General features: G+C 37.5%; 4 protein-coding genes and 1 long non-coding RNA gene across 6 annotated transcripts; 3 read left to right on the forward strand and 2 right to left on the reverse strand.

Annotated features, from left to right (window-relative positions):
• The first annotated feature begins 1700 nt into the window (after positions 1-1700).
• On the forward strand, positions 1701-8273 carry LOC121990524 (E3 ubiquitin protein ligase DRIP2-like). 2 transcript variants are annotated; one of them, XM_042544641.1, is made up of 7 exons: positions 1701-2157; positions 3779-3878; positions 4490-4841; positions 4965-5365; positions 5459-5509; positions 6649-6721; positions 7835-8273. In XM_042544641.1, exons 1-7 carry the CDS (start codon positions 2016-2018, stop codon positions 8009-8011), a joined length of 1296 nt encoding a protein of 431 aa, XP_042400575.1. In that variant the 5' UTR covers positions 1701-2015; the 3' UTR covers positions 8012-8273. The 2 variants fall into 2 exon arrangements, with proteins under 2 accessions (XP_042400575.1, XP_042400574.1); XM_042544640.1 differs by having other exon boundaries at positions 4965-5509.
• Positions 8274-9764: 1491 nt separating this feature from the next.
• On the forward strand, positions 9765-11045 carry LOC121988893 (histone H1-like). The gene is made up of 2 exons (XM_042542601.1): positions 9765-10054; positions 10137-11045. The coding sequence occupies exons 1-2, from the start codon at positions 9845-9847 to the stop codon at positions 10869-10871; spliced, it is 945 nt and encodes a 314-aa protein (XP_042398535.1). The 5' UTR covers positions 9765-9844; the 3' UTR covers positions 10872-11045.
• Positions 11046-28046: 17001 nt separating this feature from the next.
• Positions 28047-28564, forward strand: LOC121990525. The gene is made up of 3 exons (XR_006114620.1): positions 28047-28083; positions 28323-28422; positions 28524-28564. It is a non-coding gene; the product is annotated as an uncharacterized LOC121990525 (long non-coding RNA).
• A 15812-nt stretch (positions 28565-44376) lies between these two features.
• Positions 44377-53420, reverse strand: LOC121988894 (GDT1-like protein 2, chloroplastic). The gene is made up of 10 exons (XM_042542602.1): positions 53249-53420; positions 51924-52068; positions 50620-50803; positions 47696-47743; positions 47368-47464; positions 46832-46986; positions 45416-45481; positions 45284-45334; positions 45101-45205; positions 44377-44800 (listed from the first exon to the last, which is right to left on the reverse strand). Exons 1-10 carry the CDS (start codon positions 53343-53345, stop codon positions 44735-44737), a joined length of 1014 nt encoding a protein of 337 aa, XP_042398536.1. The 5' UTR covers positions 53346-53420; the 3' UTR covers positions 44377-44734.
• A 792-nt stretch (positions 53421-54212) lies between these two features.
• Positions 54213-55996, reverse strand: LOC121988895 (thioredoxin H-type-like). The gene is made up of 3 exons (XM_042542603.1): positions 55796-55996; positions 54605-54727; positions 54213-54510 (listed from the first exon to the last, which is right to left on the reverse strand). The coding sequence occupies exons 1-3, from the start codon at positions 55877-55879 to the stop codon at positions 54376-54378; spliced, it is 342 nt and encodes a 113-aa protein (XP_042398537.1). The 5' UTR covers positions 55880-55996; the 3' UTR covers positions 54213-54375.
• Between the last annotated feature and the right edge of the window lie 16093 nt (positions 55997-72089).

Consider the following 72089-nt stretch of genomic DNA (forward strand, 5'->3'; position numbering starts at 1 on the left):
ATAATCTTAATTTATTTGATTTAATCAAATTAAGAATTTATTTAAAATTAAAATTTAACCGAATTATCTGAAATTTATAAAAAAATCAAAATAACTGAATCAAATTTTGCCGTTTAATTCAATTTAACTGAATTTTATGTTTTTGATACAACTGCCACATTTATTTAATTTTATATTTTCTTATTTTGTATTTATTGTATTTATTTATTCAATTTAAATTACATATAAGCGTGTTTTTTAAAATAGTAAATAAATATAATATTATTAACTGAATAAAAAATATTAATAGATAATCATTCATTACATATATTTAAATCTAAAAATTCTGAAAAGAAATAAGCAGTAAGTGAATATACTTTACATGCAATCAGAGGTCCTATGTCACAGATAACCATAGTTAAAATTAAGTTTCCTTGCCCATGGCCAACGATGCAGCGGTTGGACTATTTTTAATTTTAATAAAAACTTATAAATTTTTTTAATAAACGGTTGATTAAAAAAATACTAAACTGTCCATTGTAATCTATTACAAGCTCTTTATTCCACGTGACCAATACAAAATTTCTACCTGAGTCAATCACTTTTAAAATTAATCGATATAAATTTGACACCCGATGATAATTAAAAATAATAATTAAATTTTTTATCCTTTGCTAATGATATAGCGGTAGCATAATTTCTCAATATCTCAAATATCTAAAGATTAAGTCCAAAATTCAGTGATTTAATGGATTTTTCTTAATGAAGGCTTGATTTAAAAATATTGAACTAATGAATTTTTCATGGGGTATTTTTTTTTATTTATAATTTTTTTTATGAGACTGAATCTCAAAATTAATCAAATTTAATTAGGTATATTGTGTCAACTTAAAAAAAATAAATTAAACTTTCTTACAGATACAGGATATAAAAAAAAATCTTACAAAATATTATGAAATATATTTGTTTAATTTAAAGGAACTACGTGTATTTAATGGGCAGTTTGCCAAAGGTAGATAGATCAACAATTCAATTCTTCACAAGTTAAGGTATCATTTTAGACAATCCTTGCAAAATTCTATGATTGTTAGAAACTAAAGGGCAAGAGTGTGCACTGTTTGAAAGTGATTTAAAGGCCTTAGATATTATCGAAGTATTCATTTATATTGTAGTTAGAGATAAAAGATAACCCTTTTCACTTGGGACCACATCAGTTTCTAAGAGACAAACAATCTTTATGAGTTTTAATTTGCAACAAAAAAACAAAAACTTGAAGCACTTGCTTTTCAAATGATAGACTATCAAACATTTATAATAAAAAGATACTATCTGTATTATATTTACGATTAAAGGAAGATACTATTTATATTATATCTCGATGTTTAAATGATATTTGAATAATAGATAGTAGAAAACAGCGTGGAGGAATGTATCCATAATAATATTGGCTAATATGGGAAAGATAGGCATCCCAATTTAATTTAATAAATTTATATTTACTAATAAGAAAACTGGAGGTTGTTAATTCAATCAATCCTATTTTATATATATATAATTTTAAACGGTTCTGGTGCGGCTTGGGGCCCGCCTAGTTGCCACGTTTGTTAATTTCTGAGTCTTGTAACTCGCTCGTTCTCGATCCACTCCCGATTTTGCCCCTGTATTTCCATTTATATATTAGCATATTATTTCCTCGCTTCTCCTCCCTTGCTCCCCCTCCTCCCCCCTTCTTCACGCTTCAACTCTGTTCTTCCTCGTCGCGCCTCTCGATTTCTCCTTCCTGCCCAATCCCTCGACCTTCTCCTCATTTTATATCAAATTCCGTCTAGCGATCCCTCTTCTTGCCCTCACGTCTCGTCAAAATCGCATCTTACGCCGGCCTCCGCCGCCCGATCAGTGCCGCCTCTCCACTGCCTCTACGTGATTCGTCGATATCATGAGTATTTACTCTCCTTGATGAACCCACGAAACTAGGATCTTGCATGCAATGGACTACCAGGAGGGCTGCTCGTAAGCTGGCACTGTGAGCGTGACCGATGGAAGACGCAGGTGTGGCGGCGCTGGGGGCGTCGAAGGTGGTTAAGGTGAGGCGGGAGGTTCTGGCCGCGTGCATGAAGTGTCCTATCTGTCAAAAGCTCCTCAGGGACGCCACCACCATCCCCGAGTGCCTCCATACTTGTGAGTTCCCCCTTCCCCATCGGCTTCTTTAAATGCTCCCGTTTTTCATTTTTCCTGGTACCAATATCTCGTCCTAGGACTTTTATCGAATGATTGAACGTAGAATTTCCGCTTCTTACGCATTTTTTTTTTGAATGATTCTCTCGATATGATTTTTTCTTGGTCGTTTTGAGATCCGAATCTTGTATAGTGTATGAAAGATGGAAAGATTATAGTTTTATTACTACGTTCAGATCCTTAACTTTAGCTTGAGGGTATAAGCATTGTTTTCAACAATGATGTCTCTTGCCCTGCTTCTACAGTGAAATGGATTATTGGTGTATTCATGTCCGCCGGTTCGGCGAGAGATGGTTCTTCAATTGCCTTTCTTCTTTGTTCTTTGGCAAACTTGTACAATACATGATAAAATTGATATTATATTTCACGGATCATGGATGCAGCAGTAGAGTCTACTCGAAACAAATTTAAATTTTTCCTTGCGATGGATTGTTACATTTTTGCACGATGTTGCACTTTACTTATCTAGGTTAAAATTTGAGATTCAGGTCATTTTTGGAACGATAATTCTATTTTGTGTCAAGGTTGGAACGTTGGCTGTGTTTTAAAGGATGTCATGCTTCCTTCATCTAGAACTTAGATATGACATACTTTTGTGCTTTGCAACAAGAACTGCTATATACTTGTCTTACTAATTGTAGCTGCTTAAAATTTCATCCTATTTATGTTTCAATAATTAGCAACAGTTACTTGATAACCATTGATACTTAGGCACATATTTCATCTTTGCACAGCCTCTGTACCTTCTTTGGTTTTGCTAGAACTCTAAACATTCTTCTAATATCCTTGTTTCTTACTTGGAATTGAAGCTTTGCCATCTGAGAGATTACATTAGACTTATGTTTGTTTTGATCCCTTTTATTCACTATTCACCCTTCCAACAGAATTGAGTAAATCTGATAACTCTGCTTCTTAGGTTAAGTATCCAGGCAAGCATTGTAATATGGAATACCAGAACTTGCATTGATGTTCACATTCTTTCAGTTTTCACTCTCCATGCCCTTTGGTTTTCAAATCTTTTTTGTTTCAAATTGACATATTTTGTTTGATTGTGCTTAAGCCTTAAAGTACGGTTTAACACATTCTTTCATGCACCATTGTATATTGACATTTATTTTGTGGGAATGCCTATGTATTTCAAAGCTACTATGTTATGACCTAGATTTTCTTATTTTAATATGGGCCATTAAATAATTATTGGACTAATTATTCAGTAATCATAAGAGTAAATTATTGCATGTCACTTTAATAAGATAAATTGATGACTGAGCTTCTTGAATTTCTCAGCTTGAGTGATTAGTAAATGAGTTTCCTTGTGGATTTGCAATTGTAATTGTTGTTGTTTATCAAGGCATTCATTCTGAGAATGTATGAACTCTTTTTTTTTTTAAATGGTTGACATCAAAAACTGATCTGTATTATAACTGCACCATCAAGGGATCATTTCCCATGGTTGGATGATTGTGACAACTTAGGTCGTGCAAGTTATTGAGATTTAGAACTACTCAATTATGTCCTATATTTTCATATTTGGCTACAACTTGATGTTTGTGTTTTTAATCAGTTTGCAGGAAATGTATTACAGAGAAACTCAATGATGAGGAGATAGATTATTGCCCTGTATGTAATATTAGTTTGGGAGCTGTTCCAATGGAGAAGCTCAGGTTCTTGTATTCTTGCCATTCATATTTTAAAATGACAAGGGCAGAAAAATTACCACGATTTGAATTAAGCTAATTAAGGGAATACCCACAAATGAATTTGCTAAATGTACAACAGTGATCCTAATGAATTTCAAAGTGCCTTCTGGAACTCTCGCATTGCACTTGTAAAGTAACAACTTACCACCACCATTAAGATGGGTTCCAATAAATTGTGTTAGCAGAAAATTAATTGTAGAAAGGATGGTCTTGAGTCATCATAGGTTGAAATAAGGCAAGCATAATTTTTTTTTTCTTCTCATTTGTTTGTCTTGCTATTTTTGCGCTATCAATTCTTCCAAGTACAAGGCTTTGATCTTGATCAGCTATTGGTTCACAACTTCTAAATTTCTTTCCAAAATTACCTAATTTAGCATTTGCAACTTATAACATTGCATGAAATAAGTTTCATGTGTCTTCCATCTCATGCTAATTTATGTGAAAATTCTTATTCCAACTGGAGATTATAGGTCTAACTCATTAGCAATACCAATGTCAACTGTTTATCTTCAGCTATATGCATTGAGAAGCACATGATTTTTATAAGCGTGCAGTTAATATCAGATATTTTACAGAGCTGACAACAATTTACAAGACATCAGGGAAACAATTTTTCCTTCTAAAAGAAGAAAGGCTGAACTTCCTGAGAAAGCACCAACCACAGTGTCTCCAGTTAAAATTAAAGAAAGATCACTTTCTTCATTGGTTGTCAATACTCCTAATGTAGCAACACAGATGAGTTCAACAGGAAGGCAAATTAAAGCAGTCACTAGAAGAACAGTCATTGTTCATGATCGGAGTTCATGGGCTGATGAATCTAGCAATAAAGACAATTATTTCGATAAGCATGTTCAAAAGCCAAGCTCAAATGTGAGAATGAGCAACGAAACTGATAGATCGAGCAAAGTTTCTCAAAATAGAAAACAGGTAATAAAAGTGGAACTTCAGCATTTGTTGACTCACTTTTGTGTTTAAACAACAAGGAGACTGCATTTATTATCTCGTTCTGTAATTGTACAATCATCCTTTTTTTTCTGTTTGTTTTGCCAGCCTCATCCTAGCTTGGAGTCATCCAACCACACACTTTATGAGGGAAAAGACAGAAGTGGTGGGTTTAAAGAAAATGTTGATATCTGGAACTCCTTGAATTGTCTGGTGGAAGCTGCAAACAGGACAGAATCATTTAGATCTGTTCCCGAGAGCCCTGACGCTGAAACTGAAGGACTTAGTAAGAAGGAAAGGGTTAAAGTGCATCCACACAAGTTTAAAGTTACTGAACAGACAGATAATAGTTCAATGCCACAAGTAATACCAAAAGAAAGTAGGTTGCAAAGAGTCAAGAGAAGAAGGAAAGAGCCTACTGCATCTGCTCAAACATCCTTTGATTCTGGAAGTTCTCCATGTGTTGGGAGGAATCCAATATGGTTCTCCTTGGTTCCTTCTGTCGAACAGTTACATATCTTCTCTTGTGCAAGTCACATTATCTCCTATTATCATGAATGCTTATTATTTCTGATACCTATACCTGGTGTGAATTGTTACAGGACCGAAGATTCACAATTTCAGCAGCTATCTTCAAACTATATAAAGATCAAGTGAGTTTTTTTTAATCTTAATCCTATAATGAACATTCATCATTAGAATTTTATTCGCATATCTTTGTCTTCACCCATTTTTCTTACTGCCATTCTGTTCATTCAAGATTGGCATGTAGCTTCCTTAATTTTTAGCAAAACAAAAGTGCAATGACCCAGAAAGTAGGAGCTGGCACTGGTTAAGTTTGAGTTGAGTATTCAAACATGAGACCTGAGTCAGGACCCATTTTCTCGGAGAAAAAACTGATCCGATCAAGTTCAATTTTCTCATACTAAGCATGACCCAGTAATCTGATTTCAAAATTAGCTTCTTGAAAGAAGAACTGCACGGAATGCCTTGTGTCATTTCACATTAAACATTGCATGTTAGTTAATTTACTTTTAATATGTGCATTTTGATGTCACTCCCATTCATAAAATTTCCTAAACAAATCACATTGGCTCAACTAATTCTGAAATTAACTTGTTGGACCAATAGGACTTGTTCAGGACATTTAAGGATGAGTGGCTTTAAAGTGCACCATTGGGTGTAAATGAACCCCACAATGTTTCATGTGAAAGTGATGCAACAAGTTACTGGCAGGGTTGAGAGACCACCGAATGTGGGAAGCACAGGGTAAATCAGCAAAAATCTCAGCTGGGGCATAATTTTGAAATTGTTATATATAGGGTCGTGATTTGATAAAAGTCTAAAACTGGGGGCATGATCTAATGAATCACCCATATTTCTACTCCAATTAGTAATGGAGCAAATTTAGATAATACAAAATGATTTAGGAATTGAAAATTGCAACTTGTGGTTGTTGAATGATCCTATATTCTTATTAATGGAAAACATTGATAAAAAGGTAAATTTGTTGATCAACTTAGATTTCATCCTTGCTTAATATTAAGATAGAAGCTCCATTTTTGCCTCATTATTCTCAGAAAAAATAAATCTCCAAAAGTAATTAATATGCCTTGAGCAGTATGGTAACTGGAAAAAATTAATTTAGCAATTTTTCAGTAGGTTCTGCAGCTATATTAATTCCAATAAATTTCTCATTAATATGAATATTATTCTTGCAGTTCCTCTTTGTTGCTTTTACTCTCCTTGTCTATTTGATATAATTAATATTTAGTTTGTAATTTGTCAATAGGGATGGTAGCATGCCTGTGTCCTTCATCCACAAATACCTTGTAAAGAAGCTTAATCTTGAGAATGAAGCTGTGGTCAGTTTTTTCCTTCCAATTCCAATATATATCCTGTAATGCAGTAAACCTTTATTTTATTAGTTCATATTTTGTTGTTTTGACTGCAGTTATTGAGATCATAAAAGGGATTGACATTGTTTCTGCTTCATTGTGTTATTTAAGAGAAGCATTTCCCTTGATGCTTTAAAATTCAGCATGACATCATAGCTAAACCATAATTCCATACAAAGATATACATCTATGGATAATGCATCATAATAATCAACCTACAAATTCATATAATATAAAATATTACAAATAATTATGCATATTAATCCAACTAAGCTGGATTTAGGCTTTTTGTTATTCTAGCATAAATTTGTTCTATGAAACGAATTAGATTTGCATTCACTTGAATTATGTTTCTGGAAATTTTGGAGTATATATGTAGCTGCCTTATTAAACTGCTGGTGTTGGCCTCAAGCCCTGATGAAAAAGTTTGAGAGTTGTGTTAACATTGCAGCCAACATCATACTTTGCCTAAACCTATGAGCTTTAATTGTGTTTCTTTGTGAGTGATATGCAAAAGGTGGGCTAGCTAGGGAGGTTGCTTAGGAACAGCCCATCGTATCGACACCTAGATGTGATGCAAAATAACCAAGGGTTCTCAGGTTGCTATCTGTCAATGCAAGAATCTAGTCTCTAATTACATGATTATGTTCTTGGAATATAGAAACTCTTTTGAAGAAGGGACTAGAACTAGAAGACGCCATGTGTAGGAGAAAAATTAACAAAATTGCTTATAGGAAACAAAAATAGGTTGGAGAAAAGATTAGATAAATAGGCAATACACCTTTTAAAATCTAGCACGCTAGAATAATTAAAATGAAAATTGAGTAGGTATTATCTTAAATAAGGATTATAAGGATGAGGCTGTTCAAGAGATCTAGAGATATATATATAGAAGAGTTTTCACTTCACTTCATTTGCATTCATCTCTTCTTTTTTTCTTTCTATTTTGTAATATATATTATATAACATAAAATAATCAAAACCCAAAATCCATTTTTTTAATTATTAGATAATATATACTGTATATAATTTGTGGAATATGACAACTTGTGCTTATAAGCTATAACTGGATGGTCACAGCTGGAAATCACTTGCCTCGGAGAACCAGTGAGCCCCGCAATGTCCATGAACAAGCTTGTGGAACAATGGCTAAGAGAGAGATCTTTGCAAAGGCTTCAGGCGACAGTCGAAGCCTCAGCTAAGGAGTTTGTAATGGTATTAGCCTATGGCCGTCGCAAGGTTTCAGAAAATGAATGAATTGACAATTGCATCGCCAATGAAAGCTCACAATCGAAGAATACATTTCCATGTCGAAACCTCGGGCACTCAAAGGGAGTCCAAGTTAGCACATCTCAATATGTCATCATTTTCTCAATTTTCTGCTTTCACATTCAATGTCGTCTCTATGTATGCAATTTAAGGATTATGAGATGTCTATTTTGATAAGAACACAATAATTTACACCAAATAACTAAAAAGAAAAGCTTTTCATTACAGGCCACAACTTATTGTAAATCTCAGTGAGAGTTTAGTCTTTCGTGAATTATTGTATTTCTGATTCACTAAATCAATCTGATGTTATCAATTTGGAAAGACAAAAATTTAGGCAGTTTGTGATGTCTCTAGAGAAAGTCATGTTTATTAGCTTTTTGAAGAGTCCTATATCGACTATGAAATCATTTTGCAACCTGAAAACAAATTCTCCTTGCGGTAAGATGTGTTCCGAGGGAGTATTTAGAACGTTCGAGCACTTGAGCTACAAAAATAGTTAGTGTTTTTCACCTCTAAACTTCAATTCAAACCTCTTTCATGGAAGTTTCATGAAGAGTGTGCACAGGAACGAAAAACAAATGCATATGATTCAGGAACATGTGCATATGATGCAAAAGTAGGCAGAGAGGAACATGGGGTAGCGACCTAAAACGCAATAATACAAAGAACAAGTGTCTATACACATTCTTCGCAAAGATGACACATTTTGTGTTCTACGTGGTGTTGAAGATGAGCAAGGAGGAATAATACCAACACAAGTAGATTACCAACCGAAACCCAACTTGGCTATGGTCATACGAGTTCATAACTTTCTTCATTTATTGTGTATCCAAGTTTGAGATCTAATGAAGTTCCAACTCATCCATGCAACATACAATATCTAACTTTACTCAAGAAGTTATTCATCAAACAATAAATAAATGAATCGGCTTTTGACTGTACAAGCAAGCTCATGAACACAGAGCAAACTTGATCGGGAGCTCAAGCAATTCGCTCAACTTGGAACACTCATTGAGTAATAACACACGCATAACTTTATCCAAAACAAACTAAAAATGTCTTAATTTTTACATTAATCCTCAGATCTACAAGAGTTCTTCATTGATTCAACAAAAATGAGATTATTTTACCTCCTTGCTTGCATGAACTTGATCCAACCAAATCAAGGGTGGTAAGAGCATCAAGCATGCATCTATGGTGTGTGAGCCTCATGATCTTAAATGGATGATAATTTCTTCATTTCTTGGTCAAATCTCATGATTCCAAGTTCTACTTATTCTTCCTTTAGTGTACTTTCATCTGAAATAGTGATCCTTGAATGGGGATCTCTGTGCTCGTCTCTGGAGCCCTTCAATTCTGACGAACTCACACACAACTCTCGATTCGACCTTTGTGCATTCAAAGTTCAATATCTCCCTGCTCGCACAAGAAATTCACCTGAGTCCGGACTAGTTAGAAAGCCAAGCTCAAGAGCTACAAAATGATCGAAATTTTAGAGAAATTGGTTGGATATTTCTTGAGTTATTGTCATCCAAAGTGAGAAAAGAAGCACACTTGATCTGAGTTCAAACTCCTGCCCCCCAAAGCTAAGAGCTGGCTGCTTGTCTTGACTCCATCTCGACCGTTGATAACTTTCCATCCGAGGGCTCACGTTTGAAGGCGGCCGGGGAGCGATCCGTGGGGAGAAAGTGTGGACCAATCCGATTTCGTTGTTCTCCCTTCCAGCTTATATTTAAGTCCTTCCTCTTCCTTGCTTCTCATCTCAACCATCTCTGCAATCAGCTACCAAATATCCGTTGACGTAGCGGAGGTCCGGCGATGGCGCAGGAGGAGACAGAAGTCTCGACGGCGGCTGGCGAGCCCTTGGTCGATGCTCCCTCCGCGGAGCCGCCGGCGGAAGGCGGCGCGGAGGCTACCGAAGTTCCTCCGGTCGGCGATGCCAATCCTTCCAAGGAGAAGAAGGAGCCCAAGCCTAAGAAAAAGCCCTCGGGTCCCCGGAAGCCCTCCGCCCACCCGCCCTACGCTGAGGTAAGAGCAGTGACTTTATCGCCTGTTGGATCTCGGTTTGAGAGTAGATCTGGATTGTGAGATTTCTGGTTGGGATGTGTAGATGATTACCGAGGCGATCGTGACGTTGAAGGAACGAACTGGCTCGAGCCAATACGCCATCGGCAAGTATATTGAGGACAAGCAAAAGGATCACCTCCCAGGAAACTTTAAGAAGGTTCTCCTCGGCCAGCTGAAGAGGCTTGTGGCCGCCGGGAAGCTGAAGAAGGTAAAGAACTCTTATAAACTCCCCGGCGCTCCGGCCGCTGTTTCCTCTTCTGCTGCCCCAGCCAAGCCGAAGGTGAAGGCTAAGGCTAAACCGAAAGCTCAGCCTAAAGCCGCTGCTAAGAAGCCTAAGGCGAAGCCTGCACCGGTCAAGCCCAAGGCGAAGCCTGCAGCGACCGCCAAGCCTAAAGCTAAGCCGGCGCCTGCTGCGAAACCAAAGCCTAATCCAAAACCCAAGGCGAAGGCGAAGGCGAAGGCCAAGGCCAAGCCGGTGACCCCGGTTAAGTCCAAGGCCAAGCCTGCTCCGGCAGCGGCGAAGCCGAAGGCTAAACCCAAAGCACCAGCGGTGTCCAAACCAAAGGCCAAGGCGAAGCCCGCTGCCGCAAAGCCCAAACCAGCCGTGACGCGATCTAAAGCGAAGCCGCCTGCGCCTCCCAAGCCAGCCGCGAAGGCAGCAGCGAAGGACACTCCGAAGAAGGCAGCAGCGCCGAAGGCTCCGGCCGCGGCTAAGAGGAAGGCACCAGCGCCGGCGGTTAAGAAAACGCCGGCGAAGAGAACCAAGAGGACGAAGTAGGCGGCCGATTTTACTTGTTGATTTCCTAGTTTTTTTTTTTTTTTTTTTTCCCTTTTCTCGTTTTGGTTAATTTCTTTGTTGAAGTTGAACTGGCTGTTTGTTGTAAATTTCGAGCGTTGGTTTGTGTGGCACATCCTAGAAAATTAATATTAGTCGTTAACTTTTCTATTGTTTTGGGTTTGTGTTTCCGTGCATGGTTGCAGGCGCTCGGAACCGTTAGTATTGATTGGTACACTAAATGAGATGCAGTGCGAGTGGGAGTGCGAGCTTTATATTTAAGTGTCCTAATTAATTTGGGTATTTGTGTACGGATTGTCCTTCGTTATTAAGTAGCACGATTTAGGAGCATTGTGTGGGTTGGATTTCATTAGTTTTTAGATGATTTATGCATTTAAGTTTTTATTCTTTAAGAGTATTATTTGTCTAAACCGATTTATCACAATTCGAATCAATCGACTAGTGGATTGGTCAACCGCCCGATTCCAATCAATTGATTGCATGTATGTTTTTAATTGATATATATGTAATCTGTTTGATGATTTTAAAAATTTTATATTGATGTTAAATTGCCTGTACTTGTTTTTTTTTAATTTATCTGTATTTATTTTATTAAAAAATATTGAGATCTTTATACTTGATAAATATTTTTATTAAAGACGTTTGACTCTCGAATTATATTTAGAAAATAATGTTAGGAATTATGATACTTAATAATGAACTAAAGGATATATGTATAATAAGATTTAGTTATCATCTATTTTTTCATGGAATATAGAAAATTGAAACAATAGTTTGTAAAAAGTTGATCTGAATTCATCATTACGAGGGGAATTGGTTGAGCTTATAAGCTGTTTTGGAGCTTATAAGCTTTTCAAATTTGTTTGTTTATAAGCTTTTCAAATTTGTTTGGTAAAATTTTTTTCGAACAGCTTATAAGATGTCAAAATAAATTATTTTGGAGCTTATAAGCTTCTTTTAAAAAAGTATGGAAGACCCTACTTTTTTTTAAAAAAATCTTATTTTAATAATTTTTTCTCTAAAAATATCCTTATATAATTTCATAAATCCTCATCTTATCCTCCATAAATTTTTATAAGCTTAATATCTTTTTATCTCCGTCGACTTTTCTTCCAACGCTGTGTCATCTTCTTGGCCAATGCCTCTTTCCAATTTTCTCTCCCCCGGTACAAAAATTCGCCCAAAACCCTCTATTAATAAAAATCTCAAAATCTTCTATTAATAGTATTATACCCTTTTGGTAATTTTATTAATAAAAAGATCTTATAATACCAAATACATCAATACTTTTAAGTTGATTGTAATAAGTTCACCCAAACACTTTAGCAACTTATTTTTAAAATAAGATCTAACAACTTATAAGTTGTACGAGCTTATAAACTATTTTTAATAAATTTAGCCAAACATCCTCTAAGGACTATTACTTTTTACTTATCACTAAATATCTTATGAATATAACGAAAGTTTTCCACAGGATTGAGCCAATAACTAAGGATTCTTCTTGATAGGAAAAGAATTAAAAGGAAGAGAGTACGATTTAGCATATTAATTGAACTAATTCCTTTATTACTCAGCCTAACCTATAGATATTATCCATCATAAAGTTCACCCCTCATTAAGAGTCCATCAATATTAATGAATCAGATTATTAGATCTACATATTAAATCCACATCTATTTAATCCAAACTACCTTTATATGTAATCAAACATTATACTACTTAATATTGGGATTTACTTTTATTAATGATAATTAGTTGTATGTATGTTAATCAAGTGTAAGCACATCTTATGAAAATTAAGTTCACACATATAAACTTAATTGGATTTAGTCTATCCATGTGAACTTAATCGTTCAATCTCTCACCGCAGCTATAATTGATTCTTTATACACCACACAATCCTTAGTTGAGCTCAACATGCCAATTTTTATGGGTTAAATACCCCTTTAAATAATTTGGTTCATTAAATCAATTAGTACATGACTAAAGAAGTCATAGTTACTATAACTGTAACAAGATCCAACAGTAATCACAGTACTAATATCATTAATGACATAAATTAAATGTGGATGTGTAGTATAAAATTCACAAAATGTGACCTGTAAGTGCTCATTTCTTCTTTATGACATAAACCGAATCCAAATCATATTTATCAAAACCTTATATTAAAACACATGGTAAATAATGATTTAACTTTATGACTCCAAATGAAGTCCATATTATATTTACAATAAAATTAAATATTGTAACAGTAAATATGATATCTATATGTCAGAGAAAGTCAAAATCATGTACACATATAGAAAATATGCAGTATATACAATGAGCCAAAAATCTGTTCATGAATACAGAGTATTACACAAAATGCAGATGTTGGTCTCGAGTAAGCTAGCAAGAGGGGGTGAATTACCTTGAAAGAAAGTTAACAGTTCTCTCACTTTTTGGAACTTAGCAAAGAACACACGTTAGTTTAATAAAAATTAAAAACATACAAATAAAATAAGAGACAAAAAAATTTACTTGATTAGCAATTGAGGAGGTTGCGAATTCAAAGCAATGGAAGCTCAACTAAAAGATTTCCTTCAGTGAAGGCAGAGTAGTTTCTTATAGACGTTAACACTCGAACATAAACATAAAATAAATTTGGAAATGAAAGTATAGTATGTTGTTCCAAACTCGTAGGACCAGGGCTCTTTTTATAGCCTATTGGTCGAATTTCTCAATTAGCTCATGTGGCAGGTTCGAGCGCTCCCAATGGTGCACCTTATCTACTTTGCAACGACTGTTCAACAGCTTGATAATAAGTCTTTATCAGTAACCGACGCTTAGAGTGTTGCTGACGTGGATCCAAACTCTTTCCCCGTTACAATGTCTCCGAAGGGGTGCCTGTGCTGGTCTAAGTTAGTCTGAGCTATTGGAGTCTAGGTGCTTGGCCAAGTCAATTTCATGTTGAATTGGCCGACTATTGCTCCGGATGCTTGGGTGATTTGCCGGCCATCTAGAGTTAAGCTCATCCGAATCCAACTCCGGCCTTCTCCTCGAGCAGACTTCCTCTCCGACTTCTGTCCCTCAAAAGCGCCGTGTGCGCCCTTCTTGTTCGCTGATATACTTTTTCGCAGCTTCTCATCCCTTGGATGCACCAGGCCAATTGACTCACTTCCTGTGTCATCCTTCTCATCCGCTATGTCTTCCACTCAACTTCTTGTGTTCTTAAGTCCCTACACACAATACATCAAATAAAACTTAGAGACTAACTTAATCAGATTGATCACATCAATACTCACCTGGATACTTACAATCTCCCTTTTTTTAATGTGAATCAACCCAAGTTAAGTTAAGATTAAACCAAAATAAAATAATTTCAACAAGTAAATGAAATGTGCAAAAAAAAATAAATATACCTCCACGTTAACTTAATCCTTATTTCTCCCCATTTGATCACATCAAATTAAAATAGGAAAAATATGAAAAAATAGTTTAGAAAAATATTGGAAATATTTCCAGTGGTACAAAATAGATTTTTTTAGTGATATGTCTATTCATTGAAATTTATTTTTAAAGAGATAATTTTTTATCAATTAATTTTCTATTTTGCTAAGAATAATTTAAAAATTATTTTTAAGTTAAGAAAAATCCTGAATATTTTTTCCCATGTTAATCATAATTAATTTAAGTATGATAACAAATTTTATGAATAGAATATTTTTTTACTGTAGAAAATATTTTAAACAGATAGAGTTATTTTCAAAAATAAAAATTTTAAAAATAGAAATTATCATGTAAAAATTTCACTAATTTTTCTATACATTTGTAATTCAACGTTATTTTTTCTAAAAATTAGGTTCTTCAAAATTAATCTCTAAAAAAATTTCTTTTTTTATTAAAAATTCATAACAAATTATATAGTCGTAAAAAAAAAATCAAAATATTTATTCTAACTAGACTTCATTATCACAGAAGAAAATTTTCAATAGAAAACATGAATAATAGGTATACAAACTAATTAATTTTATAAATGATATTTAAAATTAAAGTAAATTTAAATTAAAATATATATAAAAATTAATTTTAATCAAGTTAAACATGATTTAGAAATCTAAAATAAATTTTTACATACTAGATTTATCAGAATTTTTTGTGGCATATAATTTTTAAGATTTTTTTTTCTAATTTGACCCTTATAAAATTTAAAATACAAATTTAGCCATTAAAAATTTCTAGAATTCTGAACATTTGAACCTGTATAATTTTTTCCCAATATTCCTATTTGCTCTTTTAAGTTAGAGTTTTCCATTTGAATTTTATCAAAAATTTAATGGACATGCTTTTGCTAAGTTTATTTTTAACTCCTTATTTTTTTTAAATCCAAGTATTTATCCCGTAGTTTGCATAATGATTTAGATAACATATGTATACCTTCATACAACTAATTAGGAAGTAATAGTCATACCTCATTTACCGTGTTAGACTTGTAATTCGATACTCCCTCTTTTATCAATGCTCATTTCAAATGAGCTTGATTCATCTTCGACTTCTTGATAATTTGCCAAAAGTGCAAGTCCGATGTAGGCTTCGATCTCGGACTTTGACAAAGATTCATTCCACGTGGATTTTAAATTTTTGTGTTTCATCCATCTTGGCCCTTTTTCTTTTTTCTTTCTCCCTTTTCTTCAACTTAGAGCAGTCATCCTATATGTCTCCTTTTCTTGACAGTTGTAGCAATGAACTTTCCTTCTACTTCGGATTAACGTCACTGTCTGTTTCTTACCAAAGTTATTAGACTTAATTTTTTTTTGAAATTTTTCTTATCATAAAAGTTGTTTCGTCTTTGTCGAGTAATGTGCCAGAATTCGATTTGTCTTTCTGATTAGCTTTAAGTGCTAGGTTTTGAGCTGACTTTTCTTCTGCATTTCTTAAACCTGCACATCTTGACTCGTGAAGTTCAAAAGTTAAAAATAGATTCTCTAAAGTACTTACCTTGAGATCCTTGGAGATGTAGAAAAAGTCTATTATAGACGTCCACTTGGGTGTTCTTGGGAAAGCATTCAACGCATATCTTAACGAGTCACGGTTTGTTACCATTTCTTCGAGATTCATGAGTTCGGTGATCAGCTCCTTGATTCTTGCTTGTAGATGAGCTACCGATTTTTTACTTTTCCATTTGGAGGTTACTAAGTTGGTTTCGGAGTAGATCATCTCTTGCGAGTTTGGCCTATGAGGTCCCTTCGTGCAACTCCAGGAACTTCTCTCAGAGTTCTTTGGCTGATCCATAGACACCAATTCTATTGACTTCTTGAGGCGGTAGCACACTTAGTAGGTGGAATTTCACTCTACCATTGGCTACGAAGTCATTTTACTCTTTCTTGGTTCAAAGATATTATTCTTTTTTTTCTCCTTGTTGATCTTTAGGTACTACAAAATAATATTTGATTATTAAAAAAAATAAAATCAATTTTGAAAAATACCTCCATCCAGTATTTCCAGAGTGTGAACTTCCCCTTGAACTTTGGTGGGTAGATGTTTGGTCTGGCCATCGTCTCTTTGCTTTAGCAGGCAGTTAGTCCTTCTAGAGCGATTTGACTCTGATACCAATTGTTGGTCTCGAGCAAGCCAGCAAGAGGGGGTGAATTACCTTAAAAGAAAGTTAGCACTTCTCACGCTTTTTAGAACTTAGCAAGGAACACACGTTAGTTTAACAAAAATTAAAAACATACAAACAAAGTAAGAGATAAAAGAATTTACTTGGTTTGCAATCAGCGAGGTTGCTAATCCAAGACAGTGGAAGCTCACTAGAAGATCTCCTTCGGTGAAGGTGGAGTAGCCTCTAACAGATGTTAACACTCAAACAGAAATAAAGAATGAATTTGGAAATGAAAGTACATTGTGTTGTTCCAAACTCATAGGACCAGAGCTTTATTTATAGCTTACTGGTCGAATTTGTCCGTTGGCTGACATGGCAACTCCGGGCGCCTGGAGTAGGTCCAGGCGCCCCTAGCAGTGCACCTTATTTGCTTCGTAATAATTCTTCAACGGATTGATGATAAATCTTTATTGATACCCGGGCACCTGGACCGATCCGGGCGCTTGGAGTGTTGTTGATGTGGATCTAAACTTTATCTTCGTTGCAATGTCTCCAAAAGGGCGCCAGTGTTGGCCCAAGCTGGTCCATAATGGTCCAGGCGCCTGGAGTCGGGGCACCCAGACCTAATTCAGGCACCTGGAGTCCGGGCACCCGGACTTAGTCCAGGCGCCTAGACAAGTCAACTTTGTGTTGACTTATTTGGCTGCTACTCTGGTTGCTTGGGTGATTGTTCGGTCATCTAGAGTTGAGCTCACCCGAACCCAACTCAAGCCTTCTCCTCAAGTAGACTTCTTTTTGTCTTTTCATCTCTCGGAAGCACCACGTGCATCCTTCTCGCCAGCTGATGTACTCTTCCGTAGCTTCTCGTCCCTCGGATGCACCGAGTCCGTCGACTTGCTTCCTGTGCTATCCTTCTCATCCACTACGTCTTCCGCTCGATTTCTTATATTCCTAAGTCCTTACACACTTAGACACAAGGTATCAAATAAAATATAGAGTCTAACTTAGCCCAGTTGATCACATCAAACTCATCCGGAGTATTTATATCAGGTTCCTACATAATGAGTACTTCATCAAAAGGAAGAACCTCCATGTTCAGCACATGTTGATGAAATACCTTGGGTGACAAACCCTTGGTAAGTGAATCAGCTTACATGAAATATGTTCTTATATGCTCTATTGTTATTTGATCATTCTGAACTCTTTCTTTAACCGCCAAAAATATTATTTCAATGTGTTTAGACTTCGACAAACTGTGGTTATTTTTGGAATACAATTCTGCAACTTTATTATCCTAGTTTATCCTTAATGGTCTGTCAATACTCCCAATAATATGTAAACCTGTGATAAGGTTCCACATTCATATCCCATGGTTGGAAGTTTTATGGTAGGCTATAAACTCTGCATCCATAGTGGAAGTAGCTATTAGTGTCTATTTGACGCTTTCCCATGATATAATCTCTCCTCCTTGTTGGTGCAGTAAACACCAATGATCGAACTTAGTTTTTGATGAATGTCAAATGAGTTAAAGTTAGATGTTGTGTTGTCTAACCTTATTACTAAGTGTGTAGAAATTGACATGTCTAAAGGACTTAACACCAAGCTAAAATCTAGCTAGTTATATTTGACCCGATAGCTAGTGGGAAGTCTAGATAGGTCAAGGAGTGACCCGATATTTGATTGGAAGTCCATCCACGGGACCTGACAGCTGGTCAAAGTCCTGTTGGGTTTACGGACCTGACAACTGGCAGCAAGACCAAATGGATCAAAAGGCAAGTCAATTGATTGCAAATGGTAAGTGAGATAAGTTACTGGAGAGAGATCCAGTGAGGACGAGCCCCAATGGGACTAAAGGCGCATCCAAACTTAGAGCCATTTGGAAAGTGTAAATTGAGATCATTACTAAATCCTTGTCTTGTGAAGACTCATCTAAGTCATAAATTAATCATATTTTTAATTTGCTAATTCTATTTTACAGGGTAATTTTTGTTACTTAGACTAACGTATTTTATAGGGAATCAAAGTTGTAATGTGGCTAAAAAGGGGGCTCTGGGCGCCTGAACTGTGTTCAGGCGCTTGGACGTCAGGGCGCCTAGAGATGCACCAGATGCCCAAGCAAGGAGACAAAGCAGCCAGCGGCCGCTTGAGGTGGCACACATTGGTTGGCCGACACAAGTCAGGTCCAGGCGCTCAGAGATGGATGAAATTTTAAAGATTGAGTTTCGCCGAGGTGTAGCTATGTCGTCTGCATTCCAGGTGCCCGAGGGTGGTCTTGGCACCTGAAAATAGCCTATAAAAAGGCCCTCGACTAGAGGATTCTACACATCATTTGCTACAACTTTTGTTCTTGCGCTTTACTTCGAGAAGGCTCCAACGATACTGAAAGACTACTCTGACTCTATAATCAAGCTTCTACTTATTATTGGTGGTATACTTTTACATACTTGCATTGTACTTAAACTCTTTAACCTCTTCGATCTTATAGTGATTCTCCAACGAAAGCACTCATCAAGTGTGAGCCTTGGAGTAGAAGTCGTCGAAGACTCTAAACTAAATAAAAAAGACTTGTGTTAGCGATTGTTCTTTTTTCCTTCGTTTATTTTCTGTTATGTATTCTCGTGATTCTAAAAAAAATAACGAACACTATTCACCCCCTCTCTAGCGTCTTTTCGATCCTACAAGTGGTATCAGAGCGAGGTCACTCTGAATTGGTGAAACCACCAATCGAACAAGGGGATTCTTTTTTAAAAAAATATATATTGTTTTCCAATTTTATATTTTCATTTTTTTCACCATTAATCAGAATTGGTGCAATTACTTGTTCTCATAAATTTGTCGTAATATTTTATTTTTTCTCCTCGAAATGAGTGTAACACCATTTAAGTCATTCTTTACATTTATTCTCCCGCACTACTTACCCCAAGATCTAGTTTTGGAATATCTCGTTCAAATTGTGTTGTGCAAGAAAATGGTGAATAAAGAAATGCTCGAGCAAAATATCAATGAACCACCACCATACAACCAAAAAGATTTCAACTACTCAAGACAAGCAGTGGAATGAATCTTAGGAAGTCTAGATATTGACAACTTGCTGAAATTGAAAAAGTTTTCTTAGGACTCAGAATTGAACAAAAAGGTAAGTTAATTTGTAATATTTTATCTAACAATGTTATATGCAGACTAGAAAAGTACAAGAATACATACAAGCTTTGAACCCAATTAATCAAGTTTCACGAGGAGCCATTGGAGCTAGAGGATCAAATCAAAAGTGAAACTAAACTCGAGTTTAATCCAACAAAAAAGCTTACAAAATTAAGGGTTACGTTTGAGGTCAGTAATAGTTATCAAACTACCCTTGCCAGAGTAATTTAAATGACTTACGTAATTATAAAAATACATCTAATATGGTGCATGATAGAATAATTTCTTTTTCTAATAACTTAGGTTTGGAGGATTTGGTAAATTCAAATAAATCAAACTTAATTAAAAATTTAAATTTAAATAAATCTAAAAATTTAATTAATATAAATTTAATTGAATCGGAAAATTCAAAATTAAATAAAATAATTATTAAAACTCAAATATAATTAATTCATCAAATTTAGAATTAGATAAATCAACTAATAATTCAAAAAACTAAATCAATAAATCAGAAAATTTAATTGATAATTCAAAAAAAAAATAATTAATTCTAAAAATTTAGATTTAATTAATTCAACAAATTCAAATTTAAATAAATTAGTTCAGAAACTCTAAAAAAATTAGAAATAATTAATAATTTAATTAATTCAAATATTAAGATAAATTTAAATTTAAATTTAAAATTTAAAAATAATAAAATAGATCTAGACAAAATTAATAAATATCTTGATATTTGATAATCTAGAAAATATCAATATAGAAATTTCTATCTAAAATAAAGATAGTTCAATTAATAAAAATTTAAATTTTAATGATAATAATATAGATAAAACTAATTTAATAAATTTAAGTAATAATATAAACTTAAAAGATAAAGAAAATGTGAATTTAAGAATAAATTTAAACACTAGCATAAAATCAAAACCAAAATCTTATAAATTTAAAATTATAAAAATTTAAACATTAAAGATAAACCAATAAAAAAAGATAGTTCAAAAATTTTAACAAATTAAAACTTAAAAATTAATAAAAGCTTTAACATTAAATATAATATTTTAAACAAAGATAATTCAAACAATTTAATAATTTAAAAATTAAAAATTAATAAACAAATAAATATTAAAGATAATCTTTTAAACAGATAATTTAATAAATTCAAAAGAAAATTTAAATTTTAAGTAAGGGCAATTTAACCAACTTAATTAACTCAAAATTAAAATATTTAATTGAACTTAAATTATATTTAATTAAATATTAATTAAACCTTAACTAAACTTAATTAAGCTTAATTAAACTTAGCAAAATAAAAATTATATGATTCAAGAGGAGACTCCAAATTAATTGGCATTTCTAAAATATAGTCTACTCATTTGGTTAATTAGGACTATATTAGGAAGATAATTTGATTCTTGCACAACATAGTACAAGGGTGGGGTGAGATGATATTATATTAGGAAAACTTAGTCTAGGAAGTCAAGTAGGATAAGATGTACCCTGCTTGATCTACTTAGCTAAGTGGAGCTAACCGAAACTATCTCGTCACATCCTATACTAGTTAAACCAAGGTTTCTCAATAGGAAGGTTAAATATATAATTTCTTAAAATGGTTTTGTGTCATTGTTCTGATACCTAAGAAGGACTCCAGGTCTCGTCACAGCTTGAAAACTAATTTTCGAAATGCCTATTTAACTAATCGACGGTTAAACCGAGATTTAACACAATATCAAATTATCTTTAAAATTAAATTAATCAACTCACACAGCTATACGATATCCTTGGTTGAAGACATAGATAGGATGAAATGAATCAGGAAAACTAAAAATTAAATTAAAAATTATTTTTTAAAAAATTGTTTAAAAATAATTTAAAAAAAATCATTTTACAATGTATTTTAAAAAACCTTTCAAAAATTAATTTAAAAATTATTGTTCAAAATTCTTTTAAAAATTATTTTTAAAATCCTTTTAAAAAATTGTTCAAAAAACCTTTAAAAAATTATTTTAAGAATTTCATTACAAAATCATTTCAAAAATATTTTTAAAACTCTTTTAAAAATAATTTTTTACAAAAATATATTTTAGAAATCTTTTTTAAAAATTTCTTTTAAAAATGATTTAAAATTCTTTTTAAAAATTAGTTTAGAAATTATTTTAAAAATCTCTTTTAATACTATTTTAAAAATTCCTTTAAAACCATTTTAAAATTTCTTTTAATTTTTTTTTTAAAAATTCTTTTAAAAATCATTTTCAAGATATTTTAAAAACCCTTTCAAAAATCCTTTTTAAAACTATTTTAAAAATTCTTTTAAAATCATTTAAAAAAATATTTTAATAAAAAAACATTTTAAAAATCCTTTTTAAAACTATTTTAAAAATTCTTTTAAAATCATTTAAAAATTTATTTTGATAAAAAACATTTTTAAAATCCTTTTTAAAACTACTTTTAAAATTCTTTTAAAATCATTTAAATAAAAACTTGAATTTAATTAACTAAAACTTAATTAAAAATATAATTAGAAATATTAATTAAAACTTTAACCTGAAATTAAATTTTAAAACTTTGATTAAAACTTAAATTAAAAATTAAAATATAAATCAAAATTTAATTTCGATTAAAACTTAAAGTTAAATTAAATTACAGTTAATTCTAACTAATAAGTTAATTAATCTGAAATTCAATAATAAATCAATTATAATTTAATTCATCCTAATTTTTATAAATTTACTAACCTAATATTAATCCAAAATTTAACTTAAATCTTAATTAATAATTATTCATTATTAATTAATTCAAAATTTAATCTTAATCTGAATTTAATTACTAATTCATGCAATCAAAAAAGTTAATTAAATAATACTAACGTAAAATAAAACTTAAAATCATAAAATTGATTATTAATTACTCAATTCAAGTTTAATTGATTTAATTCAAAATTAATAATTCAAAATTAATTTTTAACTTAATTTATTAATAATTGATTAATTTGAAATTATCTAATCCACAGTTAAATTAAAGAATCTTTAACTAAATTAATATAAATGAAGAATTAAAAACTAAATAATAATTTATACGTGACTCTAAAATATTTATAAATTTAATAAAATAATTATAAATATTTGAATACCTAAAACTAAGACCTTATGTTAAGGGAAAGAAAGTGTTTTGAAAATATATTGAGAAAGTTAACTAACAAATCTTAAACAAACCAAAGCTCTAGTAAAATTAAAGGGAGTGCTAATTAAATGGGAAGAATATATAGGAAAAGTATTTGCTTAAAAAAAATCTTTTTTAATAAAATCCTCTTATTTGATACTTATCAAATCTGTTTTTTTTTTTATTAATTTTTCTAGTTGAAAACCATTTACTTAGAAAAGAATTTTCAAAATAGACTTGAAATTCTGTCTTATTTTATAAGCTTACTTGATATATTTACATGTTTTATATTTTTAGTGGAACTTATTTACATGTCCATTTTTATGAATGCTAAAAGGGAAGGGTAAAAATTTAAGTAAAAAAAATAAGAATTTTATGAAAATCTTAACCCTAAAATGATCAAGAGAATAAATAAAAAGTTAAACTAATTTTGTTCTCTTAAATCATAATCATATTCTTTTCTCATAAATTTTTCTAACTTTAACTCAGATTATCATTGCATCAAAAAGAGAGAGATTGTTGAAGCAATAAGCACCAATGATTGAATTTAAGTTTTAATGAATAACAAATGGGTTAAAGTTAGATATTATATTGTCTGACCTTGTTACCAAGTGTGCAGGACTTAATGGGTCTGGAGGACATGATACTAGGCTAAAATCCAGTTAGGTCTATTGGACCTGATAACTGGTGGAAAGTCCAGATAAGTCAAGGAGTGACCAGATATCTAGCGGGAAGTCATGTTAGGTCCGGGGACCTAACAACTTGCCGACGTCTAATAGGGCCTGCGAACTTAACAATTGGCGAGAAGACATGGTTGGTCAAAAGGTAAGTCAATTGACTATAAATGGTAAGTTCACTAGAGGAGAGACATCTAGTGAGGATGAGTCCCCATGGGACTATAGGCGTGATTCAGCTTAGAGCCATTTGGGAAGTCTAAGTTGAGACCATGACTAGATTCTGATCTTGAGAATACAAGATCTAAGTCATAAATTGATCACATTTTTAATGCGCTAATTCTATTTTACAGGGTAATTTTTGTTGCTTAGACTAACGTGTTTTGTAGGGAATCAAAGATGCAATATGGATAAAAAAGGGGCTATAAGCGCTCGAACGTCCGGGTGCCCGGAGATGCTCCAGGTGCATATTGGTGGTGCATATTGGGTGACTAGATGAGATGGTGCATATTGCTTGGGCAAGGAGGTGAAGCAGTGGGTGACTAGCTGAGGTGGTGCATATTGGTTCGCCAAAACACGTTAGGTCTAGGCACCTAGTCCGGGCACCCGGAGATGGATGAAATTTCAAAGATTGAGTTTCACCGAGGTGCAGCAACTTCATCAACATCCCAAGTGTCCGAGGGTGATCTAGGTGCCCGAAAATGGCCTATAAAAAGGCCTTTGACCAGAGACTTCAACACATCATTTGCTACAACTTTCATTCTTACGCGCTGCTCCAAGAAGACTTCAACAATACTGAAAGGCTATTTCAACAACCTATGATCAAGCTTCTACTTTTTATTATTGTCGGTATACTTTTACATACTTACTTAAACTCTGTAATCTTTTCGATCTTATATTGATTGCCCAACAAAAGCATTCATCGAATGTGGACCTTGGAGTTGGAGTCGCCGAAGGCTCCGAACCAAGTAAAAAGACTTGTGTTAGCAATTGTTTTTCTTTCCTTCGTTTATTTTCCGTCGTGTATTCTCTTGATTAGAAAAAGTGACGAATGTTATTCACCACCCCCCCCTCGCGCGCGCGCATCTTTACAATCCTACACTGACATCATGAAGACATAACCTGAAGTAGACCTCCTGCTATATAAGCATTCGGCAAAATCAGAATCTGAATATCCAATGATCTCAAGATGACCTGATCTCCGATATATGAGCATATAATCATTCATTCTTTGTAAATATTGCACAACTCTCTTTACAGCTTTCCAATTCTCTGGTCTAGGGTTACTCAAATATCTGTCCAACATCCTCACAATATATGCAAGATTCGGACACGCACATACTTGAGTATACATCTAACTCCTTACCACTGATGCATAGGGGAATTCCTGTATTTTTTTAATCTCAAGTTCATGGTGTGGACATTGTTGTAAGCTAAACCTATCATCCTTTGCCACAAGAGTGTCACTGGGAGTACAATTCTACATGTCATACCAAAGGAGCATTTTTTTTCTATATAGGTCTTTTGTGATAGTCCTATAAAACGACAACTAATGGTTCTTGAGTCCAATTTCCTTTCGTTAGACCTATAGGGCCTAGCCTCAGCTGGACAATTCCAGACATGCAAATGCCTAAGACTAGGTGCTCTACCTATCCACAACTCGTATGAGATTTTTGTTATCATCTTACTAGGAACTCTATTGAGTAGGTAAACTGTAGTCTTGAGTGTCTCGCCCCATAAGACTCCAATAGAGAAGAAAGTACAATCATACTTCTCACCATGTCTTTTAGGGACCGGTTTCGTTACTCGACTGCAACATTCATCTGAGGTGTCCCAGCCATAGTGTATCGTGCCACAATATCGCACTCGGCAAGGTAATCCATAAATGGTGCAGGATGTTGTTCACTTGATCCATCAAATCTACCATAGTATTCACTATCACGGTCTGATCTTACAACCTTAATCTTCTTACCAAGTTGATTTTCAACTTTAGCTTTGATGGTTTTAAACATGTCCAAGGATTACAGTTTCTCATGAATAAAAGTATAAGTATCTGCATCTGGAATAGTCATCTATAAAGCTTATAAAGTATGCTTTAACATTCCAAGAAGCCTTAAGGAACGAACCACATATATTTGTATGTCTAAATTCTAAGAAACCATTACTCTGTCTTAAACCTTTATTACTTTTGTTAGTCATTTTCCCCTTGATACATTCAATGCAAATTTTAAAATCTGACATATCAAGAGAATCAAGAATTCCTAGTGGCATTAATCTTTCTAAGCGTTGTTTAAAAATGTGCCCTAAACGCTTATGCCACAACATGGATGAATTCTTATTTGTCATATCACGCTTCACACCTGTATTATGCATCACAATATTATTCGTATGAGTTTTAATGTCTCATTCGTATAGTTTATCAATCAAGGAACCAGTACCACACAAAATAAAATTTTGAAAATACTAAACTTTACATTTCTAAATGAACAAGTGTATCTAGATTTGTCCAAATATGAAATAGAAATTAAGTTCCGTCTAAAAGATGACACTACAAATGTATTTTCTAAATTTAAAAGTACATTGTTTCCTAAACAAACTCTAAAGACACCTATTACTTCCACTTTTACCTTCTTGCTAGTTCCCATATAGATGAATTTTTCAGCATCAATTGACATTCAACTCCTAAGGCAATCTTGTATAGTTACACTTATATGAGTAGTTGCACCAGTATTTATCCACCAAGTATTATTAGGTACAGTAGCTAAGTTGACTTTTGAACTAATAAAATTGAGAAGTTTACCTTTCTTGATATGCCAGTTGATGTATCTGGGGTAATCCTTCTTCAAATGACCTTTCTTTTTATAAAAAAAAAAAACAAGTTAGGTCCAAATCTTGTTACTTTTGCACCTTATGCTCGAAGCCCCGGTTATTGTAAATTGTTTACCCTAACTCTTACCATTACCCTTTTCTTCTTCTTATTCGAATATTGAGATGAGGATGCATAGTGAGCACTATGAAATGTGTCACTCCTCAATATCTCTTCTTCCTGTACACACTAAGCTATGAGCTCATTTAGTGTCCACTTCTCCTTTTGAGTGTTGTAACTAATCTTAAAGGCAGTGAACTGTGTAGGTAGAGAAATTAGGATAAGGTTCATAAGAACACTTTTATACATGTCAAACTTTAGTGTTTTAAGCCTTGTAATCAAGTTTGACATCTCCATGATGTACTCCCTAATGTTACCCTTCCCATTGTACCACATGGACACTAACTTTGTGAGAAGTCTAGTAGTCTTGACTTTTTCGTTTAAGATGAATCAATCTGCCAACTCCCTAATGAAGATTTTAGCATCCTCATTTCCAATAATTGAACCTCTAAGTGATTCCGGAATAGACATCTTCATAATCATTAGACTCATGCAATTAGATCGCTTCCACTTGTTAAAGGTCACCTTTTGATCCGCAGTGAAATCACTAGTCAAAGGTGCAGGGCGATTTTGTCTAAATACAAAGTCTAGATCCATGTAGCCTAATAAAATTGTAATATGCTTTTTCCAATCACTACAACAAAAATGTCAAAAGACAACACCACAAAGACAACGGTTTTGGAAGAAACTGTTGTGAATTTGATAAAACACAACATTTTTTGACAAAACCGTTGTCTTTGAGCTCCCATAAAATATAAAAGATAACAGTTTTGTTAAAAATGTTGTTGTTGAGCGATTTTATTTTAAATCAATGACACATTTTACAACGGTTATCTAAAACCGTTGTCTTTAAATACTTTTTAGGGGTTAAGACAACAGTTTTATAAACCGTTGTGTTTTTATATTGTTTTATATAGTCAAAGACAATGGTTTTAATAAACCGTTGTCTTTGACTTTATTCTTTCATTGTTTTCCCCTTCACATTTTTTATTGCAACCATGTTTTACTTTCTCTTTCTGACAAAAATTTTTAGGGCCATGTTTTCCCCCCTTAGCCTTGTCGAACCCTAACCTATTTTTCTTTCCCTCTCCTTATACAATCTCTTCACGCAATAAACCCTTGTTGTTTTTTCTTCCTCCACATCCATCCGCCTCTAGGGTTTCCTTGTTCTTCACGGTCCTCATTCTATCTATGTTCTTTCTGCAAGAGTCTTCTACCAAAAAGGCTCTTCCATGGCTTTAGAGGCGAGAGGATCAGGAACATATAGGCGAAGTAGCATGAGACTCATAAGGCCTCGTACGTTTACTTGTGATAAATTTGAGTTAAGTAATGCTCTTTTGTTCGTCTTCTGATCTTCTTCTGTTGTTTTCTAACCCATTCTTTTGTTCTTCGATTAACATCACGAATCCTCAATTTGTTATTTTCTGAGTTTTTTTCTTCACTTGATGTGTTATTGGTTAATCTGAATTTGTGGTGATCTTTTTTTTCTTGTACAATAATTTATTTCGAGTGCATTACAGCATTGCAGCATGTAGGCACTATAAAAGAACTCTTAGATTTAGATCACCTTGGTTAAGCGTAATAGGCACACTCATTGTTCTCCGGCCTGGTCAAAGTTCACACGTTCTAGGGTTAATGCAGTCTTTATATAAAAGCCCTAATCCGTTGTTCTCTGCATCGCGTCGCTTTCCTCGGTTTCCTGCATTTATCGTCGCCAAGGTACGAATCCAAAGCCCCAGTCGCAGTGCTTTTCTCCTTAGGTTTTTTTGGTTCATTTGGAAGTCAGTGATCCTCGTTCTCTGGTTATTTTGATTTTTTATTTCCTGTTTCTGCATTAAAATTGATGTTCATTCATTCATCGAATGATCCTATGCTATTTTAAGATACACTCGAGGTCGATAAAATGCATGGCTTGTAGGAAAAATATTTTTCCATAATTGTTTTTATTGTGTTATCAGGTGATTTGGTCACATATTTGTGAATCTAGGGAAGCGATATCACTTTCAAGATGCAGAACGAAGCGGGTGAAATGATGAATCTTTATATCCCTAGAAAATGGTGATTATCTTATCAGTAATTAGATCTTTTGTAGCCTGGATATGTTGATCGATTATGTTGATTATTGTGATGTTTTTTCCAACTTTCGTTTTCTCCCGTAGTTCTGCTACGAACAGACTAATCACTGCCAAGGATCACACATTCGTCTAAATCAATATTGGACACTTGGATGATAATGGAGTGTACACCGGCCAGTATACCACTTTTGCTCTTTCTGGCTTTATTCGTGCTCAGGTTTGTTCCATCTTTGAACTAAAAGTATGATTTTTATATGTATTCTCCCTCTGTTGAAATTTACTTTTTTGTATAGTGTAGCATGTTTAGTTCCATATTAATCAGGTCCTAACCAGGATTTATTCCATTATAGTGTAAAATGACCTGATAATTTCCCCTAGTCCCACCTCCAAAGTGTATGTTATCAAGTTGTCTTTTTTGACAACAAAAGTTTACTTTTCAATTTCGAATGACATGCAAACTGTCCTGGATTGGTTGCGTGATACCTTGTTTCAATGCATTATTGATGCAGGGAAAAGTGGCAAGCTTGACCATTTGTGATGTTAAGTGTTCAGATCAATAAAGTTTGTTAAGTTTCAATGCCCATAGTGATTTTTTACAAGTAAAAAAAAACTCTAATTACAATTATCATGTCATATGTTTTGTAAAAATCACATGTTAAGGCTATTAACTAAGCATATTGAACCTGAAGCTTTCGAGCATCCAATGAGCAACAATTAACATATTGATATGGGGATATTTTCTTCCCAGATTAGTTTGCCTTTTACAATTTTGACTTGGCATTTAAAATATATACTTGCAATCTGCCTATTATAGATCATGGAGGAAAGTGAGACCTCTAAGGCGAATGCTGAAAGGCCTCCGTGAGTGGATCACTGTGCAGAGAAAGGATCAATCCCCTGGCACGAGAGCCAATATCCCTGTCAGGTAATTAGTTTGTGTTTGATGTATCTGCCTTTACTGTGCTGACTTCCTTTTACCATCATGCTTCATTCAACTACTTTACTTTATCAAGATCGATTAGAACAAGGATTAAATTTTGTTTTCCCTTTCCATTCGATAACTTTTGAATTGGTCATGACTTTTGCAACTGCTTCTAAGATTCTGTTCAACTACCTTCTTCTTAAAGAATTGGACGCTCCGTAGTTGTGGACGAAGTAATACTGATGACCTACTTGCACAAGAAGCACAATGAAAAGGGAAATACATAATTAATATAAGACAGTTCTATAGTGTTGTAGTGCAAATGTACTATTATTAAAGGTTAAAACAAAATGATAATCTTAAAATTACCAACTTGTGTTGGAAAGCTTGCAATGCTCCCCTTTGATGGATCAAATCAAGTTCGATTATTATAAGTTAAAGGTAATAATCTGCAGCCAAATGTGATGTATATAGTTTCCCATTAGATGTGTAATGGGCATTTTTCTTGCAGGGGAATGGTTGGTTGATCCAGAACCGGACAAGTAATATATATTATGTGACTTCCTTTTCTCCATAACATAAATAAATTAAGGAAATAATGTCTTCTAGTTTTAAGTCTGAAATTTATTTCTTGTTTTATTTTTTATTTCTCTTGCATGGCATAATGTTTTCTGCTTGATTTTTTTGTTGGAGCAGCTCATGCTATCAGATGGTTCTGGAAGATACTCTATTTTTTAGGATCTACTATATGAAAATACTGTATGAGAAGTTTAATTTAGAGTATATCACAATGAAGAAAATAACAAACCTTGTTAGCCAGTTTTTGTTATATACTTTGCAACCTCTAAAGCTCTATATTACTGGAGACTAGCTAGACTTGTTGTTGTTGAATTGGATTAAAATCATGTGATTTTTATTTTCACAGGAAGTAAAAGGGTGTTTATAAGATGCACAAGTAGAGAAGATTTGATCCAACAAAACAAGATACTTTGGCATATATATGTGCGATATATTGTTATGGGTACTATTTAGTTTTGTAAACTTTGGTGATGTTTGGATGTTGATGTTTGGATGATAATGTTTGGATTGTAGGTTCTTGATCAATAATATTTTGTAGATAACTTGAACTGAAAGTGAGGTATGCAGTAATTTTAGTTTGTGCCTAGAAAGAAGTATTGTTATCATATTCAATTATGTACCGCGTCTTTGTCATCATCATCTTTATGTCATTTACTCCTGGGAAATGACTTAACTTGCAATCATATGCTATTTACCTAACGGAAAAGATAATGACCATACCCAGAAAGGAGAAGAAAAGAGAAGCTAGGAGGGAGGAGAAAGCAGAAAAGGTTGCAGTTCTCGATATGGTGTTTAGAAGATGCACAGGTAGAGAAGATTTGATCCAACAAAACAAGATATTTTGGACTTCATATATATGTGTGATATATTGTTATGGGTACTATTTAGTTTTGTAAACTTTTGTGATGTTTGGATGTTGATGTTTGGTACTTTAATGATGTTTGGATGATGATGTTTGGTATTTTAATGAAATTTACACTGGATGATGATGTTTGGATTGTAGGTTTTTGATCAATGATATTTTGTAGATATATTATTTAAATAAAATAATGGTTATAAAATGATGGAAAAGATTCAGTTTTTTATTTATTGTCAAAATGTTGTATATTGTACCCAAAGATATCAGTTTAAATATGTAAAACTGTTGTCAATGGCGTTAAAAGACAACGGTGAAAAATCATTGTCAAACTGATGTTAAATAACATTGTTGGCTAAAAAGACAATGATTTTTAACCGTTGTCATTGGCTAAAAAGACAACGATTTTTAGCCGTTGTCGTAGACAGTTCAAAACTGTTGTTGAAGAACCTATTATTAAAGGCATACACCCAAAGACTACGGTGAACAATTGTTGTCGTTGAATGAAAAGACAACGATTTTTTACCATTGTAAAATTATTGTCTTTGTCTTCAAAGACAACGGTTAAAAACTGTTGTCTTTGGGCATCCTCTTTAATAACACGACATTTAACAACAGTCCGAAAGGGGCTATGACAACGGTGAAAAACCATTGTTGTTAGGCTTATTCTTGTAGTGATTGTCCAAAGTTTGTACTAGTAAGCACAGAGATGTTCTGATTAGCAAACATTGAGAGTACTACATAAACAAAAGCAAAAACATAACTCAATTTAATAAACAAGGCATGTATCTTTATAGTTCTGCAATCATGTGTGATCCTGTCCGAATGCTGAACCAACGGACGCTGGGCACGTGGCGCTCCCCGGCTGCTAGTGTGGATCTTCGACTGACTGCACGAAGCTCCGGCGAACCTGCACAGAAGTCGGGCCGGGAAGGGGTTCCCGGCGGCGACCCTCCGACGCTCAAGTCAGGCAAGCAAGCAGTGAAAAGTGGCTCTCCAAAAATTAGAACGCGTACCTCCGACGAAGGATGAGGGCCTTTATATAGGGCAGCGGAGAAGCGAGTGCACACATATCGAGGTGTATACGTGTCCGTGGCCCATACCCCAGTAAGAGCTTGTCAGTGAGCTTACCTGACCCATACTGCTACAGTCCAAGCATGTCCTCGATGGGACAGCGGAACCCCAAGTCGCGTGATTTGGAGTATGACCATATCACGAAGCATGCCAACTGTCAGAAGATGTCCCTTGTCTTTTTCCCCGAACTCCTGCCGTGCGTCCGACCGGCCCACGTCCGCCTTCAGTCCGACCGGTCATGTATGATGGTACACTTGGGAAATTATCGGTAATGTGTTTTGTGGCGACTGTTAGCAGTATGCTTCTTGTCTTCGGCCGAGCGTGCTGTCTGCTCGGCCCTACGATCTTGCCCAATGAGCGCCGGAACCCCGACTTCCATAGGAGTGCCTTTTGCCCTCGGCTAAACACCGGGAGGCCGCCCGGTCGGTCAGCCCCCTTTCTCCGGTCGGCCTAGCTGGTCCGACCTTCTTCGATGGACCGCCCGGCTCTTTGACTTCCATGTGGAGTTGACCCCTTACAACGAGGGTCCCCTGTTCTTATCGCCGGATCACTTGCCTCCCTTTCAAGTCTAGTCGAAGGAGGCGATTAGTCCGACTGACTGGACTGCGAGTCTGACCGGGCGGCTAGTATTCTCCGATCGGCCTACCGCAGAGATGGCCTTGAGCGAATCACCAGTGGCCTTCCTCAGATTTCCTCGTAATCTGCGCCAATCTTCGACATTAAGGCTGAGCATGCGTTCATTAAATGCTTCGAATGGTCGAATGCCACGTGGCACAACGCCATCATCGCACGGCGGCGGTGGCATGGTGCTTTGATGTGATCGAAGCGATTCGAAATGTACGGCCCGATGCACGCTTTGATTCCCGTGACCTGGATCCGACGGTGGAGACCGCCCGGCCTCCACCCTATAAATCCTTCGTTTCCTTCTCTCTCTCATTTGCCTTTGCGATTTCGACCCCTGCCCCCAGCGCTTTGGAGCTCCGGCGATTCCGCTTCTGCTTTCCGACGACCTCCGGCGCCTTCTTTCCGCTCCTTCTCATCGTAAGGCCATCTTTCCTTGTTTTCGGTGCTTTCCTTACATTCCTTTTCCATATTTTCATCCTCGGGATATCTTTTCGTTCGCTGTCTTCCTCCTTTTGCCTTTTTGCCTTTTCGATTCCTTCCGATCGGACCATGGCTAGTTCTTCTCATCCGGAAGACCAGTCCCTTGGGCCATGGTACACCACCATGCAGTCACGCTTCGACCGGCGTGACTTTGATATCCTGACTGATAATTTTGATATTCCCGGCGATTTTGAACTTCTTTTAGCCGATCCTTCCGCTCGGCCGCACAGGCCGCCTCGCGGAGCCTTCTGTGTCTTCCGGTACCAATTTATCGCCGGTCTGCGGTTTCCTGTACATCCTTTCATCATAGATGTTTGTAATTTTTTTGGTGTGTCACTCGGCAGTCTAGTACCCAACACCTTTCGTCTTCTCTGCGGTGTTGTTGTTTTGTTCAAGATTCACAACATCCCCCTCCGACCGGAGGTCTTCTTTTATTTCTACTACCCCAAGCAAGCCGAGCCGGGCACCTTCATGTTCCAAGCTCGACCCAGCTTAGTCTTCTTCAACAAGTTACATACTTCCAATAAACATTGGAAGGATTATTTTTTCTACATCCGTATGCCCGATCGGGCCAACTTCCCGACCCAGTGCCAGGTCAACCTACCTCCCACTCCCGAGCTGAAGAAGTTCAAGACCCGACCGGACTATCTCCACGCTGCAAATATACTAGCCGGTCTGCGACTTGACATCAACAAGCTTCTTCACGAAGGAGTGATGTACATCTTCGGCCTGAGTCCTATACAGACTCCTCTTCCGACCGGATTCAGTAAGAATTTTGCTTGGGCATTTGCTTTAATTGCTAACTGATTTCTTTTCTTTCTCCTGCAGCTGACATCGTCATGGATTCGGTGATGGCCGGCGTTCTGAAGAGAAAGGCGGCGGCGCTAGAGGCCGCGGCGGCCAAGGAAATGGAAGCGCTGGGTATTCAGCCGATCGGCTCCCATGAAGGAGAGAGCGGGACTCAAGCTGAGTCGGCCGCTCAAGCTTCTCAACAGAACGTGGCCAGCGGAGCCACCCCCCCGGAGAACCAACTGCCTCCGAGGAAGGTTCCGCTCGGGAGGAGGAGCAGCCTCTACAAAAGAGGCGCCGGGTGGAGACTCCGCTGCGCTCTGCTACCTCCGCGGTCCAACCCTCCGACCGGGCCACCGCAATCGCTCGAGGCAAGGCGCCTGAGGCCGAAACCATTTCGTCCGACCGGACGCCTTCTGACTGGGACGAGCCAGCTGCTCCAGTTGAGGCTACTCCGATCAGCACCCTTCCGCCCACTCGTCATTCCGTCCAACGTTCAACCATTCATTCCCAGTTTTCTGCGCTTGCTTCTGATCCCCTTCCAACCGCCGGTCGGACGATCCCCGAGGCCTCAACTCTCTTCATCTCCCAACCGAAGAGTTGCTGCCCGAGGCCGACCGCCCGACCGTGCCCGAGCACACCATCACCTTGAAGGGGCCTCTAGCCGAGATGTGGGCCGACGCTCGGGAGCGCGTCGCGCTGATCCCCCTCCGCAACCTGGCTAATAGCCACATGCAGGAGGTCACGGGGGTAAGATCGTTCTCTGAAGCTCTGCCTGCATTCTTCCGATCGGCTGCTAACAATTTTCTTTTGCCAGAGATGGGTGGAGGAGATCGCCGTCTCCAATCGCCTAGCCATGGTGGACGAGGAGTTGAGACAACTGAAGGCGGCTAGCGGTCCGTCCGGCTCTCAAGGTCCCTCGTATGCTGAGCTGCAAAAGGAGCTGAAGAAAGCTTAAACTCTGCTGGCGGCCGAGCAGAAGAAGACAGCCGATCAGGCCCATGCCTTGGCCGGGTCCGAGCGACAAGTCAAGTCGCTCGACACAAAAATAACCTTGGCCACCACTCGGAAAAATACGGCCATTTCCGACTTGGAGAAGAAGAACGTAGAAGCTCGAGGCCTGGAGCTGAAGATAAAGGAGTTGACAGAGCAATTCGACCGGGAGAAGGCGGGTCGTGCGGCCGACGCAAGCAGGCATCAGGACGAGCTGAAGACTCTGCAGGAGTCCCTTGCCGCGTCTCAATTGGCCTTCAAAGAATACCAAGGGGCCGAGCCAAGCCGAGTTGCCGCTCTGAGACAGAATTACATCCGCTCGCCCGAATTCTCGGAGAAAGTCTGCGAGCGGATGTACACGGTCTTCGACCTGGCTATGACCGCCACCACCAAGTATCTGAAGTCGAAGGGGCATCTTCCCAAGTCCGCTGTTATCCCGGCCGCAGATCAAACGGCTCTCCTCAACAACATCCCCTCGACACTTTATGAATATCTAGAGTAGGAATCCCCATGTAACTGGGCCGCTCGGCCAAACAATGAATCTTTTTTGTATCCTTGCCGCTCGGCACAACTTATTTTTGCTGTAGTTTCCTTTGTTTGCCCCGCGTTTGTCGTAAATAGATCATCTTTCTGTTCTTGCAACTTTGGATTTGGGCAAGAAATTTTTCTCGTCATCTTTAAAGTGTTCTTTAAAACTCCTCCGATCGGCTTCATACTATAACATGAGCTTAAGCCGCTTGTTTTCAAAAAACGCCTTTCAGCATGCAACTGCATAGCCGCTCGGCGTGCGGACGTTATTCGCTCACGCGCTTCCATTTTTAATTCGTATTAACCATCTTTTGCTTAGAACCTTACCTCAAAAGGGGTTTTTCATCTATTTTTGCTAAGCGAGCCACTCGGCCGTATGTTGGCCTTAAAGAACAGGCTCTGTCGTCGATCGGCTCTTACCGCCGGAATGTATCACGTGGACGGTCTTCCGCTCGGAGGGTTTATAGACGCCGACTCGTCTCTCGATATTTAACGTCGGAGCTCGACGGTCTTCCGCCCGGAGGGTTTATAGACGCCGGCTCGTCTCTCGATATTTAACGTCGGAGCTCGACGGCCTTCCGCTCGGAGGGTTTATAGACGTCGGCTCGTCTCTCGATATTTAACGTCGGAACTCGACGGCCTTCCACTCGGAGGGTTTATAGACGCCGGCTCGTCTCTCGATTTTTAACGTCGGAGCACGACGGTCTTCCGCTCGGATGATTTATAGACGCCGGCTCGTCTCTCGATTTTTAACGTCGGAGCTCGACGGCCTTCCGCTAGGAGGGTTTATAGACGCCGGCTCGTCTCTCGATTTTTAACGTCGGAGCTCGACAGCCTTCCGCTCGGAGGGTTTATAGACGCCGGCTCGTCTCTCGATATTTAACGTCGGAGCTCGACGGTCTTAACGGCTAATCTTTAACACAGCCGCTCGGCGGGCATACTAGCCATCCTTTTAATTCATTTCTGCTTCCTGCATTACAAGGACATGGGCGACTAGAATATACACAAAAATGAATTACATCAGTGCACCTTTCACCCAGCTCGATAAGGCTGGAGATGATTTGCGCTCCAAGGTCGGTCCAGCTGTCGTCCGTCTTCATCCTCCAAATAGTAAGCGCCCGAGTGGAGCTTTTCGATGATTTTGAAGGGACCCGCCCATGGAGCTTCAAGCTTCCCGACGTCGCCGACCGGCTTGACTTTCTTCCAGACAAGGTCGCCGACCTGGAATGATCTGGGGATTACGCGCCTGTTGTAGTTTTGCTTCATCTGTTGACGGTACGCCATCAGTCGGACGGACGCCTTGGCTCAGTCTTCATCAACCAAATCCAGCTCCATGTTCCTCCGCTCGGCGTTGCCCTCATCGTAATCCTGGATCCGGACGGATTCGACACCGACTTCGACGGGAATCACCGCTTCGCCGCCGTATATCAGATGAAAAGGCGTGACGCCCGTTCCTTCTTTTGGAGTCATTCTGATGGCCCATAGGACGCCCGACACTTCATCCACCCAACTTCCTCCCAAATGGTCGAGCCGAGCGCGCAGAATGCGAAGAATTTCCCGATTGGCTACTTCGGCTTGACCATTGCTTTGGGGATAGGCTACAGATGTGAAGTGTTGCTCGATGTCATAGCTTTTGCACCAATTTTCAAGCAATTTTCCTGTGAACTGCCGTCCGTTGTCGGAAATCAGTCGGTGAGGGATGCCGAACCGACAGATGATGTGCTTCCATATGAACTTTTTGACCATTTGTTCGGTGATCCTGGCTAGCGGCTCAGCCTCCACCCACTTGGAAAAATAATCGATCGCCACTAGTAGAAATTTCCGCTGTCCGGTCGCCATAGGAAATTGACCAACGATATCCATTCCCCACTGGTCGAACGGACATGAGACTGTTGATGCCTTCATTTCCTCTACCGGTCGGTGATAGAAGTTGTGGTATTTCTGGCACGAAAGGCACGTTGACACGGTCCGAGCGGTGTCTGCTTGTAAGGTCGGCCAGAAGTACCCGGCCAACAGGATATTCATAGCCAGCGATCGTCCGCCCGGATGTCCTCCGCAGGATCCTTGATGTACTTCTTGGAGGATGTAAGCCGAGTCCTCCGAGCTCACGCACTTCAACAGCGATCGTGAGAAAGATTTCTTGTAAAGCTGATCGCCGATGAGTGTGAACCGGCCGGCTCTCCTCCTTAGCAGCTGAGCTTCATTCTGATCGGACGGTGTGGCGCCCGAGCGCAGAAACTCCGTGATGGGTGTCCTCCAGTCGCTCGGAAACGTAAGGCCTTCCATACGGTCGACGTGCGCCACCAACAATACTTGTTCAATTGGCTGCTGAAGGGCGATCGGCGTTATTGAGCTCGTAAGTTTGGCCAACTCATCGGCCGCTTGGTTCTCCGATCGGGGTATCTTCCGAACAATGACTTCTCTAAAATTGGCTTTAAGCTTCTCAAAGACTTCAGCGTAGAGTTTGAGCCGAGCGATGTTGATTTCGAAGGTACCAGAGAGTTGCTGAGCAGCCAGCTGAGAATCCGAATGAAGCGTTACCCGACCGGCACCCACGTGCCGCGCTGCCTGCAAGCCGGCTATGAGGGCCTCATACTCTGCTTCGTTGTTTGTAGCTTTATAATTCAGCCGGACGGATAAGTGCATCTTTTCTTCTTGTGGGGAGAGCAATAGTATTCCAATCCCGCTTCCAAGCCGAGTGGATGATCCGTCCACAAATATTTTCCACATAGCTTCTGGCTATGAATTCTGCACCTCAGTCACAAAATCTGCCAAGGACTGCGCTTTGATTGCCGAGCGGGGCTGGTATTGGATGTCAATTTCTCTTAACTCCGTCGTCCATTTGATGAGCCGCCAGGACGCTTCTGGATTCAATAATACACGGCCGAGCGGGCTATTGGTTTTGACAATGATGGTATGCGCCAGGAAGTATGGACGAAGGCGCCGAGCGGCGAGAACCAGAGCGAAAGCCAGCTTCTCGAGTCCAGTGTAGCGAGATTCAGCATCTTTTAAAATATGACTAAGGAAATACACAGGCTCTTCTCCGCTCGCCCTCACTAGTGTCGAGCCAATTGCTTGCTCGGTTGAAGACAAGTACATATAAAGGGGCTCACCTGCAGTCGGCTTGGCTAATACCGAGAGAGAGCTCAGATATGCCTTCAAATCTTCGAACGCCTGATCGCATTCTTCGTCCCAATGAAACTTAATGGCCTTGCGCAAGATTTTGAAAAAAGGAAGGCTCCGGTCGACGGTTTTGGAGATGAATCTGGACAAAGCAGTTATCCGACCGGTCAAACGCTGCACTTCCCTTGTATTTCTTGGAGGCGGCATGTCTTGTAGAGCTTTTACCTTGCTGGGATTTGCTTCGATGCCCCGCTCGGTCACTATGTACCCCCAGAAATGCCCTCCTTTTGCTCCGAACAGGCACTTCTGGGGATTTAGCTTGACTCCATATTTGCGTAGCGTCCGGAAGGTTTCCTCCATGTCTTTGAAGAGATCGGCCGCTAGGACAGACTTGATGAGAATGTCGTCCACATAAACTTCCAGATTCCGCCTGATCTGTTCTTTGAACACTTTGTTCATCAAGCGTTGATAAGTGGCTCTCGCGTTCTTTAATCCGAACGGCATCACATTATAGCAGTAGGTGTCGTCGGCCGTCACAAAGCTGACTTTTTCTTGATCTTCACGGGCGAGCGGCACTTGATGATAGCCTTGGTAAGCGTCGAGCATACATATTAATTCGCAGCCGGCCGTAGAGTCCACTAGCTGATCTATCCGGGGCAGAGGATAAAAGTCTTTCGGGCAAGCTTTGTTGAGATCCCGAAAATCTATACATACTCTCCACTTGTTGCCCGGCTTGGAGACTAATACTACGTTGGCCAGCCAGCTCGGGAACTGCACCTCGCGGATATGGCCGGCCTCCAAGAGTTTTTCCACCTCCGCTCGGATGATGGAATTCTGCTCGGCGCTGAAGTCCCTTTTTCTTTGCTTTACTGGTCGTGCGTCCGGTCGGACGTGTAGCTCATGCTGCGCTATACTTGGTGAAATTCCGGGCAGCTCATGTGTCGACCAGACGAAGACATCATGGTTTCTCCGGAGGCATTGGATCACCTCCTCCTTCTGATTCGCCTCCAGGTCGGATGCGATGAATGTCGTGGCCTCCGATCGGGTCGGGTGTATCTGCACTTCCTCTTTTTCTTCATAAACTAGAGAGGGAGGTTTTTCAGTTATAGCATTCACCTCGATCCGTGGCGACTTCCGAGCGGAATTTGCTTCGGCTCGGACCATTTCGACGTAGCATCGCCGAGCTGCCAGTTGATCTCCCCGTACTTCTCCCACTTTGTCTTCGACGGGGAACTTGATCTTCTGGTGGAAGGTAGAGACGGCCGCTCGGAACTCACTGAGCGCCGGTCGTCCCAGAATGACGTTGTACGATGAGGGGGAGTCGACCACCACGAAGTTTGCTGTACGCGTCCTTCTGAGCGGCTCTTCTCCCAATGAAATAGCCATCCGGATTTGTCCGACCGGAAGGACTTCATTGCCCGTAAACCCGTAGAGGAGGGTTGTCATGGGCAGCAGCTCGGCACGGTCAATTTGAAGTTGATCGAACGCCTTTTTGAATATTATGTTGACCGAGCTTCCTGTGTCAACAAAAATGCGGTGAATAGTGTAGTTGGCTATTACCGCTTTGATGAGCAGAGCATCGTCGTGGGGCACTTCAACTCCTTCCAAGTCCCCAGGCCCAAAACTGATTTCGGGTCCACTCGCCCGCTCTTGGCTACAGCCGACTGCATGGATCTGGAGCTGCCGGACGCTCGCCTTTCTTGCTCGGTTGGAGTCTCCTCCGGTCGGCCCGCCAGCGATAATGTTGATCTCGCCTCGGGAAGTATTACTTCTATTTTCTTCCTCCCGAGCGGATGGTCGAGACCGTTCTCTTGACGTTCGGCGATTCTCCTGCCTTGGAGAGCGATGCCGATCGGGAGTCTGTTGCTGTCGCCTATCAGCTCGCGTCCGATCGGCCTCATGAGTTCTTTGTCGCCTGTCGACTGAGGGAGACCGTCGGCCGCCATTCCGGGGAACGGGATGAGCCACGAAGGGAAGACTTCGACAATCCCTTGTGTTGTGCGTATCCGTCCGGTGGAAGGAGCAGAACATCGGGGTCCATTTCTTCTTTGGCTTGGGCCGGGTGGCAGCTACTTCTTGCACGTGAGACCTGGCATGGGGGGAGCGGATTGCTTCGGCCCTCGGTCCTCTGGGCGGATGATGAGCGACGTGCTGTTTCCGCTCGGCAGGAGGGGCCCGCTCGGTTGGAGTTTCTTTTTTCCTGGCCGCTTGCGCTTCCTCCACGTTGATGTATTCGTTGGCCCGGTGTAGCATGTGGTCATAGTCTCGGGGCGGCTTCCGAATGAGCGATCGGAAGAAATCCCCATCCACGAGGCCTTGTGTGAAGGCATTCATCATGGTCTCCGAGGTGGCCGTTGGAATATCCATGGCCACTTTGTTGAACCGCTGGATGTAATCTCGGAGCGATTCACGGGCTTCTTGTTTGATGGCGAACAGACTAACGCTGGTTTTTTGATAGCGCCGACTGCTTGCAAAATGATGGAGGAAGACCGTCCGGAAGTCATTGAAGTTGGTGATGGATCCGTCCGGCAGCCTCTGAAACCATCGTTGAGCCGATCCATATAGGGTGGTGAGGAAAACCCGACACTTCACCCCATCTGTGTATTGATGCAGGGTTGCCGTGTTATCAAACTTGCCCAAATGATCGTCCGGATCGGTGGTTCCATTGTATTCGCCGATCGTCGGAGGCACATAGTGCTTGGGCAGAGGGTCTCGTAGAATAGCCTCTAAAAATTGGCGATTAATCCGCTCGGGCGATGAGTCCGCTCGAGGGGCTTTTCCTTTTTTGTCATCTCGTCTCGGCATTTCATCCGAAGAAGATCCCCGATCTCTATGAGTGAGTGCAGCTTCGGGGGTGCGGAATAAGGCCCGGTGGAATGCAACGGTGGCTTGAGGTGCTTCCGCTCGGCCACCAGAGACTGAGGTTGCTTGCTGCTCTGGTCGCTCGGCTGTTGCCTTCTGTTTTTGCTCCACAAGCTTGGCGGCCCGCAACTCGACCAGAGCGTCGAGTTCCTCCGTGGAGAGCGTTACCGTGTGTTGTCGTCCAGTCTCGTCCATTGTTTCCGTTCGGATGCAGGAGAGTTCCCACAGACGGTGCCAATTTGATCCTGTCCGAATGTTGAACTAACGGACGCTGGGCACGTGGCGCTCCCCCGCTGCTAGTGTGGATCTTCGACTGGCTGCACGAAGCTCCGGCGAACCTGCACAGAAGTCGGGCCGGGAAGGGATTCCCGGCGGCGACCCTCCGACGCTCAAGTCAGGCAAGCAAGCAGTGAAAAGTGGCTCTCCAAAAATTAGAACGCGTACCTCCGACGAAGGATGAGGGCCTTTATATAAGGCAGCGGAGAAGCTAGTGCACACATATCGAGGTGTACACGTGTTCGTGGCCCATAGCCCAGTAAGAGCTTGTCAGTGAGCTTACCTGACCCATACTGCTACAGTCCAAGCATGTCCTCGATGGGACAGAGGAACCCCACGTCGCGTGATTTGGAGTATGACCATATCACGAAGCATGCCAGCTGTCAGAAGATGTCCCTTGTCTTTTTCCCCGAACTCCTGCCGTGCGTCCGACCGGCCCACGTCCGCCTTCCGTCCGACCGGTCATGTATGATGGTACACTTGGGAAATTATCGGTAATGTGTTTTGTGGCGACAGTTAGCATTATGCTTCATGTCTTCGGCCAAGCGTGCTGTCCGCTCGGCCCTACGATCTTACCCAATGAGCGCCGGAACCCCGACTTCCATAGGGGTGCCTTTTACCCTCGGCTAAACACCGGGAGGCCGCCCGGTCGGTCAGCCCCCTTTCTCCGGTCGACCTAGCTGGTCCGACCTTCTTCGATGGACCGCCCGGCTCTTTGACTTCCACGTGGCGTTGACCCCTTACAACGAGGGTCCCCTGTTCTTATCGCCAGATCAATGTGCATTAATAGAGATACCAAGTGAAATATTGCATTTAAGTCTTTAGACTAAATTGCAACTTGCTATTGGTACTCTCCAAACAACTCATAATTAATTGCATCTGCCACATAACTCGCCTTCTTTTGGACTGACACATTATGCACATGATACTTTATTTATGAACTTCCTTAGTTAGCTTATGTTTTCAACTATCACTCATAATAGTTTAATTAGTCACACAGTGTTCCTTCCTTTGGGTCAATACATTATGCACATGACTTGGAAGTTTAACTTAATTAGTGAGCTTTCTTAAGTATATATCCTGCATAAGAATGATTTTCCTTTGAGCCAATCACCCTTAGCATGGACATACATCCTTCTATACTAATATAATAATACTCCTAGTTTCCCCAATAATTATCGCTTTGGTGGTAGTATATGTTCGACTAAACAGCAAGAGCAAAGAAGAATATAAGAAAGAAAAATATTAAAAACTGAGTTAAATTTAGTTATTAATCGATTGGTATCATATACCAATCGATTAACATTTTTTTTAATCAATTAACAATAGATGGCAATCGATTAACACACAAGCTAATCGATTATCCACCATTGATAATCGATTAGTACACTGTAATCAATCCACTAATCGTTTTCGAAGGCTACTATTTAAAGTTCATCCACTTTAATCGATTGGTGTAATCGATTGGTGAACGTCAATGAATTTGTCGATCGATTTAGAAACCTTCTATGGACAACTCAATGAACCTTAATTGATTGACTCAATCAATTGATGAACACCAATCGATCAGCCAATTAATTCGGAAACTCTCTGTGGGTGTCCTCAAATTCAGTGATAGATTGGATCCTTATGGTGATCGATTGATGAACATCAATCGATCACCCAATCAATTTGGAACCTTACTGTTCGCAAATTTTGTTCAAGTAATCGATTAGCTCAATTGATTGGTGAACACCAATTGATCAACCTAGCCGATTTGGAACCCTCTTCGTGATTTGGGCATCCTAATTCATTGGCTTTTATGCTAATCGATTGGTAAACACTAATTGATCAGCCCAATCGATCCAAAAATCCTCTGTTTGTAAATTTGGGCTTTCCAATCGATTGACTCTTATGTTGATTGATTGGTAAACACATATGGATCAACCCAATCGATCCGGGACCCTCTGTTCACGAATTCTCGAATACCAATCAATTATGGACCTTCTCCAATCATTTGATATCAAAAAACATGATTTTCCAAACGTGATTTCCAGCTCGAAAAATCCTAAAATCAAGCCATCAATCACATTGTTTATGGATAATGTGAAAAAACTTGATTCATATGTTAAATCCTAACTTATTCATACTACATTCAATGAATATACATCAATTTCGCTCATCCATATGAAATCAAATGGAAAAATTGATATAAAAACAATATAGAAAACAGAAACAATAGCTAACGAAGAATTGACCTGAATCCATCGCTAAGGACTATTACTTTTTACTTATCACTGGAGATCTTGTAAATGCAGTAGAAGTCTTTCACAAGATTGAGCCGACAACTAAGGATTCTATGAGGACTATCCACTATAAAATTCATATATTATTAACAGCTCATCAATATTAATAAACCGAATTATTAAATATACATATTAAATTTATATTCATTTAATCTAAAATTACTTCTTTATACTTGATTAGATCACTTAATATTAAAAATTAATTTCCTTAATAATAATTAATTGTATATATTAATCATGAATAAACCCATCTTATGGAAATTAAATTCATCCATATAAACTTAATTGAATTTAGTCCCTCCATATCAACTTAATCCGGCAAATAAATATGCTTTCTGATACATTTTAAAGTGATGCTTCATTGTTCTAGAAATTTAAATGTGCTTTTTAATAAATTATGATAAATTTTTTTATACCAATCTCAATAAAATTAAATTTGACAGCTTTTTTTTTTAATAGAACTGTTTACTTTGTATTCCATATAACAATTCCTATTAAAATTGTGTTCGTTAAATAATGTTAAATTATTCAGTAGAATACTTAATATAAATTTCGAACGGGTATCTTAAGCATCACTTCAGCTACAACCTATCAAATAACAGGGAAATATCGACGATATTACAGACCAAAAAGAAACTCACAGATGATGTTTTAATCTTATCCTAATAAATTCACATGCCAAACAACAGCACCAAGCTCTGGTCATGGGTTAGCACTCGAGCAAATTTAAGCAGCAAATGAGTTTATTCCTGACGTAACCCAATGAGACCCGGCAAGAATTAACAGTGGAATTCTTCGACGAAAAATTCATACCGGCACTAACAATCCACTTATTCGGCTGCCGTGTCATTAGAACGCTGAATGCTTCTTCAGTAGTTCAAACAGATTTCAGTAATTCAAGCAACTAGAAAACCCCAAGTAGCGTAGCACCGGCGAAGACGAGAAATAAGACACCACCTAGATATCCAACCTGGTAATAAACAGTCGTTAAATATATCGTCTCAAGCAAACATTTATAGCAGATTTCATAAAGGACGCCTCTGTAGTAATTTTGGTTAAAACTAGATAGACCAAAACATTTCAAAATTGAAAGAATTTCAAATTCTCATGTTTCCAAAAACACAAATATAGTCTTAGTTTTCCAGTTCATTTGGTGTATAAAAAAAAAATCAAATGGATACTACTCGATGTGGATATTTAGGGAAGAAGAAAAATAGCAAAAAAAAAGTGCGCCCTTAGGTCTAAACACCTAATAAAACTCATGGCCTACCAGTTTTTCTGAAATGTAATTGGCTAGAAAGGATCCACCTAGAACTGCAATAGATGTAGCAAAAAGATGTCCAGCAATGGCTCCGCCGGCTACTCCCCAAGGGGACTGAAAATGTAGGAATTTGGAGAGGTAATGTAGATATAATGTGCATACAAGATGACCACAGAGATTCATCAACAATACCTGTGCAGCCCCAAGAGCTATCGTAGCCAACATTGATCGATCACCCCATTCCTAAATGGACAATTTAACATTTTAGCAAATTTGTGCATGTAGTTACCAAATACTAAGAGAGATCTTCAAGAGAAATCTTACAGCGAAAAAGACAAGGCTGAAAGACTTCCACAGAACTTCAAAGGGACTAGTGAGTTTCTTTGCAACCTGAGAGCAATTGTATTCCATGCTTTAAAACGCAGAAAACGTTATGAACACTGAGGATGGAAAGATATGAAGGGGATGAAGAGGAAAAGCAACATAAACATGCCAATCTAAATTATGAGTTATTATAACATAGACTATTTAGAGGAAGAGGAAAATTTGTTGTTCATGTGTCCACAACAACCTGCCCCAATTACTCCAATAAAATTGCATCAAAGTCAATCTAAATGTCCAACCCAATCTATGAGCAATGCTCTAACTATGCCACATACTAGTTCAACTTATCATTATGTTAAAGAGGATAACTGATGTCTAGTTTGTCTTGCACATTATGATGCGGATAAATAAAAGTATCCTTCATTTTCAGTTAGATTTTGTAACACTTATACTTTGCGTAGAATGACACCAAAGTCATGAGGCCTGTTTACTGACAAATGCAGAGCTGCAAAACCGTAATTTGAGTTTTTTCAAGAAAGATCTTTGGAAAGTCTTGCTATACCAATAAATCATTAATAAGATAGGAAAACCCTTCCTTTTTCCAACAAAAAATGGTTACTACCATACCATCCAGTATCAACCAACCACTAGGGCACTTATGGTATTATGATGTTGCTACAATTGTTGTCTAGGAAGATTATTGTACTGAGAGAATGAAGAATACACCTTTTGGATAACATAAAACTTGAGGTGGACAATTAAATATAAAAGAACATATGAACAAAGTCTTTTCCTGGATTATCTTGATTTTTTTTTTTGACCGGAAGACCTAGATCTAATCATCAAGACTTTCGGATATCCAGACACATACCTTAGGAAATGCTTCATACATGTTTATTGCCAGGCGCAATAAGATCAAGTTGGAAAGGGGAAAAGTATCCCTTCCTGATTGTATAAATTTCTGTGGTTTATGATTGTGGAATACACCTCTTTACCATTCTGTTCAAATGGTTTATGCATATCGCTTGACTCGCCTCTTCGAGGTATTGTTACATAGCACTGGTCTATCTTATCCAACTGTTTACTTTTTTAAGTGACCTGCTGAACGAACTATGACAAGAAGGCACACCCAAATACGATGTCAATCAATAAAATTTCAACAATTTGTGGAAGGCAAGAACTTTTTCTTCTGATTAAGATGAATATAACGTGATATCTCCAAACTGGCAGCATTAAACATTTTTCTTGGTTCTACTTTCTTAGTTTCACTTAATTATTCCTAATAAATTTTAATGAAAAATGAACATCAGAACAATAATTAGCATAGCACTGAAAATCTCTACACAAGTTTGATGAAGATAAGATGAAGTATGATGTATTAACAAGTGCAAAAAAAAACTTCCTAAACTATGTAACCTTTTCCTTAACAAGCTCCTCAGCTTCAACGAGTTCACCAAGTTCAGTATTTTCTTTGCTGTTCGTGCTGGATGGAATTTCCCAAGCATTTCTTATAGAACTCAGACCAAAGAATGTCAAGAGTGTCACTGCTGCGTATTCTCCAATTGGAAGTGCTAAAGAATTAATTGTAATTAATACAAAGCGGATAATTCTCTGACAATGATAATAAAAAAGATGGATGGTAACGACTATCTTGGTAGATAAACAACTCTCTTTTTTTTTCATGCTGTCAATCTAATTAACTATCTACAGGAAAACAATTGTATAAATTCTAAAGTTCTCTTGGTGGATAAACAACTCTCTTTTTTTCATGTTGTCAATCTTATTAACTATCTACAGGAAAACAATTGTATAAATTCTAAAGTTCTATAAGATAACAAACATCGAGGAACCAACTTGTCTACATGTGTTTCAATACTGACACTCCAAATTTTCTCAATTTTTGTTGACGGCATAATTCAGACCCTTGTGCATAGCAAAAAGAGAAGACTTACTTGTCTGAAACTGTGCTGGTAGAGAATTAAATAGCCGTCCTATTATTACAGATAAGACTGTCATTAGAGATAGAGCAACCATTGAACCAAGTAAAACCTGTTCCCAGTGGGCATTATAGAAAACAAGAAAAATATAAATCATCAAGGAAAAAAGTTCATAATTTTTTACATCTTTGCAAAATATACAAGCGTAAGGAAATTTCAAGAAATATGAAGGCACACTAGAATTAGAAATCTTAAAACATAGATTAGATACTCCAACGCAGCCATAAGGAAACTGCAAACATAGAAAAAATTGTAGGAAAGGTAAATGGATTAAGAAACATACCATTGCTTTGTCATATTGCATTGCCAGCAATGCAGCAATGAAAAATGTCTGCAATCACAAAGGTAGAGTAGAGCCCGTCATTTCTTTAGTAGACAAATAAATATAATTTAAATTTCTCAACACAAAGATTCATAAAAAATGATCAGATAACAGGAATAAAATTTTCAAATAAATGTGCACATATCTTAACATAATCATAAACATTTCTATGTCTGATTGCAAGAAAAAAAAAACTTGAAATGCCTATCATTGTGAAAAAGTTATATTCCTTGCTTCAGCGCAAAAGATAATTTCTTATCTATTCCATCCATTAAAAAAAACATTTGATAGGGCAAATTGGACCAACCGAGAAGGCCAAAAGGATTGACCGATCCAAACTACCTAATCAAACCAAAGGGACTAGTCTAGTCATCTAGTCGAATACATTGGTTGGTCCAAAGAAGTTGACAGATTGAGATGGTGAGGGACTAGTTGGGCCAAGAGGTCCTAACAAACTAGGAGAACTTGGTGTGCCTCACAGGTAGGTGGGATATGTAAGTATCCTGAGTTAATTTTAATATGGCCAACCGGGTTAAGTTAGGTCCTGCGGTTTTGATGCCTTGTGTCTGAATGTGCAGGACCTTAGGAACACAAGGTGTCGAGCAGAAGACGCAGTAACTAAGAAGGATGGCATGGGAAGGGAGCTAACAGGATCAGTGCATTCGAGAGACGAGAAAGTGCAGAAGAGTACATCGGTGGACGAGAAAGACAAACATGGCGTTCGAGGGACGAGAAACTGAGGAAGCCTGCTCAAGGAGAAGATAGGAGTTGGGTTCGAGTGAGCTCAACTCCGGACGACCGGAGCATTACCCAAAGAAGAGCGACGAAGAGTTAACAAGTTTTGAAGGTTAATTGGTTGAGCAACCTAATAGAAGGCGCCTCTAACGGAGGTACCCTAGCACCTTTTGGCGGAAGGCGCCTCCAATGGAGGCGCCTTGAGCTAACAATTGCTGTTAGCTAACCATTATGAGCGTGGATAAAACTTTATCCACTGGAGGCGCCTCCTACCCACGGAAACCAATGGTAACAGCTGCCCAGAATGCTATAAATAGCATCCTAGAGCTAGGAGTTAAATACAATAACTTATAATCAATTTCTATACTCCTTACTAAGCTGTCAACAATTGTAAGAGGCTTCTCCGCCTTCAACGAAGGAGATTCTTATTAAGCTTTCACTTGCTTTGAATTAACAACCACCTAAGTTGTAACCAAGTAAATCCTACCTCTTTTCTTTTATGTTGTTAATTAATTTATTTATAATTGTTTAACTGTTTATCCTTGTTAGACAAAAAGCAAGAGATTTTCCTAACTCTATTTTCAGGGCTATTTACCCCCTATGGCCGGCCCCACCAAACCTACAGGATAGACAGGTTAAAGGACCAAATGGGTCTGTAAAGAGAAGGAAGTCAGTATAGAACCACATTGTACCAGCTAGTGAAGTAGACTCGTGTCACAGTTGAGTGAACTGTTTACACCAATTGTGTTGAGCGGTTTGAGTGAGTTGGTCAACTCAAATGAGCCAAGTGGATTGATCAGGCTATCTAATTGATCAGGAAAATCAGGTTGATCTGCCTGATCAAGGTAGTCAAGATGGTAGGGTGTTGAGTTGGATAGACTAGCTGGGTCTAGTTGAGGTGGTAGAGCCAGAAGGGCTAATCCAGTCAATGTGTTAGATAGGCTAGATGAACCTGTTGAGATAATCTAGGCTGCCTAGCTAGTTGGGGTCAATTGCACCAGTTGGAGTATTCGGGTCAGGCAAACCTATCAAGTGATTGAGGAAGTCAACTCGGTTGGGTCATACTGACCAGTGGGCATGACTAACTGATTAGGTGATCATGCAGTAAGACAAGTAAAAAAAATTATTTTCATAGGAATTTTCTTTTTCACTGTGCAAACTATTCCTCGTGTATCCTTAATAGCATGTCTAACCAAATATAAGAATCATTATTCTCTATATTGCATTCCATTCCAAGCAAAGACTTGGAATAATTATTCTATTATTAATAACATTTCTAATCATATATAAGAATAATTATTCTCTATAATGCATTCCATGAACCAAACAAAGGAATTATTGTTTCCTTGTCCATTCTATTCTTTAGAAATAGTTATTATATTCTTAATTTATTCCATTCCATGAACCAGACAAACCATTACTGTCATGTCTAATAATATTTATCACTTAGTGCCTTTTCTAATAGGGCTGGCCATACTATTCACGAAGTTAAGATTATTTCAGATTGTTCTTGCTTGGTTTAGGAAATGGTTAATTAAGATTCAAATAAAAAATTATAGTATAAATGAAGTGACTTAATCTATTTTAAAAAAAATTACAAGAAATTAAAAAGGAAACTAAAAGAAGTAAAAGTAACTACAATAAGTAAAATATAGATAGAAAAGTATAAAGTAATTAACATGTGGAAATCAATGTTTGACAAATATTTAATCTTAACTTTCAAGCAACTTGAACGTCATACCCAGTTCCATGCTATGTAATCATAAAGTCAGTACAGAAAGTTATTTTTTAATCTGGATATACCCAAAATAACATATCTAGAGAGACGTACAAAGAAGAGAAGAAAATAGCTCTAATGTAGATACATCTAAAATATCATTTGCAGATAAATTTAGAAAACACAAATTAATACTAAACACGGTAACGGAAAGTAGAGTAAAACAGATATAACAGCTATTTGAAAAGTTACATACTACTTAACTAAATTATGATACATTTAAAAAAAAAACATAATAATCATGTTGCATCAGTGACAGATAGTCAATAAAAACAGATCTGTAGTAAGTGAGAATGTAGCTTCTGGCAATATCCTAGTTTTCAGTAGTGTACTGAAACAGGGGAAGAATAACATGTTAATGTGAATATATCACCTTGTCTCCAATCTCAGAAACAAATATCAATGTGAATGCAGCCATAAATCCAGATTTTGCAAGTGTGGCTATAAAAGATGAAGGTCCTCCCTTCACGGAGACAATAAGCACAAATGCTATGGCACAAACAAGTAGCACACCAGCAATAGACAATGGATACTTCATTCCTGAAAGAGGTGTTTGGCTGCCATTTAAGAAGACAGTTATTATTTATTTTCTGAAGTCTAATGAAACCATATTTATTCAGTTGTTAACATGCATAAATCTGGAGAAGGTGATGTGAACAAATATAAACAATATAAACAAACATTCCACAGTCTGATGAACAAGGTTGAGAAAGCTTTGCAGTCTGCAAATTATAACCTTGTATTGAGACCTACATGCAGTGGTGAAAAAAGAATGGTATACAAGATCCTCTAAGTTAGAAGTCCATAATGGATACTGCACTAACGAAGTGTATCTATAGTCAATTGAAAATGTCTTTTAAGTTCTTCACATTTCTAGAGCAGAATGTGGATTGACTAATGACTTTTTTAGCTTTGCACCAAATTCTGATCTATATTTAAATTGGATCAGATAAAGATAAAGTTTGATCTCCCTAATTAGTAATCCTTAAGTTGGCAATAAAGTAGCTACAAGTAACATTTTTTTTTAACTTTTCTTTATTAACAATTCTATGCCATTGAAACAAAATAAATGATCATGTAAAGGAACATTACATGGTAACTAGGCGAAGTAGCGATCTAATTTGCAAATGATAGAAATTAGCTATTAATATGCTAAAGAAAAATAGATGCCGCCAAAGAAATAAATACACCAGGTTATCACAGTTCAGCTCATGTCAACTCATATTTAATTTTAATATGATCCGGCATATACCATATTGTCTGAATAAAATTAGTACTAGTACTAAAATTACAATTCATGAATTCAACAAGTTTGATTTACCTTGTGAAATATAAGTAGACAAGAACTTTCAGATATTTCATTACTCAGCTGACCCCACTTAGTGGGATAAAGGACTGATTGTTGTTGATATTTCATTACTCAATTTAGGCCACTAACTGGAGAGAAATATCAAACTTAAATAGCATCAAAAAGGTAAATATGGAAATACAAGATTCATGATAGGCATAAGCATATGCAATATTTTCAGAAATCAACATGAAATTTGTTGAAGGCAAGTTCTGTGTTGTCTGTAATTCAAATGGCTTAACTAAGTTTGATGCAGAAATATAGTCCAGCTTAGAAGTGACTAAACAACAAAAGATAGATCAACATGATATTAAAATGATAAAACTCACAACTTAGATGGAGTCTCACTGGTAGAACCATCCATGAGATTACTGTGAATTCCTTCCTCACCATAGCTCCCAGTGTCAATGTTGGACGCTTGAGCTCTGACATCATGATGTACTATTCTCAACCTGAATCTGGATCTATATCTAACTACAGACAAGAAAATTCTAAAAGGTAATTGTCATTTTAAGATTGCTGATCTATTATAGAAATGATAACAATTAAGTTAGTATATCGTGGAGAATAATTGTAAACTACAAGTTGATAAGATAAAATAAAGGAGAAAAAATGCAAGCATGAGAAATATGCCCATATGGATAGTTGATACCTTTAATTAATGAGTGATCCATCCATAGAAGCCCAATTAAGCCTCTATCTACCTAAGCTTGAACTATCTATAACATTTTTCATGCATACAATAAATTACAGTGATAAGAAAAACTTTATATCAATAAAAATACCAAGGTTCGTAGAAAATGAATACCCATGCAGCATTTATTTCCTCCCTTTCGCATATGCAGCAGTATTCATGTAATAGTTCATAGGTCAGTGAGTGGTGATTCTCTCTCCCTTTGGAAGAGTTTTATTCCTCTTTGGAATGTTGTGCCTTACAGAAAGCACCCCAAATGGCACCGCCATTTAAACTCATCTCCTTTTATTTTATCTTTCTGTACTGTAAAATATATACAACAATCCCTGTTTTTTTTCTAATAAAATATTTAGAAAGAAAAACGAATCTGATTATCCACATGGCTTACATACAGGAGGTGGCCAAAGTATGGCTTCAAGTCTCGATCAGTATTAGTTGGCACAACAGAAATCTATCGTTCCACTAGTGGACTGACATAGATATATTGTTGGCACCAGTAAATACTATTCTACTAATCTACTGTTAAATGCCGACCTGAGACAACTCATACGCCGGATCATATATCCCAAGCAAGCATTCTGAAAGTACCATAATAAGGTAACGAAATAAATCCGAATTTATTAATAAAATAGAAAAATAAAGGTTATGATTCTCTGAGGTCCTGAGGATATCTTAGACCGGTGGCTATATAGAATTATAGATTATGCGCAATATAAGAATTCTCATCTGTTTACTCATATTTTGGTTATAACTCACTCATTAGTCGACCTTAAGCTTGATAACTGAACTTCAAGGCTACACTCTTGTGATACCTGTATAATTCAGGTTTTTCTGAAAAAATTTATTAGTAGACTAAAGTAAAAAAAAATGATATTTTGCCAAATCTTTATTCGACCGTTTCACGAGTAAACTATAAGTAGCGCTGCGAAATTGGAAAGAGAGCGAGGAAAGCGGAAGAACCTGGTGATCTGGAGGAATGGGTTCTTGGTGGCGGGAGATGAGGAACGCTGAGGCTAGGATATACGAACCGGGAGGGGAAAAGGGCTCGGAGAGCCATTGGAGGCTAATGGCCAAAAGGGGGAGAGGGAAGGAACCAACTCCAAGACCAAGAGCCAAGAGCGATAGAGATAGGAAGAGGCGGGGGGATACGGAGCAGAAAGGCCACGCGCTCGTCACTCTATCGGATCGGGTCGTTTCGGCCTTTTGGGCTTGTGTTTCGGGAACTCAGAATTATTTTTATTTTACAAATCGGAAGCAACCGTTAATTCGTCAAAATTCAATTTAAATATAATGGTAATCGATTAATACGGATTAAGATTAGTTTTATTTTATTAAGGATGGACAGAAAAAAAATATTACAATAGGGTCTAGTTTTTTCTCATTTACATAATATATAATTTAAAAAAGAATATATCTAAATCTAATTTTCATTCTCTATTGCAGTGGTCAGTCTACAAGCCCGCGGCCAAAGTCGATCATCGCAATCTTGCCGCAGCCAATGATGAGATATTAGCATTTTTGTGCTAACTTCATTACAATATGTTGAACTTGTAAACATCTTCGAGTTGCATTGTTGTGCTTTTTTAGCATCCAAATCGTATTTTGTAACCTTGAAAATCAATTTTTGCAAATATTGTGCTTTCATTGTTTTTGTTTTCCCCCTCTGAAAAATTGTACCCCAAAAAAGCAAATAACGAAATGAATAATAGCAAAATGGTGGGATTTGTAGCCGAGCCAGTGGGATTGAGCCCCACCTTGGCGTGAAATGACCGAAATGCGACTGGAACTTTCTTGCCACCATATTCTTGATTTATGAGGAAACATCTGTTCCTAAGTTTCGAATTCAAAACGTGATCGGAATAGCGTGATGTTTTTATATATGTATATATATAAATTAGAAAAGCCATGACCCATGAATCTGGCATTTAGCTTCAAACACTTCAAGTCTTTATTTTCTAATAAAATCACAGAAGGTTTTGCAAACTAAGACAACAACCCACAACATAAAGGATTTCATAGATCGTAATTGAAAATCTTAAGGATGTAGGTATAGCCATAAGACGCAAAGCAGCAAGATGATCCAAACATTAAATTGCCGCGAGCAATTCAACTTTCTTCGGCAATGCATCTTTATTGGCACCAACAAGTCTGTCCACTTCGATTCCCTCCTTGATGAAAATGAAAGTTGGCATTGCTTCTACTTTCCACTCCTGTGAGACGGGCTGTTTCGAAGGCAAAATTAGAAATGTAGGACCAAGGAATGGATCATCAACGAAATGAAAGACGACGAGTTTAATCTAGTTAAATGCTGCCTACCTCCAACTCATCAACATCCACCTTCAGAAAAATAACATCTGTGAATTTTTTAGCTAACTCAGCAAAGACGGGAGCCATAAATCTGCAAGGTCCGCACCATGAAGCAGTAAAATCAACCGCCACCTGCATTCCATCAGCAGATTGGAGACGGTACAAAAATCAAAATGGAGTAGTTTCATAGAACTTACTACTAGCACGTCAGATAACAAGAACAGAACCACTTAATTTGCAATACCAACCTATTGAATAGTATGATAATATAGAGAGTTTTTAACAAATGAATATTCATAGTATTTGATCAAACTCAAAGTTTCTGTCGCTATATATTAGATAGATAAACTACAGAAAGATTCAACAGTAGGGGTCCGATTACTTGGTTGGAAGTATAAAGGAAGGATGGAAGGCAATAAAAACATGCACACAAATGTGGTCTCCATGTGTAATTTTCTGAGTTTTCCCCCCTCTCCCTCCTATCTTCTATAATGTAAACTGCCAATTAAAGGATGAAGATACAATATTAGACAGATCTTTTTGCTATCCAAACATCATAGAGTGAACTGATAGGTCAGGAGTTCAAATAACATGTGTCTTTGTTAAAAATCTCTCACGATCTCTGCTGAGATGATGAACAAGAAATCAGAAAAGAAAAGGCTGTGCTTTTTTTCATGTGATCATTCAAAACAAACCCAGGCTCTCAAAAAGCAGCAACGGGAAAAACATCACATGCTGTTGCCTATTGCAATTAATCATTTCCCCCAATGAAGCACGCTAAAATTTCATTAATCACATAATTTTCAGTTCTTCCTCATCCAATCTTTTATCCACAAGTCAATTATCTTGTATCTCCCTCTCTGCGCACCAATAATCCCAACCATAAGATCGTGGACCTCACAAGTTCTCGCGATCAGGTATATTATCAAGCCAAGCATTTAAAAGGAGTGCGATTTTTATCAGTAAAAGATCGGTTCAAAACAAGGCGGCTTTACTGTAAATTAGGGCAGATTCAAATCCATAACATCTTCAAATATAAATTGCAAGAAACCAAACGGAAATCCTTCGAACAACAAAACAAGGAAAAATTAAGCGCAAACTAGGCAGATATTCCTCCCACCCCACCCCAAACAACCAAAAAGAAAAGAAAAGAAAAAGAATATACGTATAGAATAGAGGAAACTCGATCGAGCAATTTACCAGCTTTTTGGACTCCAAGGAGATCTGGATTTGCTGCTTCCACTCATCGACGGTATGGCATGCGATCACTACTCCCTCCGCCATTTGATCTGCTTCGATTTGATTTCTGCGCTCGAAATAAAATTAGGGCTCGCGCCGACAAAACTCTTGTTCCGAGACGAGACGGATAAGGGGCCTTTGGGCGACGATATTTATAAAGGCGAAACGTTAGCCGTTGGGAAATTTTAGTGTCCAATTGGTTAGAGGTTTATTATAACGGGACAGATGTGTTTAAACGTAATCATCTTTTATTAGAATGCTATGAAAATTCTACGTCGGCCTCTCCTGGCATAAAAACAAAACAAAAAAAAAAAGTTATTCCTTTCCCATTAATTAATTCTAAAAAATTTAGTAAAAATAAAAAAGAAATTCTAAATAGCAATATTCTCCTCCATCTTTTTTTATAGAAGTAAACCCAAATCTAGAAGCTTCAGGTTATATGCGAAATGCTAAAAGGAATAATTTTTTATGAGTAAAATATAATTATGAATTATTGTGGTCCATATTTGCTACCAAAATGTGAACGGAATAAACATTTGTTTTTATTGCTAAGGGGAATTTCTTCGAATTATACCTTTCTTCTTGATTAAGTTTAGTAGTTAAAAATTTATTAAGGCATTTGACGGTTCATATTTATGGGAAAGAAATATTATATTATTTATTTTTCTAAAACAAATAATTAAGCGGCTCTTTCACGACTTTATTGTTGTAAAAGTATAAGGTAATTTTTACTGCTATCTGCTATATTCTCGATCACAATTAAATTACATTTATTTTAAATATAATAAATATTAAGGAGTTTTTATCATTTGATTTGTTTATTAAAATATTATTTTAATTAAATTATAACTTAAACAAATAAAATAATATAAAGCCATAGTGATAAAAATTAGAAATTAGCTTTTACACGTGATAAAATTTAACTTTTACATGATCAATTATGATCTCAAATAATATTTATTTAAAATATAATAAGTATTATACCGTCTCAATTATTTATTTTACTTATTAGAATATTATTTTAATTAAATTATCACTCAAATAAGCAAATCAAAATGATATAAAATTATTATTATAAAAATTAACATCTACATTCTATAATTGTAAAAGTTAGTTGCTAGTTCTAATAGTTGTTAGCTTCTATACGGTCGAATAATCAGATAATATATTGTAAAAGTTGTAAATATATCTGGGTTAGTTTTGATATGATCAACCAAGTTAAGGAGACATGTGTATTTGATCCTTATGTCTAAGTGTGTAGGGACTTATGAACAAAAGAAGTCGAGTGGAAAACACAACGAGCAAAAAGGATGACACGGGAAGGAAAGTGGGTGGGCTTGGTGCATCCGAATGACTAGAAGCTGTAAAAGTACACCGATGAAGAGAAGGACATGCGCGACGCATCTGAGAGACGAGAAGTCGAGGAAAAAGTTTAAAGCTGGGGTTGAGCTCAGGTGAGTTTAACTCTGGACGATCAGAGTATCACCTAAGTGACTGGAAGAGAAAATAGTCAACTTCTGAGTTGACCATTTCCAAGCGTCCGGAAAGGGCTACCACGTCAATATAGCCATTGTCGAAGCGAATCAGCACGGAGTCTACGTCAGCATACTTTAGGCGCTTGGATCTCTTCTAGGTGCCCAGGAAGCCCAGGACCGTTGTAGAGAGTCATTGCCAAGTGGATCGACTCAACCGAGTCTAGGCGCCCGGATCGTTTCCAAACTCTCAGGAAGTGCCATGTCAGCAAACGACTAATTTGACTAGAGAGTTATAAATATAGACCTTGACCTCTCGATTCAAGAATATGTAGGATCGAAAAGAATTTAGATATCTCCACAATTGTATGATATTGTCCACTTTGGACCTAAGCCCTCATGGTTTTGCTCTTGGACTTTACCCAAAAGGCCTCATGCCAATGAAGATATCCTTTCTCTATAAACCCATGATCTTTCCCATGTGTTTTCAATGTGGGACTATGTTTGCAACCTTGCAACCCCAACAATCTCCCCTCAAATAAATGACCACAGGCTTCCCACGTCCGATACTCGACCCACCAGGTCTTCCTGTCCCTCGGTCCACCCGACCTACTAGGACTTCCTTGCATAGCCGCAACTAGGACATCCTGTCTGGTGTCTTGTCTACTTGATCCGAACATAGGAGCCCCCATTTTCTTCGTTCGAGGTCAATATTGTACTCACATGGTTTAATCAGACCATAGCTCTTGTGCACAGTCGGTGGTTAAACCTTATGGCAGTCCGAACTTTGATACCAATTTTGTTTAGGTAAGAATAATCGTAAAACAATTATCATCATTATTATTAACATTATTATTATTAAAAAAATTTTAAAACAATTTTTAAAGTTTTTTTTTGAAAAATAATTTTTAACAAAATTTTTAAAATATTTTTTTTAAAAAAAAATAATTTGTAAAGGAATTTTTAAAAGAATTTTTTATTTAATTTTAGTTTAGTTTAATTTAATTTTAAATTTAATTTTAATTTTAATTTTAATTTTAATTTTAATTTATTTTATTTAATTTTAATTTAATATAATTTTAATTTTAATTTTAATTAAATTTAATTTAATGTTTAGTCCTTAGTCATCTCACCCGATCTAAATTTTCAATCAGGGAATCCTATAATTTTGTGAGATGAGTTAGGTTCAGTTTTAGGATTTGGTTTAACTATGTGTTAGATTCAGGTTTAGTTTTAGGCTCAACAAATAAGCATTCTCTAGATAAACTTCTAGATTATAGTGAGTCACTTGGACATCATTAGAGTAATCATACCTTCGAGATTTTCCAAATAGTCCTATCTACTGAACTTAATACAAAATCTTGGTCTAACTTGTTAGGATCCATAAAGGGTAGCTTCGGTTAGTTTCACTTAGCTAAATACACTAGGTCGAAGTCATATCTTCCTAGACATGCATAGACTAAGTTTCCCTAACGTACTATCATCCAAAACTTCACCAATACCATAGGTCAAGTTAAACTAGGTCTCTTTCTAACTAGTCCTAATTACCCTACCGGACAGGTTAGTTTCGGTTACCCTATCGGGTAGATTATTTTTGGAGGTGCCAGCTATTCTGGAACCTCACCCTGAATTATTGGCCTTTATTTTTGAATTTTAAATTTTGGTTTATGTCTGTTACTTTTATAATTATAATTGATTTAGATGATATTCTAAATTTTGGTGGGTTTTAAAATATTTAGTTTTTGAATTTGTTGGTTATTTTGGTTTTTGATTTGACTTATTTGGTTTTATATAATATATTTTTTCTTTGGGTATGTAGTATTGGTTAAGTCCTACTTGTGTGGTTAGACACGCTTTCGGAACTCAAGCTTTACTTGATTGTTTGTGTTGAGTTATTAACGATTTAAATGTTTTATTTGAACTTGACTTGTAGCCAAGTCCGGTTTTGTTGTAGATTGTTTTTTGATTATTTAAAATTAGATCTAAATTCTTAGATTTTGTTATAAATTTTTCTAAGAGATCTTTTAATTTATTAATTTCTATTTTTAGTGATAAATTTTCCTCCTCAAGTGTTAGGTCTTGAGTTGGATTTGGATTTTTGATTTGTTCCTTGAGATTTTGATTCTCGAGCAATTTGTTTTCATTTTCTATTGTAATTAATTTCCTATTTAGACATGCAATAATTTTAAAGAACTTTCTATTCAAATTAAAGTTTACCTCGTTGGGACCTTCGGAAACGAGTACGGACTCGTGGCTCGATTCGAGTTCGGACCCGTCTTTCGATTCCTCCTCCGTCTCTGCTTCGAGGGCCATCAGCGTGAGGTGGCTCTGGTGCTTCTGATCTTCGACCTCCGATTTTTCTAAAGAAGAGTCATCCCAGGTTGTTTTGAGAGCTTTCTTCTTGGATGTCTTCGTCTTGTCGTTCTTCAACCTCGAGCACTTGTTCTTGTAGTGACCCTTCTTATTACATCCGAAGCAGGTCACATTCCTCGGTTCGGTTGGGGGGTTGATCTTTTGCAGGTCCTTCTTGCTGAAGCTCTTCTTCCTCTTGGTGAACATTTTCCCTACCAGGTTCACCAGGTATTCTTCGTCTTCAGAGTCATGGTCAGACTCATCCTCAACCTCAAGCTTGTTTTTCGTCCTTTCCTTGGATGAACCTGCAAACAAGGCAATACCTTTCTCAGTCCCGACGTTAGTTTGCTCGTGTAATTCTAATTCACAAAATAATTCGTCTAATTTTAACTTAGATAAATTTTTTGATATTTTGTAGGCATCCACGATAGATGTCCACAAAGTATTACGTGGAAAAGCGTTTAATGCATACCTGATTAGATCACGATTCTCCATTTGATGTCATATTGCGTGGAGTCCATTGAGGATGCCCTTGATCCTCGCGTGAAGCTGACTCGCCGTTTCTCCTTCCTGCATTTTAATATTAAATAACTTATTTAAGAGGAGGTCGTGTTTTGTTACCTTAGCATCGCTAGTTCCTTCATGTAGGTCGATCAATTTGTCTCATAGCTCTTTCGCGTTTTGATGCGGTCCTCCCCGGTTCAACTCTTCCTTTGTCAGTCTGCATTGTAGGGTGTTGAGGGCTTTGAAGTCTGTTGACGACTTTTTCTTCATATCCGGAGTCCACTGTTCCGGGTCCAGCGGAATTCCGGAGTTGTTGACCGGCACCTTGTAGCCTTTGGTGACGCTGAACCATTGGTCGAAGTATGTCTTCAGGTAGACTTCCATCTGCTTCTTCCAGTATGGAAAATCATCCCCATTGAATAGAGGAGGACGTACTGTGCTGAAACCTTCAATTTGAGACATTTTTTAACCTGCACACAAGTAAAGAAATAGACAAGAAAAATCCCAAGACTTGGTCTTGGATTAGTAGTGCGGGAAGAAATAAAAATAATATAAAAGCTGAATTGGTGTTGCACCAATTCAGATAACTTGCAACAAAAAATATTTTCAAAAATGTAACAATACCAGTTTGGAATATAACGAAAAACTGAAAATCGAAAAAAAATGAAAAAGGTTTCATCCCCTTGTCTGATTGGTGGTTGCACCAAATCAGAGTTGTACCTGCTCTGATACCACTTGTAGGATCGAAAAGAATTTAGATATCTCCACAATTATATGATATTGTCCATTTTGGGCCTAAGCCCTCATGGTTTTGCTCTTGGGCTCTACCCAAAAGGCCTCATGCTAATGAAGATATCTTTTCTCTTATAAACACATGATCTTTCCTATGTGTTTTCAATGTGGGACTATGTTTGCAACCTTGCAACCCCAACAGAATACACTCATTTTAAACTTCTAAACGTTTGTAAAAAGCTACTTCGCCTTCGCAAAAGAGATCTTCTAGTTGAGCTTCCACTGTCTTAGATTAGCAACCTCCTTGGTTGCAAACCAAGTAAATTCGTTGTGCCTCTTATTTCTTTATGTTTATATTTTTATTTGTTTAATTAAGTGTGTCCTTGCTCTGTAAGTAGCAAGAGAAAGTTTTAACCTTGATTACAGCGCTATTCACCCCTTCTAGCCTGTCAACCCAATCCAACAAAAGCTAATTGTTAGCTTTTACTCATTGTTGAAGCTAGATGTTAGCTTTTACAATTGTAGAAGTTAGTTGCTAGCTTTTACACGATCAAAGGATCAGATAATATATTCTATAAGCTAGTTGCTAGCTTTTACTCATTGTAGAAGCTAAATGTTAACTTCTATAATTATAGAAGTTAGTTTCTAACTTTACACGATTTAATGATCAGATAATATATTGTAGAAACTAATTACTAGCTTTTATACAATTGAATGATCAGGTAATGTATTATAGAAGTTAGTTTTGTAGGATCCTTAGTTGCTGGCAAGAGGGAATGAATTGTCTTGCAAATACAAAGACACCTTTCTCGGAATTTACAGCGTAATTAAAATTAACACTTACATAAAAGGAATTAAGAAACTAATTAAGAAAAAGAGACACCAAATTTACTTGGTTTGCAATCAGGGGATTATTAATCCAAGACCTTGAAAAATGCACTAAGATTTTCCTCTAGGCGGAGTAGCCTCTTACAACATTGAAGCACACAATTACAAAGCTAAACAAGAAAGGAATTGATTACAAGTGATCTTTCTAAACTTCTGGGACCAGAACTATATTTATAGCCCTAGTCGGGGCGCCTGGAAGGGTTCCAAGTGTCTGGGGGGATAAACTTTTATCCCCGTCTCAACGGAACACGCCACATTGCGTTCCGGAAAAAAAACCTACTCCGGGCACCTAGGGCAGAAAGTAAACTTTCAGCTAACTTTTTGGTCTGAGTCTTCCGCTCTAGTTCTGCTCGCATTGGTCCGGGTCTTTCGCTCCGGCTCTGCTCGCTTGGGTGATCTCGACCATCTGGAATAAATCTCACCCGAACCCAACTTCCGGCCTTCGAGCACTCTTCCGCTCTGGCTTCTCGTCCCTCAGAAATGCCGCCGCCTCGTTCTCGTTGGCCCGCGTACTCTTCCGTAGCATCTCATCTCTCAGACACACCGAGTCTGTCGGCTCTTTCCCGTGCTGTCCTTCTCGCTAGCTGCGTCTTTCGCTCAACTTCTTGTGCTCCTAATTTTCCGCACACTTAGACACAAGGGTTAAATACTAACAGGACCTAACTTAACTTGGTTGATCACATCAAAATCACCACGGGGTACTTACAATCTCTCCCTTTTTGATGTGAGCAAACTCACGTTAAGTTAGGGTAAACCATAAAAATAACAATTATAAAATAAGATTTTTACAAGTACAAAAATTAAAAATTATACTACCTTCCCCAATACTTAATTAATCTTTACTACTTGCCCTTTTAATCTCATTAAAAATGGGGTACTTTAAAAAATTCTATTTAATAACAATAAAAAGTCTAAGGGACAATTAAAAAAAATATTAAAGTTCAAGCTTTGAAAAAAAATTAAAAATGTTTAAGGCAGAAAAAATTTCATATAAAGTTGAAATATCGTTAAAAAAAATTCTAAAAAAATTTAATATTCAGAAAATTTTAACATTTAAAATTTTTCTTACAGTTAAGTGATGAATTTCTCGAAAAAATAACTTTTAAATAATTTCTAACAAAATTTTTGACAAAAATTTGAAAGTATTTTTATAACAATTAATTGTTTAACAATTAGTCAATTAAATACTTATTTCAATAATTGACTTCTAGGCTGTGGTGAGACACTAGATCTTCTTGGATATTGGAACCACAACTACTTTCTAGATAAAACCTTTTAAAGAAATTAAATATTTAACTTTCTATCTGAAAACCAAAAAAATTATTAATCTAAATATGATTTGGAACCCAAAATAGGTTCCTTCCTATATGATTAATCAGAAATTTCTTAGAAATATATTTCTATGATATTTTTCTAATTTGACCCTTATGAAATCTATAATACCAGCTTAATCCTTTATAGTTTCTAAAATTTGAAGCAAAAAAATTTGAACATGCGGAACTTTTTAAGTTTTCTATTTGTTCCTTTAAATTAGCATTTTCAATTTTCAATTTATCAAGCTCCTTTATTAAGCATGACTTTGTAAAGATTTTTTTTATTTCTAAATTCTCCTTTTTTAAATTATCATTTTTACTTTTTAATTTACACGTTGTTTTAGTCATAGACTTAATATCGAAATAGAGTTGATCAGGAGGTAAGAGACATTCTTCACTTATCATGTCGGATCTGAAGCTTGATTCTCCCCCTGCTTCACTATTTTCGTCTGATGTCGCTCTCCCTTCATCGATGCTGGCTTTTGAGGTGCTTTGATCTTCGTGGCTAACCATCAGTGCTAGTCCAGCGTATGCTTCTATTTCTGACTTGGATGATGAGCTTTCGTCCCAAGTAGCATTGAGAATCTTGTGTGTGTTTGGCTTAGGCCCCTTGTCTTTTTCCTTTTTGAGCTCCGGGCAGTCATTTTTTATGTGTCCTTCCTTTTGACACCAGTAGCATCAAACTTCTCTTCTATTTCTTGGTATTTTTCTGTTCTGTATTTCTTTAAATTTATTAGATCTAAAAAACTTCCTTACCATATAAGCTTTTTGGTCTCCTTCCAAATCTGAATCTGACTCAAGTTTGTCCTTCTTAGTGGCTCTCAGTGCCAAGTTCTGGCTTCACTCTTTATTTGATCCTGCACATCTAGATTCATGTAATTCTAAATTTGAAAACAATTCTTCTAGTGTATATACCTCCAAGTCCTTCGAGATGTAGTAGGTGTCGATTATTGAGGTCCATTCTGGAGTTCTGGGAAAGGCATTGAGCGCGTAGCGTATTGAGCCCCGATTGGTTACCGTTTCACCAAGGTTAACCAGTCCAGTGATCAGTTCCTTGATCTTCGCGTGTAGTTGGGATACGTTCTCACCTTGTTCCAGACGTATGTTTGTTAGTTGATTTCAAAGAAGGTCTCGTCGTGCGAGCTTCGTTTCAGATGTGCTTTTGTGGAGTTCCAGGAATTTCTCCTAGAGTTCTTTGGCCGACGAGTAGCTTCCGTTGTGGTTGACTTTTTAAGACAGCAACACACTCAGCAGGTGATATTCTGCTCTGCTGTTGGTGACAAAATCACTTTGTTCCTTCTTCGTCCAAAGATATTCATCTTTCTCTACGCCTTGTTGATCTTTTGGAACTACAAAACTGTATTTAATAATTAAAAGAATTTCAAAATCAATTTTTAGAAATACCTCCATTCAGTGTTTCCAGTGTGCGAACTCCCCCTCGAACTTTGGTGGGACAAGGCTTGATCCGACCATTGATTTTGTTGTTGGACCCCGTGGTTATTTTGATGTGATCAACCAAGTTAGGTTAGGTCATGTTTGTTATTTGATCCCTGTGTCTAAGTGTGCAGCAGCTTATGAGCGCAGGAAGTCGAGCGGAAGACGCAGCTAACGAGAAAGACGACACGGGAAGGGAGCCGACGGGCTCGGTGCGTCCGAAGGACGAGAGATGTTGGTTGGTCCTAGGAAGATCGTACCGGTTCCACTATACATAAATTTTGTACAAGTGTCGAACCTTTCCTAAACAACCTATTGTGTTCTTTAGAAGTTAAATTAGGAATCGCAAACGGAACTTATTCTAAATTTAACTTATCTGTTCTTAATGGTTTAGACTTGGATCGCAAGTGGAACTTAACACTATTGATCCAAATCCACCTATGTTATAAATTCAATTAAATATTAATTTCCAAAATTGGCTTCCAGGTTAAACATGGCGAGGCACTAGACCTTCTTTGATATGGGAGCAACCACCACTTCCTAGACAAAGCCTTTTAAGGAAAGCTAATATTTAATTTCCTTATATAACTCTAGGTTTAACCAAAAAGAACAATTGAATCACAAATTCGAAAAATAAAACAAAAGAAACACAAATTTGAAACAAATCTGAAAACTCTAGAATCATATGCCTCTTGTATTTGGTATTTCAAAACTCATACAAAAAATAAACATGAACTAATTAATCATGATGCAGAAACAATTAATTAGTTATACCTTTTTGTATGCTCTAATGACCTCTTGATCTTTTGTTGTATTCCTCTCCTTCTCTTAGACGTCGTATGAGCGACGATCTTCCAAGATTAAACCACCTGAGCCACTTCTTCTCTAAGAATCTCTAGCCACCAAGCGATGCCAAAATAAGAAATTTCCTTCTCTTCCTCTTCTCCAAACAACGGGCCACCATGTGCTCTTCTTCTTCTTCTTCCTCTCTAAGCAACCGGTCACAAGGTTTTCAAAGCCTTGATGCCGCCGGCCCTAAGGAAGCAAAAGAAAAGGAGACAAGAGGAAAGGTGCCGCTGGCCTAAGAGAAGAAAACAAAGAGAAAGGAAAGAAGCCCCACCGAGGAAAAGAGAGAAGCATAAGGAGGGCCGACCACACCAAGGAAGAGATGAGAAAGCCTTAGGTTCTCTTATGAGGCACCCTCTCCCTCTTTTTTATAATCCTTGGTCTTGGCAAAAAAGAAATTTTTAATAACAATCAAAATCTCTCTCTTTTAAATTTCCTATTGTCTATAGTAACAAAAGGAAAGTTTTTTAAAATTAATCTTTCTTTTTTAACCATGTAGATAACTTAAAAAAAAAATTAATTAAAACATTCTCTTTTAAAATTATGAGGCCGATTATAAAAGTGAAAAATTTTAAAATTTAAAATATCTTTATAAAATATTTTTTTTAAAATTAAAACATCCCCTTTTTTTTTTAATGTGAATATGTGGCCGACATAGCTTCTTACAAGGACACATCAAATTATTTTTTTTAAAATTAAAACATCCCCCTTTTTTTTTTAATGTGAATATGTGGCCGACATAGCTTCTTACAAGGACACATCAAATTTAGCAAGCGAGCTTTTCAAATCTTCAATGTGAGAAGCTCCTCCACGTTGACACATCAACGTTGGTAAAAAAAAATATGTATATATCTCAAAGCTTCAACATGAGAAGCTCCTCCACGTTGACACATCAACGTTGGAAAAGAAAACATCTCAAAGCTTCAACGTGAGAAGTTGGTAAAAACTTCTCAAAGCTTCAACGTTTTTTTTAAAATTTTTTTTTTTAAGCTTTGCTTTTCAAATCTCCTCAAAACTTCTTCAACGCTTTGAAACTTCTTCAACGTTTTTTCAAAGCTTTGCTTTTCAAAGCTCTCAACCGTTGACACATCAGAATTGAGAACCAACCTGGGATAGCAACGTCAACGTACGGACTAGAAAATAGATTTAGGTGGGTTTTATTGAGGTTATAATAAAGAACGAGAGAAGAAATTGGTTTTGGTCTCATGATGAATTTGAATTTCTCGTGTTCGTTCTGAACACCTAATTTGAATTCATCAATAATAACTCATACCACTAAAAAGTTATTATTGAACTATCACACCAATTCCAAATTATATTATGAACTCCTTCTTACTATGAATGCATTAGACTCCCTCTGTTTAAGATATCGAATGTCCATTAATTAAATGAGTTACTGACAACTCATTTAATTAATATCTAGTTCCAAGAGTAGTATCACTCATCTTTATTGTCATGTCGGACTAAGTCCACCTGCAAGGTTTACATGACAAACCTTATGAGCTCCTCTTGGGGACATCATCACCCTAGATTACTAGGACACAGTTTCATTCTATAATAAACAACACGCACTATAAGTAATATCATTTCCCAACTTATCAGGCCTATTGATTTATCGAACTAAATCACACCCATTGATAAATCAAAGAAATAAATATTAAGTATATGTGCTTGTTATTATATTAGGATTAAGAGCACACAATTCCATAATAACAGAGGTGTTGTTCTTTTATTTAGTCAGTATAAAAAGAAACTATCTCAAATGGTCCTGCTCAATACACTCAGAGTGTACTAGTGTAATTTATTAATCAAGATAAACTAATACCTAATTACACTACAACTATTCCAATGGTTTGTTCCTTTCCATCTTAGTCGTGAGCTACTGTTTATAATTTATAAAGAACCGATAACATGATCTTCTGTGTGTGACACCACACACCATGTTATCTACAATATAAATTAATTGAACAACTACAACCTGTAGACATTTTTGACCAATGTGATTCTTTATTTCAAAATAAATGTTTACAAAAGATAGGCTTTTAGTATACATTCCAACAGAGAGAGCTGCGGAAGAGTACACCAGTGGGCGAGAAGAACGTGCCCGACGTTCGAGGGACGTAAAGCCGGGACGGAAAACTGCTCGAGGAGAAGGCCGAAAATTGGGTTCGGGTGAGCCCTATTTTGGTTGGGCAGAATCACCCAAACGCGTGAAGTTTCGGAAATCAAAACAAAGGAGAAAGCAAGTTGGACATGAAGCTCAAGGCGCCTTCATCGAGTATTGGAGGAGCCTCCACCTTGGAGGCGCCTTCATCAAGTATTGGAGGCGTCTCCACCTTGGAGGCGCCTTCATGCTTGTTTGAGGCGCCTCAGCCCTGGTCAAAACGACCGTTGTCGACCGGATAGAGTTCTATCCATTCACCTGAGCTGAGGCGCCTTGGACCTCAGTTGGAGGTGCCTTCGACCTACGGGATAGACTTTCCAGGGGCTTTAAAAGGACCCCTGGACCTAGGAATGAGATATCAATCAAGTATTCAACTCCGTATTCATTTCTAGCAATAGTTCTGAGCTTCTAGTGTGTAAAAGGCTTCTCCGCCTTCAAAGAAAGAGATATTTCAGAACTTTTTTCTACTGTCTTGGATTAACAACTTTCTTGGTTGTAACCAAGTAAATTATTGAGTCTTTTTCTTTTAGTTTACTTTATTACTGTTGCATTTTTTGAGTTGAAAGTCTTGAGGAGGGTATACTCTTTTATTGTGCAGGCAATTCACCCCCTCTTGCTGGTCCCGCTGCACCAACAAGTGGTATCAGAGCTCGGCAGTCTCAGAAGGACTAATCGTCGACTGAAGCACAAAGATCGAGACGATGGCGGGCGCGAACATTCATCCCCCGAAGTTCGACGGAGACTTCGCTACGTGGAAACACCGAATGGAGGTATTCTTTAAAACTGAATTTGATATACTTTTAATAATAAAATATGGATATGCAACACCAAAAGATAAAGAAGAATACAACTGGACGAAGAAAGAGCAAGCCGATTTTGTGGCCAACGGAAAGGCAGAATTTCACTTGCTCAGCGTTCTGCCGCCCTAGGAGGTAAGTCGGATCGGAAGCTACGACTCCGCTAAAGACCTCTGGGATAAATTCCTGGAGCTCCACGAAGGCACCTCAGAAGCAAAGTTAGCAAGGCGAAACATCCTCTAGACTCAGCTGACAAATCTCCGGATGAACACCGACGAGAAGGTAGCGCAACTCCAAGCGAGAATCAAGGAGCTGATAACACAACTGACAAATCTCGACGAATCGGTAACGAACCGAGACTTTATCCGGTATGCGCTCAACGCCTTCCCTAGAACTCCAGAGTTGGCGTCCTTAGTAGATGCTTACTACATCTCTATGGACTTTGAGATAAGTAGTTTAGAAAGTTTATTTTCTACATTTGAACTTCACGAGTCTCGACTTGCAGAGCCTAAACAAGTAGAGAAGTTGAACCTCAATATTGCCCTACAAGCTGAAAAGGACGATCCTGACTCCGAAGCGTCGATCGACGAAACTGAAGCGGCGCTACTGGTAAAACGTTTCAATAAATTTCTTAAAACTAATAAATTTCGATCGTAGTCAAGAAAGAATCAACGCAACAAAAGGACGGTCCAATGCTACAACTACAACGAGGTAGGGCACATCAAGAATGACTGCCCCAAATTAAAGAAAAAGGATAAGGAAAAGTCTCGAAGACCGACGCCCTCTAAACGCAAGAGTTTGAAGGCTACATAGGATGAATCTTCATCCTCGGAATCTGAAGTCGAAGCCTTCTCGGGAGTAGCACTGATGGCCAACCACCTTTTTAAAGAAACCAGCTCGGAGATGAGCATAGATGAAGGGGGAGGATCATCAGAAGAAGAAAGTTGTGACGAAGGGGGAGCATCACCAATTGAGGTAAGTAAGGTACGTGCTCTAACCCCTACTTAGTCTTTTCAATTTATCAAAGGGCTTACGAAAGATCTAACAAAATTAGAAAAAGAAAATACTGAATTGAAATTGAAATTAGCAAAAACATGTCCCCTAGAAATGTATGATAATTTAAAATTAGAAAATGAAAAATTGAAATTGAAAAATTAAAGAATAATCATGCATGCTTAAATAAATTTCCAAAATCAAAACATAGAACTTATGGAAAATTAAATTGGTATATTAGAAAACATCATGGACAACTTAGAAAAGTTCCTAGAAACTATGTACCTCCTAAGTTTTTGGTTAATCCAGCAGGAAAGAATCTTTACTGGATTCCAAAATCTTTACTAGATTAATTTTCTTTTTAAGTTATAGCTTACAGCGAGAAAATTAAACAATGAGTTTTTTTATGAGGCTTTGTCTAAGGAAGTGGTTGTTGCTCCAATAACCAAGAAGGCCTAGTGTCTTGCCACAACCTAGAAGCCAAAATATTTAAATAAAATGTTTAATTAACTTTCTAGAAAAGCATTAAAATTAGAATTAAATAATGCTTTAGAAAGTTTTTTAAAAAAACATTTTTTTCATCAAAAATATTTTTAAACTTAGAAAAATATTTCTTGCATAAAATTTTTTACTTAGGAAAATTCTCAAATTTTTGCCTAAGTTCAAATTTATTCTGAAATTAGAATTTTTTTTAGAAAATTATCTTACCTAAGTTTTACTTAGAAAAATTCTTAAATTATTTTTTTTAATTCTTTCAAAAGACTTAGAATTTAGTTTAAACATGTTTTATATCCCATTTTTGCTGTGATCAAAGGGGGAGAGATAGGCACAAATTAAGGGAGAGTTAGAAATATTTTCACATTCCATTTGAATTTTTATACAATAATATTCTTTTCAAAAATTAGTGTCAGATAGAACTAAATTTTATGTTGCAATTTATTTTAATTACAAATTTATGCTTAAACTGGTAGTTTAATCATTTTTTAAAATTATTACTTGTTTGTTTTACCTTAACTTGAACTTGGGTTGATGCATATCAAAAAGGGAGAGATTGTTGGACCTCGTGGTTGTTTTGATGTGATCAACCAAGTTAGGTTAAGTCATGTTTGTTATTTGATCCATGTGTCTAAGTGTGCAGGAGCTTAGGAGCGCAGGAAGTCGAGCGGAAGACGTAGCTAGCGAGAAGGACCGCACGGGAAGGGAGTCGATGGGCTCGGTGCGTCCGAAGGACGAAAGAGCTGCGGAAGAGTACACCGGTAGGCGAGAAGAATGTGCGCGACGTTTGAGGGACGAAAGACTACCCGAGGAGAAGGCCGAAAATTGGGTTTGGGTGAGCCTTATTTCGATTGGCCGGAATCACCCAAACGCGTGAAGGTTCGGAAGTCAAAACAAAGGAGAAAGCAAGCTGGAAATGAAGCTCAAGGCGCCTTAGAGGCGCTTTCATGCTTGTTTGAGGCGCCTCAGCCTTGGTCAAAATGACCGTTGTCGACCGGATAGAGTTCTATCCATTCACTCGAGCTGAGGCACCTTGGACCTCAGTTGGAAGCGCCTTCGACCTATGGGATAGACTTTCCAGGGGCTTTAAAAGGACCCCTGGACCTAGGAATGAGACATCAATCAAGTATTCAACTCCGTTTTCATTTCTAGCAATAGTTCTGAGCTTCTAGTGTGTAAAAGGCTTCTTCGTCTTCAGAGAAGGAGATCTTTCAGAGTTTTTTTCTACTGCTTTGGATTAACAACCTTCTTGGTTGTAACCAAGTAAATTATTGAGTTTTTTCTTTTAGTTTACTTTATTATTGTTGCATTTTTTGAGTTGAAAGTCTTGAGGAGGGTATACTCTTTTATTGTGCAAGCAATTCACCCCCTCTTGTCAGTCCCGCTGCACCAACAATTGCTTTGTTCGGCGGTTAGTCCTTCTGAAGTGAACCTTACTCTAATACCACTTGTAGGATCCTTGGCGGCCGGCAAGAAGGGGGGGGTAAATTACCTTGCAAATACAAAGACATCTTTCTCAGACTTTACAGCGTAATTAAAATTAACACTTGTATAAAAAGAATTAAGAAACTAATTAATAAAAAGAGACACCGAATTTACTTGGTTTGCAATTAGAGAATTACTAATCCAAGACCTTGGAAAGCACACTAAGATTCTCCTCTGGGCGGAGTAACCTCTTACAACGTTGAAGCACACAATTACAAAGCTAAACAAAAAAAAGGAATTGATTACAAGTGATCTTTCTAAGCTTATGGGAACATGACTGTATTTATAGCTCTGGTCAGAGCGCCTGGAAGGGTTTTAGGCGTCTGGGGGGATAAACTTTTATCCTCGTCGTAACGGAACGTACCACTTCACATTCCGGATAAAAACCTACTCTAGGTCTTCCGCTCCGGTTCTATTCGCATTGGTCCGTGTCTTCCACTCCGGTTCCGCTCGCTTGGGTGATCTCGACCATCCGGAATAGGGCTTGCCCGAACCCAACTTCTGACTTTCGAACAGTCTTTCGCTGTGGCTACTCTTCCCTCTGAAACGCCGCGCACCTCCTTCTCGTTCGCCCGTATACTCTTTCGTAGTACCTCGTCCTTCGGACGCATCGAGTCCATCAGTTCTCTCTCATGCCTCTTTCTCGCTAGCTGCATCTTTCCCTCGACTTCTTGTGCTCCTAAATTCCTGTACAGATACAAAAATTAAATACCAACAGAATCTAACTTAACTTAATTGAACATATTAAAATGATATTTATAAATTTCTAGTTTTTACATG

Source organism: Zingiber officinale, chromosome 6B (assembly GCF_018446385.1).
Source record: "Zingiber officinale cultivar Zhangliang chromosome 6B, Zo_v1.1, whole genome shotgun sequence".
Classification (NCBI taxonomy): Eukaryota; Viridiplantae; Streptophyta; class Magnoliopsida; order Zingiberales; family Zingiberaceae; genus Zingiber; species Zingiber officinale.

Bases quoted from the DNA above. Each gene is read 5' to 3' on its own strand.
- LOC121988895 (XM_042542603.1), bottom strand. From the start codon at position 55,879: ATGGCGGAGGGAGTAGTGATCGCATGCCATACCGTCGATGAGTGGAAG. The intron at 54,728-55,795 runs GTAAATTGCTCG...GATGGAATGCAG, and splicing joins CCTTGGAGTCCAAAAAGCTG to GTGGCGGTTGATTTTACTGC. The intron at 54,511-54,604 runs GTAGGCAGCATT...CCTTCGAAACAG, and splicing joins TGGATGTTGATGAGTTGGAG to CCCGTCTCACAGGAGTGGAA.
- LOC121988894 (XM_042542602.1), bottom strand. From the start codon at position 53,345: ATGGCTCTCCGAGCCCTTTTCCCCTCCCGGTTCGTATATCCTAGCCTC. The intron at 46,987-47,367 runs GTAAGTCTTCTC...TTAATTCTTTAG, and splicing joins ACCAGCACAGTTTCAGACAA to CACTTCCAATTGGAGAATAC. The intron at 45,482-46,831 runs GTTACATAGTTT...AATTGCTCTCAG, and splicing joins AGGAGCTTGTTAAGGAAAAG to GTTGCAAAGAAACTCACTAG.
- LOC121990524 (XM_042544640.1), top strand. From the start codon at position 2,016: ATGGAAGACGCAGGTGTGGCGGCGCTGGGGGCGTCGAAGGTGGTTAAG. The intron at 3,879-4,489 runs GTTCTTGTATTC...GATATTTTACAG, and splicing joins GTTCCAATGGAGAAGCTCAG to AGCTGACAACAATTTACAAG. The intron at 5,510-6,648 runs GTGAGTTTTTTT...ATTTGTCAATAG, and splicing joins TCAAACTATATAAAGATCAA to GGATGGTAGCATGCCTGTGT.
- LOC121988893 (XM_042542601.1), top strand. From the start codon at position 9,845: ATGGCGCAGGAGGAGACAGAAGTCTCGACGGCGGCTGGCGAGCCCTTG. The intron at 10,055-10,136 runs GTAAGAGCAGTG...TGGGATGTGTAG, and splicing joins CCCACCCGCCCTACGCTGAG to ATGATTACCGAGGCGATCGT.